At 41.4% G+C, this 72,089-nt stretch overlaps 2 protein-coding genes and 1 long non-coding RNA gene across 12 annotated transcripts in view; 2 read left to right on the top strand and 1 right to left on the bottom strand.

Moving 5' to 3' along the window:
• PRP4K (pre-mRNA processing factor kinase PRP4K) overlaps positions 1-22,994 on the top strand; it is a 27,911-nt gene extending 4,917 nt beyond the window's left edge. Inside the window, exons 2-19 of one of the 10 annotated variants that reach the window (XR_014474915.1) lie at positions 847-2,019; positions 2,116-2,289; positions 2,980-3,138; positions 5,243-5,324; positions 6,317-6,524; positions 6,636-6,709; positions 6,795-6,885; positions 7,664-7,811; positions 8,091-8,228; positions 8,323-8,476; positions 9,927-10,041; positions 10,268-10,419; positions 11,514-11,600; positions 14,376-14,632; positions 15,727-15,775; positions 16,255-16,325; positions 16,808-16,850; positions 22,869-22,994. Coding sequence is in view for 1 of the 10 variants with exons in the window: in XM_083188006.1 (XP_083044132.1) it covers positions 847-2,019; positions 2,116-2,289; positions 2,980-3,138; positions 5,243-5,324; positions 6,317-6,524; positions 6,636-6,709; positions 6,795-6,885; positions 7,664-7,811; positions 8,091-8,228; positions 8,323-8,476; positions 9,927-10,041; positions 10,268-10,419; positions 11,514-11,600; positions 14,376-14,579 (2,959 nt within the window). In the remaining 9 variants the exon portion in view is untranslated. Of the gene's footprint in view, positions 1-846; positions 2,020-2,115; positions 2,290-2,979; positions 3,139-5,242; positions 5,325-6,316; positions 6,525-6,635; positions 6,710-6,794; positions 6,886-7,663; positions 7,812-8,090; positions 8,229-8,322; positions 8,477-9,926; positions 10,042-10,267; positions 10,420-11,513; positions 11,601-14,375 lie in introns of all 10 variants that reach the window. The other 9 variants (XR_014474912.1, XR_014474914.1, XR_014474908.1 and 6 more) reach the window with 9 other exon arrangements.
• Positions 22,995-36,674: 13,680 nt separating this feature from the next.
• On the bottom strand, positions 36,675-69,227 carry LOC146080565 (enoyl-CoA delta isomerase 2-like). Its single transcript, XM_083188005.1, has 9 exons — positions 69,169-69,227; positions 58,926-58,987; positions 56,823-56,978; positions 48,610-48,679; positions 47,298-47,397; positions 45,262-45,382; positions 43,199-43,288; positions 41,305-41,448; positions 36,675-38,100 (listed from the first exon to the last, which is right to left on the bottom strand). Exons 1-9 carry the CDS (start codon positions 69,194-69,196, stop codon positions 37,945-37,947), a joined length of 927 nt encoding a protein of 308 aa, XP_083044131.1. The 5' UTR covers positions 69,197-69,227; the 3' UTR covers positions 36,675-37,944.
• On the top strand, positions 48,958-69,463 carry LOC146080566 (uncharacterized). Its single transcript, XR_014474906.1, has 4 exons — positions 48,958-49,415; positions 49,581-49,700; positions 53,854-53,929; positions 69,178-69,463. It is a non-coding gene; the product is annotated as an uncharacterized LOC146080566 (long non-coding RNA).
• The last annotated feature ends 2,626 nt before the right edge of the window (positions 69,464-72,089 follow it).

Genomic DNA, 72,089 nt, shown 5'->3' with positions numbered 1-72,089 from the left:
TCGAGAGAGAGAGAACAAGCTGTCAGGGCAGAGAGTAAAGGTTCTAGGAGAGATGTTGGAGAACAGAGCAGAGGAGAGGGGTCTTAGGAGAGAGATTTATAAGAAGGCAACAAGGTGGTGTGGCAGAAAGGTGGAATCCAGGCGAGAGAGACAGGATATGGGAACAAACTGGCAGGGCAGAGGGGGTAGTGGTCCCAAGAGAGTCTAGGGAACAAAGTGGCTGGGCAGAGAGGTGGCATCCCAGGAGAGAGATTGCAAGAAGGTGGCAGGGCAAAGTGGGGAGGGGACACGGTGTTGTGGGAAGAGGAGAGAGAGGGGGGGGGAACACTGCACAAGAGAGCAGGGGAGGAGCAAATGTCAGAGGGAAATAGGAAAGCTTTGGAAAACAGAAGAAACACCCCCCCCCGCACCAATAGCTAGCAACCCAACATATTACTACAAAGTATTAATAACATACCCTGTATCTAATTGTGTAGATGCGGGAGCCATCAGAGCATATCCAAATGTATCTGTATGCTTGTTTCAAAAATTTGTGGCATTTAGTTTTGTCCAATTATTTTGGATGCAATGGTGTTGGTGGAGTATACCCACATAGCTATATTTGTCTGATCGCTCTAGTTATAAATCTCACTGAACAGTATCACGTTGACTAAACTGTACTAAGTAGTTCTTCAAAACACACTCTAGGTCTGTTTTATCATTTGAAAATTAAAGACCTTTTCATTTTTTTTTTTCATGACAGCATTTATGTTTACAGCTACAAGTGGGACATACAATTTACAGATTTACAGATTGTTTACTATTAACATTGAACCTATTGTTTTTGTCTTTTAAATCTGTTCACAGCATGGAAGATGCAGATGTTTCTGATAAGAGTGTTATTGATGAAAATGGAGAAGTTTCAGAGGTCGATCAGCCCCAGAGCAAGCACAGTAAACACAAGAAAAAGAAACACAAGCATCGAAGCAAGCACAAAAAACATAAACATTCTTCTGAAGAAGACAAAGACAAGGACAAAAAACATAAACATAAACACAAACATAAGAAGCACAAAAGAAAAGAGACGGGAGTTACTGACAAAGATGATCTTTCTCTGTCAAAGAGGGCCAAACTGGATGACTTTGCTCTGCTTGAAGACTTGGAGAAGCAAAGAGCTATGATTAAAGCTGAACTTGACAGTGAATTGATGGAAGGAAAAGTGCACTCTGGCATGGGCTTAATATTGCAGGGTTACAATTCTGGTTCTGAAGAGGAAGGCGAGATTAATGAAAGAATTCGTAATGGAAAAAGGGCATCAACAAAGTCAAATTTAAAGGCAAAGCTGGAGCTTGAGTCAAAAATGATTTCTAAAAGAAGGAGCAGGAGTAAATCCAAAGAGAAGACTAAACACAAGTCTGAAAAGAAAAAAATTAAAATGAACTCTGAAACTGCTAAAGAAAAAGTACCTAGAAGTAAATCAAAGGAGCGAAGAAAATCTAAAAGTCCTTCTAAACGAAACAGATCCCAAGATCAGCTAAAGAAGTCACCAGGTTTACGAAGGCAATCCCTGGAAATTAACACAATCACAAAGTCTCCTACAGATGACAGGGTAAAATCAAGGGACCGTAAAAAATCTCCAGTAGCCACTGAAAGCAGAATAAGAGATCGTAGTAGAAAGTCTAGGTCTCCTATTCCCAGAAGAAGCAAATCCAAAGAGAGGAGGTCACGGTCAAAGGAACATAAACCCAGAAGATCAGAATCGGAAAGAGAGAAGAAACCTCTTAAGTCTCCATCAAAAGATGCCTCTTCAGGGAAAGAAAACCGTTCACCGGGTCGGAGAACAGCCCGCAGCCCAAAGGCAAGAAGTGTTTCTCCAAAACAGCGTGATAGGACTCTGAGGCATAGCAGATCTCCACTTGTTCATGATAGGAAGCCTAAGCAGTCCCCACCTCGAGTACAGTCTCCAATTCGGAGAGCAAAAAGCAAATCTATAGAAAGGAAGAGATGGGAACCAGAGAGGAGGCGGTTATCATCTCCAAGGTATTTTTTTTTTATAGGTTTTCCTACAATACAAACCAATATTTCATCTTGCTGAAAGTAAATATTTATAATAACTTACTGACTTTTTGTGATCAGATCGCGGGCCAGAGATGATGGTCTTATAAGACATGACAGAACAAAAGAAGCTAGCCCGCCTCGGTGGTCCCCTTCTAGAAGGCGATTAAGCAGGTCTCCTGGAAGAAGGAGGTCTCGGTCTCCTCTGAGGCGTAGTAGATCTCCTAGGCGAAGAAGTAGATCTCTTCATAGGAGGTATGTAAGCTTTGTATTGCTTAAAAAGTAAAACACATGGATTGGCGAATAATTTGCCAATCCACGTGTTTTACGACTGTCGGAAACATTGTCACTGATTGAATACCCCCCTTAATGTGTCAGCGTTTTAGACAGGTGTGGAAAAAATGCTGCAAAGTAAAAAAAAATCATTAATAGTTTTTAGCCTTTCGCTTTTTGGGCAGAGGGGGTGAAAAGACATGGGTTAAAAAATGTGTTAAAAAGCGTCAAAAAACACCTAAATTTTGACCAAAAAGTGGCGAAAATGCGTGGATCAGCTGCTAATTTGCAGATCAAGGTGCTTTTTTGTCACGCATTCCAATTAAATAGGTTGAGACCCTATTTACCATGCTATGATTTTGAGAGGTGGGTAATGCCCAGACAGCTGCAACAGTCATTGCTATTTTTTTTATTTATTTATAATATATTTAAGGCTCTGCTGCCATAAATCAGTATTGTGGATTCTTCCTTCGTAAAGCCTGGGGAATTCAGACTTCAAGATTTTTGTGAACAGTGGTGCTATGTATACTAAGAAGACAAGATAACTTTTTATTAGGAGCACCAAACATCCTTTTTTACTGTGAATTTTTGTAGCATATATCATCTCTTAATAAAGATTGAATTATTACTTTGTAGTATTGGTTTTTTGTAATCTTGGTTTTCCTTGTTCAGAGACCGAAACAGAAGAAGTAGATCACGTCTTAGAAGGAGATCACATTCCCGAGGAGGGCGAAATCGTAGAAGAAGAAGTAGGAGCAGAGATAAAGAAGATAAATTTAAAGGAAGCCTTTCTGAGGGAATGAAAGTGGAACAAGAGTCATCTGATGAAAAGTAATGTCATTTAAAAGTTTGGATACTTTATACCTCTGTCTCTCTCTCTCTCTGGCTCTGCTTCACTTTCTATGTGTATATAATCTATATTTCCACTCCAGAAATATCAGCACACCAAGTCCAGCAAATGGTGTTTATTCCATCAATACTTATCAACAAAGTGCATTGGCATATTATATAGTCACCAATCCATGTGCAGCATATCCAGTTAATAACTGTCTGAGAGGACCTGTTTCGGTATCAACCTTTCTCAAAGACAGCATAAACGCGACGGCGATAAAGCGTGATAATTGTTCAGCCAATCAGCCCCTGTCTGGCATGACAGTTGGCAGCATATTGGCTGGTCACTCTATCATCCTTGCGTTTATCTATTTTTAAGGCTTAATGCATCTGCCCCTATCTATCACATATATATGTGTCTAGTGTCCATTTGTTTATCTCTGAAACACTGCCATATGTTGGCAGCAAGTGGAACTACATCTTTGTCTCACACATGCACAAACACAGAGGCAATCACGAGGGAACAGAATAGCTTTCTAAGCATTAGCTTAGAGCAGGCTCTCTAGTCTATATATCTGTGTGTGTGTGTGTGTGTGTGTGTGTGTGTGTGTGTGTTAAAACGTGTGCAGTGTTTATTGCACACACAATTAAAACTATTACAGTTTCATATAGTGTAACCGTTGCTGATTTAACCGCCTCAATCATCTTCTAATACAAAGAATAATATTCAATTACCCACAGGTTGTAATACACAGTCTCTTCTTTTGGGTAAAGTGTGCCTAGCTATTCAATTAGAGAGCTACGAGCTGCCCTGAGGTAGCAGTTAATGCCAATTCTAATTGCATTTTCTGGAGTTAGCAAACAGAAATAGTCACAAACTGATGCCTGCTTGTTGATCATGGAGAGTTAAACAGATATATGCTCTTTGCCAGAGAAGAGACTGCACAACACATAATTCATGGGTAATTGCGTCTTTACCCAAGTTGGATGTGAGTCTAATAGCAATCACTGCAAACAATGCAGATTTATGTCTTTACTTGTAAAGGCTCCGTTTTGCTTGCTCAAATACATTTATAAGCTGCAAATGGAGGGCCTGTCGGCCAGCCTTTAGAATCGCCAGATCTCCTGAGCTGGTGCAGGCTGGTGGACAGGAGCTCCATCTGACTGAGACACGCAAGCATCTTACACTCCTGCGCGTCCTTATCAGCATGGTGGCAGGGAGCGGACTTCCTGCCCATCCCCGCTTCAGGGAGACGGGCAGGGCAAGTGGGGTATACGGGGGAGCAGCAGCGAGCCAGCAGGCTTCGACAGAATGGGGCGCGCGTGCCCCCGGCTGGTGGAAAATGGCGATAGAATCGCCAGGAGCAGCTCCAATGTGAGCTGCTTAATCTGTATAGTCTACAACAGAGTGGAATTAATCAAATTGTCTTACCTCATGACCAGAAGTAAGGAGGAACTTTTTTATGTAAAGAAGGTACTTGGAATGCACCTACTCCAATAAGCACACATATAGATGGAAACAATAGTTAACACTGCAAGCATTAAAAGTTCTATTTTTCATATTTTGTGGAGAATGTTCCCATAAACTCTATTTACGCTGATTACTTTTTATATTTTGTTCTTGACACAACTGCATGCGTTTTGATTTGTTGCGGAATTTATGATGGTTACTACAACATATACAATTTATTTGCTACAGTTTAAATAATAGTCAGTGTTTAGCAGCTTTTTGTTAGATATTCATAAAATATTATCTTATAACATCTAAAGCAGTGGTTCCCAAACTGTGCCATGGCCCTGGGGTGCCTCAGGTTGGTGGCTTAGGACCAGTTCATATTTGTCCAGCACCAATGCAATACTCCAAACCAGTGGGGGTGCCTGACCATAATAACATAAGTTGGAAAACAGAAGCAAATCTGTTCCCTCTCCACAAAAATAACATATAAACACAATTTTCTTAATTTATAATTTTTTCCTAAATTTCTTAACAAGCAACTTTTGGCATAGGGGTGCTGTGAAAAATATTCTGACACTAGGTTGCCTTAACTCAAAAAAGTTTGGGAACCACTGGTCTAAAGATACAGGGCTTGGTTTTTTCTTCTAGCCTTGAAGACTTTGATGTGGAAGAAGAAGACGAAGAGGCTCTAATTGAGCAAAGACGTCTCCAGAGACTAGCGATTGTAGAGGTGAGTTTGAAAATAAGCACAAGTTTCCCTTATTGTACAGTTCAGCCTCCATTTACACAAGTACTAAGAAAATGCAAGGATAATGTAATTATTAATAATGATTAATAGTTATAGGAAAAACACATTGGGGGAAATTTACTGAGATGTGTATTTGACTTCACATGTGATGTTGCTATGGGCAACCAATCAGAATCTACTTTTTATTTAGCACCCTCTAGAACAGGGGTGGGGAACCTTCGGCTGTCCAGCTGTTGCTGAACTACACATCCCAGAATGCTTTGCTACAGTCAGCATGGCCAAATAGCACTGCTACAGTGTTGCATGCTGTGATGTATAGTTCAGCAACAGCTGGAGGGCCAAAGGTTCCCCATCCCTTCTCTAGAAGATAGTAGACTGGATCTGATTGGTTGCCCATAGCAACATCACATGTGAAGTAGAATACACATCTTAGTAAATTTCCCCATTGGCTTTGTAATTACTTCAGTTCTATCCCCAAGCAACAATGATGCTTGTGAGCAGAGTTAATGCATAAATATGTACAATAAAGTTGACGCTGCCCAATATAACAAGTAGTACAGGCCCATTATATGGTTTCTGTGGGTTTTTTATAATCTGAAATTCCTAATATGGCATTGTTTGCGGCTTTGTTCTTGTTCTGGAGCCTGTTAATGATTTTTGTATGTATTTAACTTAACAGTTAAGTTATCCTAACTGAAAAGGGGTCTCGGCGAGATCAGCTAAGTAAAGTCTAGGTGTATGATTCCGGATCCCCAGTCTTCAAGCAGACTTACCAGATACACACTGTTATGTTTCCTGATGTGTTTACCCTGTTTAGCCACATACGTTTCTACCTGTGTCTGCATGTAATTATGTCTCCGCATGACTACTTGATAGCAATCTAGGAGCACCATTGTCTACTCTCGTACAGATTTAGAAAAAAGTGTTTATCAAGTTGGTGTAACTTTTTTTGTCATTTCTGTGACCACCTGCAGAAATACAAGTACTTAAATGAAGACAGCAGTATGTCAGTGACCTCTGAGCCGGGCAGTCCCCAGAGTAGTTCACGGAGTCGATCAGCTTCACCTGACGATATTCTTGAGCGGGTTGCAGCAGATGTTAAGGAATATGAAAGAGAGAACCTTGATAACTTTGAGGCATCTGTTAAAGCCAAACACAACTTAATGACAGCGCAGAATAATGGTAAGAGTGAATCAGCACTGAGTGGAAACGTTCAGATCAATGCATTTCTTTGCTTTTGTTGCTTTTGTTTACTTTCAAAGCACTAATTGTGCCAAACATTTACTTTCACAGGTGCTGCACAGAAGAAAATAACTGCCCCTGACATGTTCACGGAATCGGACGACATGTTTGCTGCATGCTTTGATGTAAGTATGTTATATAACAAAGTATTGGTGGCTGAAGTGTTGTGGGACATGGTCAGTAGAACTTGTATCATCTTTTTTGTTTCAGAGTGCTCGTTTTAGAGCTGCTGGTATTGGAAAAGACTTCAAGGAAAACCCCAACTTGAGGGATAACTGGACAGATGCTGAAGGCTATTACCGTGAGTGTTATTTGTATAAGCACTGACACCTGATACAGCAACATACCGCTACTAATCTCTTGCAACTGCTGACCAGGGCGTGTAATTTGTTTGATGCTTTAAATTCTGCCTGCGTATCATTTAATTTTGTTTGTGTAACATTGTCCCTGTGGTGAGCAGTCACATGGTATGCATCAGACATAGCTTCCTGTGCAAGGCATGCATTTAGACCATTAAGTAAATATAAAATGTTCTACTTTATGCGCTAAATCAAACAGTGTTTAAATAATAATTTTGCTGTATGAGCAGTATGTAATTAAATATGCAAAGAAAAAACACATGATGCAGATTCACACTCCACATTATTAATCAATTTATAGAGGTTTTTGGTATATGCATTGGCCAAAAAATATTTGCCCACCAACCAGCTTCATGGTGACTTTGTATCTCTGGTGGGTCCCTAATACTAAGCTTGAATCTGTGGCGCGGAACCCCCAAAAAGCCAGAATTATTAAATATGGCCATGTTATTTAGCTTCTCTTGGTTAACTCTGGCAAGCATAAACCAAGTAGTGTAATATTTGTAGGAGTAAAGATGCTTTAAGCCTACTTTAATCCTGAGTGCAAGAGATCTGTGTGAAGTTGCAGGGTTTTTTGTGTAAGCTTTCTTCTGAATGGGCCGCATTTTCCTCTGTCTCTATCATAATAGAAGTACTGTATTTTACATACAGGTCTACCCTAACAAATAGCCTGGTTAACCATTCCTGATGATCTTTCTTTTTTTTTTTATTGCTTCTTAGGTGTCAACATAGGTGAAATATTAGAAAAACGGTATAATGTGTATGGATACACAGGTCAAGGAGTCTTCAGTAATGTAGTACGAGCTCGAGATATGGCAAGAGCGAATCAAGAAGTTGCTGTCAAAATCATCAGAAACAATGAATTAATGTAAGCATTAATCACTGGCATTTTGCAAACGATAACCAAGAAATAAGTATTGTAAAACCATAATATACAAACATTCCTCAGTCCCCTAACTGTCTATTTCCAAAGGCAACCAGTTGATTATTTCCCTCAACATTCTGATATTACTCTGCTGACAATCGTGATATTACACTATGTTCAGATATTTGGACAAAATATATATAGCAAAATACTTACCGGTATATAGTTTTGCATAAATATTTTAATTGTTGCTTCCTTTTATAATTAACTAATCATCTGTAGGCAAAAGACCGGCTTAAAAGAATTGGAGTTTCTGAAGAAATTGAATGATGCTGACCCAGATGACAAGTTTCACTGTTTGCGGTTGTTCCGTCACTTTTACCATAAGCAGCATTTGTGTCTAGTGTTTGAACCTTTAAGGTAATCATCTATTTACAGTTTGATACAGTAACCTATCTCTGTATTGTACAACTACAAAATACATTTTCTAAGCAACCACTTTCATCTCTTCAAGCATGAACTTACGAGAGGTTTTGAAGAAGTACGGAAAAGATGTAGGCCTGCATATCAAAGCTGTGAGGTCGTACAGTCAGCAGCTCTTTCTGGCTTTAAAACTTCTAAAAAGATGTAATATCCTTCATGCTGACATAAAACCTGACAACATATTGGTAAGAACATTACTCCTTGTGAATGCATGTATGGTTGATAAGAAATATCAAGAATATAAGAGTTAGTCATACTGTAAATGTGTCATGGGGCCTTATTTTAGTTCACTCTTTCTGACAAAATCCCTCTTAGATGGACAAAACCATGTGCACTGCTTTAAAATGTGCGGAGAGAACTAGATTTGGGTGAGTTATTTTGTATCTGTGCAGGGTAAATACTGACTGCATTATTTTTACACTGCAATATAGATCTCACTTTGAAGTAAAACCACACCCACACCCAAATCTAATTCTATCTGCACATGTTACATCTGCCCCACCTGCAGTGCACATGGTTTTGTCCATCTAAGAAGGATTTTGTAAGAGAGTGAACTAGAGTTAGGCCCATATTGACAAAGAAAGTACAAATGATTTGTAGGGGTTACCGTAAATATTACTATCGTAGAACATACTGCTTGGACTACATATTTTTTTAACCTATGGCTTGTATAACTGTGTAGCTTAGTATCTTCTGCCATGGCTGAATGGTGATCTGTTTGTATAGACAGCTCTTAGCCATTAATAACTGCTATTCCTGTGGTTACACCACTTCACCTTTTTTACTTTATCGTGGGCCGGTTGATGAGCCAATGACCACCCTTTTCCATGTACTGGTTTAAGTCGATCAGCATGGGTTCTCAGGGGCAGATTTATTAAGCTTGGAGAAGACCTAAACTGGAGATAAAGCGGAGAAAAGGTAAAAGGAGATAAAGCACCAGCCAATCAGCTGTGTTTGAAAAAGACAGTTGGGAGTTGATTGGCTGGTGCATTATCTCCTTTTACCTTATCTCCGCTTTATCTCCAGTTTATCTCTTCTCCAAGCTTAATAAATCTGCACACAGTGGGGTAGGGGAAAGTGTTTCTGTTTAGCATTCGATTTAATGTACTGTGGAATCTTTTGAACATTTTAGCTTTATCGTTTAGTTGAATTTGCTTGCTAATGGGCAAAACACACGGTTCGATTTCATCCCCATTTCTAAGCGATCTTTCTAGATTGCTTTTTAGAATTGAAGCACAAATAGCTTTGTGTGTATGGCCTGTGTGTCGCTATCGCTTGACTAGATTTATACTGCATTCAGTATAAATCTAGTCATTGCCTGTGTTCTCTCAATTGAGAACACTGGCCGTGAGAGAGATCTCAGCACACATGGCCGGTGCAGCGCTGTGTGCTAAGCTACATCACTCAGCACAAAGGCAGACTCTCTCCGTGTGTATGGGGTATAAGATAACCCAGTACTTTGTTTTGGGTGTAATGTTAATCTTCGGTCATCAGGCAGTAACTTGTGCCACTGATGATGCATAAAGGAAATTATGCTGAAGTAGTATGTGTAATATAGTTTTTAATGAGAAGTAAATATGGGAGTAAGTCACAGATGGTTGTGCATCTTACTGGTGTCCTTTATTTGTTCCTTAGGTCAATGAGTCCAAAACCATTTTGAAACTTTGTGATTTTGGGTCTGCATCACATGTGGCCGACAATGACATTACACCATATCTCGTCAGCAGATTTTATCGAGCTCCTGAAATCAGTAAGTAGAACCTATACACTTCTAGGGCTTGCATAAAAACTGCGTCCCTAAACTATTTTGTTGTTAGGCTGAAAGAAAAATAACTTGACTGTGATCATATTCATTAAGCTCAATAAATGTACACTTCCAGAATATTCATTATAGTTGTTTTGCTGTGTTTGGTTGACACTTTCTTTTATTTTTCTTTATTTCTGGAGAAAACTAATTGTGTTACCTTCCTTTGCAGTAATTGGGAAAATGTACGACTATGGTATAGACATGTGGTCCGTGGGATGCACCTTGTATGAGCTCTATACTGGAAAAATCTTGTTCCCTGGCAAAACCAACAACCATATGCTAAAATTAGCTATGGATCTCAAAGGAAAGATGCCAAACAAGGTAATGTATTATTTTTTTGGCTCTTTATATATTGTTGGCTTGGTCAAATTGAAAATCTTTGCTTCTAAACAGACTGTAGCACAGTTGCGAAAAAGGGGTTGAACCAGCAAGTTGATTGTGCATGCGCATTTGTGTGATTAGATAATATATAACATGGTTGGCCAAACCGGCCCTCGAGATTTACCAACATATCATGGTTTCCAGACTACCTGTGGATCTCGAGAATGTGCCGGTTAGGAATGAATGCAGCACGTTAGCTAGTAATGATCTGTGCATCATGTTAGGTGGTCTCGGAAACATGTTGTTAGATCTGTAGGACCAGTTTATACAAGCCTGATATATAATATACTAGTTATAATATATACTAGTTAAAACATACATCTCCTCGGGCTCAGTCCCACCTTGCTTGGCACCACCCACTCTTTATTTAATAAAAGTAATACTAACTTTTGACTGTTGGTGACATTTGTGAAATTGATGGACAGACATTGCGCCAATAGACTACTTGTGAATTTTTTTTTTTTGTCCTGGCAATCCTGTTTATATATCTCTTTTTTTCTTTTTGTTTTTTGTGAAAACACACCCTTGTGCAGTTGCAGCCCCGTTTTTGGGATTTTGTTTTGCCTGTCTGAGGCATGTGAAAGGTCATCCCTGATAAGCTGGGGTGCGCACAGGATTGTCGGGTCTAAATGGATAGCCCCAGTGAAACAATTACCCATGGGAAAATACAGTGGGTCATTTGATACCACCCTTATTTTCTTATTGTGCCAAATTAATTTCCAAATTAGCTGTGGTTAACCCAGTGCTGTAGTGTACTTTATTGTAGGACATGTCTACATTAGTTTAAACTGAACTTGGGGCAAACTATTTTTTTGTTTTGGGTGGTATTATAGGAATGCCACAAAAACCTATATTTTGCTTTCAATTGCCATTCTGTATATTTGATGTACAGAAAATTAAAAATGTCCCATTCACAGGGTTTTTTATTTTTTTGGTCCACAGAGAATATTTTAAGATTGTTTCGAGGTCTAATTTTGTTTTTCATCCATTGCATTAACTTTTTAATCTACATTACCTGTATGTTCTATTCACAGATGATTCGGAAAGGTGTATTTAAGGACCAGCACTTTGAATCAAACCTAAATTTCACATACATTGAAGTTGATAAAGTTACAGAGCGGGTATGTTTTGGTTGTTCGAATCACTGTTGACCTAACATGTTTAGTAATCAAGCTCCATGTTTGGTATTAACGATTGCAAGCTTCTATTGTTACGATATATTTCTGTGTATTGTCATTGGTCCCTGAGTAGAAGTAAATCCATACCGATTCTCCACCCTAATGATAAACTGGTTACTATGCAGCAGTGGAATCGAACTCGCTAAGCATGTCTCAGGATTAAGGTCGTTCCTTGCTGCAATTTACAGTGGGAGATGTGCTAAATCTTGTAGTGTGATAAAGTACAAGCCAATCGGCACCTATCTGCTTTATTACTGGTGATCGGTTAGTAGTTTATCTCTCTCCAAAGGCTTAGTACATCTGTTCCCGTAAGAGAAAGTTGGAACATGCAAATAGAAGTTTGGTTCTGGCCATGTTGTAATTCAAATGCACAAACATAGCAACCCCGTTGTCTAAAAACAAGTAGCGAGGATGGTGAACATTGGTTTTTTTTTTTGGAAATGGGCTCTTTAACTAGATGTATTAAAGTCATCCATTCACCCTTCTAGGGACAAAAATAAAGCTTGCCCTCTGTAGCATGTTACAGTACCTCACCGACCTCAAATGACTGAAGATCTTGCTTGCGATTGAGATTACGCTTTATCTTCTATATAGGCACATTATTGTGCAGCAGATGTAGTGTTTCTCAGGCAAAGTTGATCTCCAGGAAAATTGCCGGTACAGAAGTAGGTTTGTGGAAAAAGGTTTTTTCTGAACCTAGCGCTGATCTAGGCAGCAGGCCTCCTTAAATAGGGTTAACGCCCAACCCAACACAATATACATACAGAAAAAAAGAGATATAAGGAGCCTTGCGCACAGAGGTCCTAATGAAGGGCTTCTTAATGGGAATTTTCTTATATATTCCTCTATATTCAGAACATCCCCTGTATTCAACCGAATGGATCTTAACTTACAATATAATTCTGGCAGGGGTTCACGTAATGGTATCTTTACTTCAGCATACAGATAGTGGCAGCATGAACTCAACTTACTTTTTGTTTCAGTCACGCGTTCACATATCAGTTTCTTTATCCACCAGTCGGGAGTCAGCAGTGTAAATAAAGTAGGTTTAATTCCAGACTGAAGACACAACTTAAAACCATATAAAAGTCCAAAAGAAAGGATTCCAGCCGCCTGTAATCTCTGCGCTGCAGACGCGTGTATACAGGCTGAAGGTAGCCGGGAGGCAGCCGCGCTGAGCTCCGTCTGTTGTGATGTGGACGGGACGCTGTCAGAATATCCTGTCTTCAGTACGTGCTGGTCCCGGCTCCCTTCTTCTGCTATGAGGACCACCACTACCTTCAGCCTGTATACACGCGTCTGCAGCGCAGAGATTACAGGCGGCTGGAATCCTTTCTTTTGGACTTTTATATGGTTTTAAGTTGTGTCTTCAGTCTGGAATTAAACCTACTTTATTTACACTGCTGACTCCCGACTGGTGGATAAAGAAACTGATATGTGAACGCGTGACTGAAACAAAAAGTAAGTTGAGTTCATGCTGCCACTATCTGTATGCTGAAGTAAAGATACCATTACGTGAACCCCTGCCAGAATTATATTGTAAGTTAAGATCCATTCGGTTGAATACAGGGGATGTTCTGAATATAGAGGAATATATAAGAAAATTCCCATTAAGAAGCCCTTCATTAGGACCTCTGTGCGCAAGAAGTAGGTTTGTGTATGTGATATTAATTTATATTAACTCTAGTGTTCTACGGTTTTCCATTGCTATAATAGACACCTTACCCAGACCACTAATACCTGTCTATAAGGCCATGCAAGACATAAGAGCGCAAAGTAATATGATAGTGTTACTGTATATATAAATAAGTGTTACTAAGCAAACAATCAGGTGTGATATTAGCGTGACTGTAACCTGTTTATAAAGAACACTTTGCATTTGAATTAGACTATGTATTGTAACACATATATGCGGCTTCTGGTTTGCTAAAATATTCCGCTCTTTATGATGCACCACAAAAATACAGAGTTTTAAAGTAACGTATCAGTGCATAGGACATGGTCTCGTTTCTTTATGTGGATTATTGTATTAAAAAAAGAAAATGCCAGCCAGAGTTTGGATATTTAATCCTCATTCTTGGATCTGTACCTGGAGACATGTAACATGCATTGCTACAGATATTGATGTTCGGCTTGTTCAACCTATAAAATGTACAGCCGTAATAAGTGTAAATCTGTTTCACTTAAAATTAGTGCCTCTTTAAACTTTGAGGTCAAAGACACAACTTTCAAAATCCAATAGCATAGGAAATCTAGTAGCTCCAATTATACCATACATACAAGAGTATAGGAAACACTGTGTAACTTTGTCTTTTGCAGACTTCTAGTAGATTTAGCTTCACTTGCTGCCAACAGATGGCAGTATAAGCCAGCTTGCAGCAAATGCTTCTAAAGCTAGTAGATGTAGTTTCACTCACTGCCAACAGATAGCAATGATTCAGTGCCGCATGGATACTAGACACACACACACACACACACACACACACACACACACACACACACACACACACAGAGTATATATTGCAGTGCTAAAGTGCTGTTAAATGAAGCCAATATAAATGCATGTGGCAGGGGCAAGTGCACATATTCACAGAAGTACATATCATCTCTGGAGAACATAAGGTTAGTAGAGAAATCTATGGGTAACTCATTAGTATTTAGTGTAGGGTATCACAAAGATGCAAATTATTATTAAATTGACCTCTTTATGCCTTACAGGAGAAAGTTACGGTCATGAGCACTATTAACCCAACAAAGGACCTATTGGCTGATTTGATTGGATGCCAACGACTTCCAGAAGAGCAGCGGAAAAAAGTGCATCAGCTAAAAGACTTGTTGGATCAGATCCTAATGCTAGATCCAGCTAAACGAATAAGCATCAACCAAGCACTTCAGCACCCTTTCATCCAGGAAAAGATCTAATTGTGGCAAATGGTTTGACTAGGACTGAAGACCTCCCACAGCAGCTTGTTAATGTATATAAACATATAAATATTTCCCTTGCACAGTTGAGGAAGCATGTATTTGAATTAAAACCAAGGGTTTATTTTACTTTTTTTTTAAATTGTGATATCTGTACTTTTCCTCAATAGGAACGCTTGTAAATTGGCAGAACTGTATACACAGTCCTAATGCAATTTGCTTGGAAAATTCTATTTGGGAAAACAAAGTTGCAATTTAATGTTTGGATGTTAATATTTTATTTTTAGCAGTCAAGGCTCATTACTTTTTTTTATTGTTTTGAGAGAAAACATGTCCAGCATAAATGCTGTTTATATTCACGTTTTCCTAGGTTGTGTGCACAGGCCTGAGCAGCATGCCCTTGGTCTAGTCAGTGCCGAAGGGGGACCTATTCCTTCTTGAACCTGCCTGCAGGGATGGTCTCCTCTTTTAAAGCAGGTTGTGTACAACTTACAGTACACTGAAGGTAAGCCAAAACCATCAACATCATCGGTATTTTAAGATGTCTGTGTAAATATATAAATATATTGTCATTTGACAAATAAGAGTTTGGTAGTTAATTGTGGCAGTATTCTGCCCCTGCATGTTCCACAAGTGTTCTACAGTTTTGTTTTTTGTAATGTTTTGAGTTGGACAATATTTGTGACAGATCCAATCCACACTAACTCTCCTTTCTGCTAAAGTAGAGCGTGTGCACTTGATGGAAAGGGCGTCTTCAGTGTACTGTTCGTTCATTTTTATTTTGTTCTGCTGTTTTGTTTTCCTCTTTGGTTTTGTTTTTAAGTCCACATGCTTCATATTAAAAGTTTCCTGCAACAACAAAACCATACTATCTGCAAAGTTACATTCAAAGATGGGGCAAAGTTCTTATTTGTTTTCTCCATGTTTAAACACTTGACAAAGAAGCATTTAAAAAAAAAAAAAAAAGTACTGCGTATTGAAAATAAATGTATGTAACTGAACAGTGCCAAAGGGGAATCCATTTTTTTCTGGGGGGGGTACAATACCTCTTGTAAATGGATCTCCCTTTTGCACTGTCTTCAGTACCTGGTTAAATTGTTTAATTTGTTCTTCATTTTGTTCATGATCATGTTGTCTTTCAATACAGGAATAAACTCTCCACTCTTGAACAAAAAAGCAGCTGCTTTTTAAAAGCGGTAATTGCTTCTTTACCTTTTTATTTCACTTGTAAATTAAGCTGTTTGTTAAAAAAAAGTCTTCAAAATGTTCTTTTGCATAAACAGTTGACTCACTTTTTGTAAAGTGAAGATTGTTCTTCTGCATGTACAGTGAGCCATGCAGATATCTGTATGTTTTCAGTATGCATCATTAGATAATAAAGTCTTTTGTGAACAAGGCATCCGTGGCCCTAAGATTTTGTTTTGGTTCATAATTGGTAAATGGGAAGTACCACTAATGGTTGAATATTCATTTTTGATAGTGGAATGTATGCATTATTTGGATAAGTGGGCCACCGTTGACTAGATTTCCCAAGATTCTTGACTTTTTATTTTTACAAACGCAAATAAATTTATAATGCCCATACTCCCAATATGTGTAGTGTGTTTATTTATGTCTGTGGTATTGACTAATGTTTGTGCTGTTTTCTCACTTTTCCTCTTGATGGTGCTGAAAGGAAAATGGAAAGCAAGACAAGGCCTCCCAACGGCTGGTTTGCTGAGACACCACCTTCACCTTCCTCACAAGGTCATTCCTGACAGCATGTGTAGATAAGCATTTAGCAAAAAGTTCAGTCCACGTGGATTTGTTCAGTTGCAGTCTTCTAACACTACCTGGTGAATACAAGTGTTTGTTAAAGAATACTGGGCGCAAAGCTTTGGGTATCCTTCTTTTGGCATAAATATTTATAGTGCCATGGGTTTCCTGTGGATATTTTTCGATCAGCAGAAGTGCTTTCAGCTGATCTGGCATACAAATAATGTTAGTACGGTGGGCTGTCCATGGTATATGACCGGCATGAGGAGATTTTTAACACTCAAAAGGTGTTCCCTTTAGTTGTATCTTGAAGGACAGTTAAACATTAGGGTTTGGAGGAATATGACAAGCACACATCTTATTAGATGTACATGTAGCACATTAGAAGAATACAAAATGCAGATTTATCTGCATTTTTAATATCTGTTTGCAAAAGGATAACGTTGCTGGTTAACCTGTCTCTTTTGTTTTAGATGGGGTTTGAAAGAGGAAGATGGCAAGAAGACCTGAACCAAGGTTTCTGTTTACTGTCAGAGAATGTGTGATTTGCCTAATGAGCACAGTTGATGTTTTCCCTAGAATCAGATTTTGCACAAGACTTGTATAAAGACTGTGCACATTTTGCATACTGTACGTCTAGTGGGCAATGTAACATATGCTAGGTGTAATGCGCTCAAATAAGTCTAAGGATCTAGAACTCTGAACTTGGAAATTTTTCTGGTATTTTTTTTTAGTGGAAAGTAGGACATTGGGAGAACCTGCTAATTGGGGGTGTAGGGATTGGTTTCTGAACACTGTACTGCTTTTAATCACAGCATCTCCACAGTGGTGCTTATTTATTAAATGTAACCTCAGCTGCTGCATGCTATATGCACTAGCTACTGCAATGTGCATTGTCCTTAGCTGCTTTAATATTGACATGTCCATCTTTCTACTTCTGACAGCAATTGCCCCTCCTTTTTGCTGACTGGTAGTGATAGTGAGGACATAATGAATAGATATTGGTAAAATACCAGATGTTCCTGAAGTGGTCAAACCCTCAATATACAATAAACTGGCTACTTATGTTCCTGCTTCATGTGTAAAATGTGTTCTATAAAGAACACCTTATTTTCCCTGTATGTCACATAAGTTTGCAGTGCCATATAACTTTTCTGAGGTATATTTCAATGCCAGCCCATCTCTCTAGACCTGAAAAGGGTTACCCAATAGCAAATTTGTTCAAATAGTCATCACTGTATGTTTGCAAACTGTTAGTATCCAACAAATTGAACTAATAAAAGTTTAATTGTAATGTTCCTTTCGTGATTGTAGCACACATGATCTTGTAGAAGGAATGATACAGTATATATGTTATTGAGTGGATGCAAATTATCCGGTTGCACAGGCCAAGAGAATGAAGGATTTAATTTCGACCACTAGAGCAGTGATTCCCAAACTCTTTTTTTTTATTTTATTTTTTATTAGTGCGGGTCCCTAGAGTATCAGAATTGTTTCCACGTCTCCCCAAGGCCAAAGATTTCTTATTGAGAAATGTAGAAAAAATATATAAAATTAACTACACATAGAGCCATCCTCATCCAGCCCTTTAATAAGTGAGCCAGAGCTGTCAGACTTAATCCTCTGCTAATCCCCTACTGTATTGTTCTATGTATTGTATCTGAGAACAATAAATTATAATAAGCCTTGGTGAGCCATGGCTCACCAGAGAAGGCTAGTTGAAGAAGGCTCTATCTGTGTAATACCCCTTTTACAACACACCACAGTTTATAACCTGGATCGACGAACCCAGCAATTTGACCTGTTATAAGAAGGGTTACACTCTGGTTTAATCTGAAGGCGCCGGACCCAGATCTAATTAGCGATGTGAATGGGGTCTAAATTGTGCCTATATGTCATCCTTAAGGGGCATACACACGGGCCGATTTCAGTCTCATTTCTAAGCGATCTGGCTCGATGTGTCCTCAAATGAAGCACAGATCACAGTTTGTATGGGCGGCTGCGATCCCTCGCATCGCTATCACTTGACAAGATTTTGACAAAATCAGTCAAAATCTAGTCATTGCCCATGTGTTCTCTATTGAGAAAAAAGGCAGTGACAGATATCGCTGGTGCAGCGCTGAGGGATCTCAGCACAAAGCTCCCATCTCACTGTGTGTGTGTGTACGGGGGTTTATATGCAGTTATGTGGTTAGGGACTAGATTGGCAGCTGCCATTTCTTGATTTTGTCTATTAAATTGACCATAAATAATTTGAATAGGTACTGAACCAAGGCATCCCAGGGTGCCACGGCACACAGTTTGAGAACCACTGCACTAGAGTTGTTTTTTTCATTGTTTTTATATACATTTTTATTCAACCACATGAATTCTTGTTTGTTTAAGCTTGTTAAGTGGAAGCTTAATGCTTGTGAGCAACAAACATCATACACCTATGGAAACTGTGCTTTTATGAGACTGGAGGCAAATGTATAGAGAGCATCTAAACAGCTCTCCAACTGATCTCCACATTTCCATTCTTAATGATTGTGAACTAGTATTATCTGGAAAAAAAAATGTTGATTTGTAGATAGCCTGATGCAGTTTTTTATCTATTGCAATTCTGTTTTAGAACTTGAAGAAAAGAGAAGCAATATATTTACAATATTGCATTCCAGCAGAAGATTACTAGTCTACAGATTTTTCATTTTGTATTTCGAATAATGAGATGATCTTGTGCATTAAGCATGTTGCTTAGCAATTCACCTACACAACTTCTGCTATGTAAGACCTGATATGCCAGAACTGAGGGTGCTCTGCCATTAGTTATAACTTGCTTTACTCTGTCTGGGATACGGTCATTATGTCGACCCTATTTAGGTCACCATGCAGTGAGTAAACCACTGAAGGCCGACAGTGGGAAGGTTGACTGTCAAAAGGTTTACATGAGTTTTTCAAGTTTATGGTTTTCTCTTTCATCCAGCAGGGGCCACTGGAGTACTTCACAATGTGTATAGATGTGTGCTTAGTGGGAGCTGGGCACTACATTTGTAAGTTTAAGGCTCTTAAGGATACCTGCAGCACCTCACCAAGGGGGCTGTCATACGCATGCTGAAGAAGGAGGTGGAGTCTTCTAACTGTTGGTAATGCACACTGTGTGTGCTGCATGGGTTCTACCTCAGGCACCCTCGGCTTCTGTCCTTTGCCACGGCGTAACCGCGATGGGGATTTGGGGGTGGCTGGCAGGCTGACTCCTGCAAAGGCCCATGGTACTAGCTAGCCCTTTTACTGCAGGGGCGGGCGGCTCCCGGTGTCTACATGCTCCGGGCGCTCTGCATGTGCTGCGATTGATTTATACAGGTTACTTGGCCACGGTGTCCTTTACTTACGGCTGCAGTAAATGGCTCTACACACTGCGCATTCAATGAGACGCTGTGGCATACAAGAGCAGACGGCCGCTTCCCAGCAAAGTGTATGTAGTTACATATTTCAAAAGACTTTAATTGTGTACGTGCATCGGACCTATCAAGATCTGTGGAGAATGGAATTGTGTCGATGGAAGCTCCTCTAAGTCTCCCTTAGCGAATTTGGTCAGAACCAAGTGAATCCACATAAACAATTAAACTGTCAGTACTGGGTTCTTCTGTTTGACCCTGAGTTCATTTGCTCAGACCATGGGCAGAAGATCGGACCTCTTTTCCATCTTTTTAATCTTTGCAGCCTCATCAGTCCTTTCAATGCCATGGCAGAGAAGGTTTTGTACACACCGGAGGTGGCAGAGGCCGCACACGCCCATGTGCTACAGCATGCTGCTAAGAGTCCAAGCCACTTCAGAACCCTGTGGAATGATGGTCTCCTTTCACACTAGTAGTTCAGGTCCTTCAGTAGTTCAGGGTCCTTCTCAGAAGGCCTACTGCTGACATATGTGCTGGAACTGAGGTTTCTCCAATGCTCTGCGCTAAGGGATCATTTATGGGGAGACCAACTTCCTAGGTCACCAGGACCTTCATCCAGGAGACTGAGCTTTAAAACTGGAGTTTTTTCAATTCCTGTAGAGGTCCTCCGGTAGCTGTCATGGCATCAAGGTACGATAATCAGTTACGAAGGTATGTGTCTCACACCAGAACTCCAGCAGTCGCGGTGAATGCTCTTATGATACCTTAGCGGTCCTGAATGGTGTATTTCTTTCCTCCCCTTCCACTCCTTGGTTGTGTCCTCAAGCGAATAAATCAAGAATCTGTCACGTCAATTATCATGGCTCCACATTGGCCATGGAATAGCTGGTTCTCGGGCATGCACCTTCATTTGACAGATAACCTATGGCTTCTGCCTGACTTCCTGCCACAGGATCCATTCACAACAGCAGCACCATTGTCCTGAAATGTTGCATAGACAACCTGTTTTGGCTGCCCCTTACTATCGAATTTGATTCACTATGGGGCATGGTGGTAGAATCAAGGGTTTTCCTTTCATGGCTTTACTTTTCATGCAAGCATGTTTAGATGCGGGTCTATGACTGGGATCCCTGAGGATCCAGATCTCCGTCTTCTCCAATTTCTTCCAGTAGCGATGGTCTTTTTTGCCAGGTCTTTTCATCCTTCCTACTGTTCTATGGACTTGTCATTTTTAACAATCTTCAACCTTTGAACCAAAGAAAGATATTGACTTCTAATGTCACTCGTAGAAAACACTTCTAGCTTTGTTTGACGGGTTCCGGATCTGGAAGCTCTGTATATTGCTGTATTCAATTTTTCAAAACGTACGCAGCCCTCCTTTCTTCCTAGGGTAGTTTTGTGCGAATCGACTGATTGGGGTTTCTTCAGTACAGGATACTTAAGGTACCTTTTCTGCATGGGATGTTGCCTGTGCATTGAAGGTTTATGTGGTCAGTAGAGCATCATTCTGTAGGACTGCTTGTCTCTCTTCGACCTTTACCACACTGTACGTTGTGGTTGGCCATCTTCGAATCAAATGTTGGCCAGGTAAATTCGGTTTCCCATCTAGTGATCGTTTTGTTAATGCCCAAACACAGCCACCTACTTCTCTGTCAGACCATTCCACAGGATCGAATGATGCGTCATGGGCAGCACTATGCAGGGTGTTTACTTTACAGGCTTTCCTGAAAGCGTCTTGATCTTCAGTTCACATATTGGTGAAGTTCTATAGGTTATAAACTTTTGCTTTTTAAGCTGATCAATTTGGCATTTGGTATTGCTGGGTCCTCTGAGCTGTCCCTCCCGTGGGAATAACTTTGGAACCTCCCCATTGTAAAGTACTCCAGTGGCCCCTGCTGGATGAAAGAAATTTGGATTTTGGTGAGCGTCGCGGTACACTTTCTGGACATAAACAGTGAAAAACTCATGTCAACCTTTTGACTGTTGACCTTCCCATTGTCGACCAAATGCTTTTCTCGACCTTCTAACCCTGTTGACCTTAGCCATGTCGACTTATTTCCGGTGTTGACCTTCAGAGGTCGATATAATGCAAATTGACCTAAAATGGGTTGACCCCATAACCCTTTATCTACTGTTTCAATAATACCACTTTCACATAGCAAACACTGCACCGAGCTGGGTTGCCCGTTATACAGAGGGTGACCCAGGTTTAACCCTTCTATAACCCAAATCAAATTGCTGGGTTGTTTGACCTGGGCTATAAGCTGTGGTGCTTTCAAACCACACCTCAACCTGGATCCATCCCAGCAATGACCTGGGTCCACAGTGCCAACAGAGTTACACAAAACTATACATTGGCATTTAGTGGGGAGGTGTGAACTTCTTCTTTTCATAGACTTAGCAGGTTCCAAGAAAAGGAAATGCTGTGTCTCCGGGGTAAGGTCATGAACATGCATGATCCACAACTATGTATTCCTTTGTTTATTGTGGGGAGGACTGCTGCTCAGTTTAATGTGGGTACCACAATGCATTGTGGTGAACAGAAGCAGGATGACTGAAGGGTGCTTTAAGCTGTGTACACATGGTGCAATATATTGCTCAGTGCCCCCTTTTCATCAGTAACCAGAGATGAAAAGGAGACTCTGCCTGGGGAGCCATGGGGGGAAATAGCATGCTCCTGTGACCAGCGACCATTGGGGGCTGAACACAGGAGCATGCACTCTGCGATTTTTATAGAAAGCACTGACTCATTTTGGTTAATGGATTCTCAACCTGTGTATTGTTAGAAAGCTACAATTCTCAAAATAGCCTGGTCCTAGACTGACCCATTCATTCATATGTGTACTAGAAAATGGCTAAAATTGCATGGAAAATATTGCACTTTTAATAAGATTTGTCACACTTAGCACATTTTTAATTTGTGAGTGATAACACTCAAGGAATAGTGTCTTCTGTGTACTTTATTCAGTGGTGTGAATGACCCTATACACATTTGTCTTAATTTTCAAGTTTTTTTTTTTTAAATTGGTTTATATAAGCACATTAACAGCTGGTTGGAGTAATCAGAAATGACCAATAAAATGACCAATTTGCTGCTCTAGAAAAATTATTTATTTTGAAATCGCTTCTTGTTACTTATGTCCCTCTTTTTTTCATGTAGGGTAAGTTGCAGACCATAAAGAGTTTGGATTCTGGTTGGTTGCTGGTGGCTTACAAAGCAAGTTACAAGTTTCTTCTCCTGTTCCAACCTATGGAGGTGCACACCAATAAATACTTTTGTTTATCATGTTTTTTGTGGTCTTTAAATTGTTAGATTTTTGTGAGATAAGTGGATAACCTAGCGCAGTCGCTAGGAGTAGGGATGGCCATCAGCACATCCCCCATCGATGGTTGCCATCGATGGCTTCTAGAGCAGGAACCATCGATGGCTATAAACCATTCTACCTCACACCATCGATGGTTCCTGCCATCGCTTAGCCGCGCATGCGCAGATCAATGGGACGGGTCGCTGCGGGCATCCTGCCCGGCCTGGATCCGCGCACATGCGCAGAAGAAACTTTAGCCATCAATCCAGTTTGTTTATTTTGCGCATGCGCGCACCTCCCGGCGGGTGGGCCGCCCGCAGCGACGCTGCTGGACGCAATGACGCTGCGCACGCGCCCCAACTTTTTCCATCGGAAGCCATCCATCGATGGCATAAAACTATTCGATCATCCACTATCGATGCCCAAAACATGGAGCACTAGGTCCCAACCATCGATATTTTGGGAACATCGATAGTCGATGGCCATCCCTAGCTGGGAGCCCTTGCCCTGTGCTGGGGGAGTCCCCACATCCTAATGCGGATGATTATAGTTTTGCAAAACTATAACCCAGGCTGAATCAGGCTGCGTGTGTGTGTGGTGTGTATGTATGCAGTAATCAATCGGTAGATACCTAAAGCACAAATAATAAAAAAAATATATAATAGGGAACCTACAGCAAACCGTAATTATCACTGTTCTGTCAACAAGCATATTCTGTTATACAACTTAACACTAATGTGTATTATTGAAGTGAAAACTTGTGGCAACAATGTAGTTGAAAAGGTAGATAATGAAAACAAGCTTAGCGAGAGAGAAAAGATTGATAAAACAAGTTTGTAGAAGCATCCATACACTAGTATAAACAATGTTACTTTTGAATGTTGCCCATGGTGATTGCAGACCATAAATTTAGTAATTTGGCTTTTGTGATCCCTGCATTCAATGCAAGTTCACCAGATGCATAAATATTCAGCGTGGTAAATAGAATAAGTAATAACATTAAGACATAATAGCAGCAATGAGACAGTATTCCGAGACCCAAGAAATACCACCAGAGTAATGTATTACTGCAAATAAGAATATGTTTAACCCACAGCAAATGTCAGCAGACAAGACTTGTTATTAGCAGTGGAGCAGACCTGCTGCATTGCTCAGTGTGTTTACAGGCCTCGTAGGTGGTGCCGTTGTGAGGGTGCTCCATCCATGCAACAGAGCAGTGTTGTAGCAATGGTAGCAGCTTTGGTTTGTCGGCCATTTAGCCAGTGGGTCAGAGCTGCAGAGTGCTGTAGCATCAGCAAAGTCCTGATTGCGTTGTTTGTCTTCAAACATCAGTCTAGAAGATAGAGCTGTAAGATCCCAATCGTAAAACAATAGGAAGTGCGAACACCTAAATGGTTTCTCAGCCCTAAAGGAACTTGCCGGTTCCTTGTAGCCCTTTAGGGGAAAGCCACCCCTTTCTGTTCATCTGCTTCCAAATTTTTATTTACACAATTACTAACCGAAGCTTCCAAATTGAGTTCTCATATTAATATGGGGACTTCTATGTGATCTCTTACTTTCTTATCTCTTTAATATCTGCCCAATGCACCCACTCTTACCCCTCGCTCTTCCAAATAGACAACACATTATCAAAAATAGAAATGATCACTAGGATAATCCAAACTATTATCGGCTTATGTGCATTTCCTTTAGTGTCGTGTACTTTGATGCCCCCTGTACATTTTTTGTGCATTATACAAGTGGCCAGCCTCGTCTATATGCAGTTCAGCATGTCGACATAGTGAAAATGATGACATAAATGCATGCATGAAAGTTGCATTGTCGACATATCAACATGGTCACTGTCGAGCTTATATATCATACCCAGTGTAGTCAATACATATTGGTTTTGTTCTATATTTAATTTATATTAAGACAATTATATAGACAATTTATTCACTTGGGTAGTTCAGAGCAGAGTTGAAAATATGGTACTGTGATCGTAATTGGGGACATTTACTTGTGCAAATGAACTGGATTACATATACCAGGCCTACACTTCCTCTACTTAGAGTACAGCGGACTGCTGTATTTATGCACTATGAGAAATGTACAGTTCTTAGCACCCTGTCTAGTTATGAAAGTGCCTGCCACTAGCAAATGTCTTTAGAGATCTCGCCCCTCTCTGACTGGAGGCATGTAGCTGTGTCATGCTAGACCCCAGAGAGCATATGTCCGTTTGAAGACTAATGCAAACTGATCAGTTTCTGTTTACATCACATGGAGGACATCAACTGCCATAGTGCATAAACCTGCACAAAACAGTATCTAGTCATCAGTTATAACAAACCATCTAAAACATCCTTAGAGTAAATGGCAATTTTCTTTCAGCTCATTTTGGCTGTTTGAGCTGCTTTCAGCTCAAAAGCCACCCAGGGGGTTGCGTAGGTTTGCCACGGTGCCGTTAACCTGCTCACCAGGCTCCTAATATATGCAGCCTAGTGAGCAGGTCTGAATCAGACCCAAAGTACACTTCCAGGTATGCGTCTTCCTCACGGACATGGATAATACAATAGACTTGGGATCACCATTGTCATTTTAAACAACATTAATCATTCTTATTCTTTTATCAACTGAAGTTGGACTAATTAATCAAGAGGTTTTTGATCTACATATTCAAGCTAATGTATCAATATTTACTTACTGGTGCTTCTTATTTTTTTTTTTTATTTATTAACAGTTTCTTATATAGCACATACATATTCCGCAGCGCTTTACAGAGGATATTTGAACATTCACATCAGTCCCTGCCCCAGTGGAGCTTACAATCTATATTCCCTACCACATGTACACGCACACAAAGACATTCTAGGGTTAATTTGTTGGGAGCCAATTAGCCTATCAGTATATTTTTGGATTGTGGGAGGAAACCGGAGTATCCGGAGGAAACCCACGCAAGTACGGGGAGAATATACAAACTCCGCACAGTTAGAGCCATGGTGGGAATCAAACCCATGACCTCAGCGCTGTGAGGCAGTAATGCTAACCATTACACCATCCGTACTGCTTCTTGGAGAGGTACCATAATACAAACAGCTGCTAGATGTAAGTGGACAAATGAACAGAGACAAAATATATGAAGCACAATCTAGAAGTAAGAAAATTGGTCGCAATGATAAAATTACAGAACGTACACCTGACTCACAAAATATTACAAGCTAGGCAGTAGGGTTAGTCACTTGCTTGGAGAATTCAAAAGGCTGCAGGCAAGAAAAAGTTTGCAATCTAACATTGCCAACGGGTCTAAAATCTCTAAGCCTTTAATTACAATTTGTATTTTTAATTCTACCCTAACTTACAACTTGAGGTATGATTCCCTTATTTTCAGCTGGTTACACATCTAGAGATGTATCTGTCCAATCTGGAGCAAAAATATGATCAAGTCAAGTCAACTTTTATTGTCATCAGCAGCGGGAGAAAACTCTCACTGCAGACGAAATTGTGTAGTACATAAATACCAGTACAGTAAAAGCAATATCCGCATAATACATATAAAAAAGGGAAGAAAAATACATAAGGGATACATAAAATCAAACATCACTTCAAGCATTCAACATACGCACTGCTGATGGAAGGAAACTATTGTGCAAGCGGCTAGTACGTGCCCTCATGGTTCTGAACCTTTTTAGCGAAGGTAATTGCTCGAATGAACTAAAAAACGGGTGACTGGAATCGGCTAAAATATTTTTGGTACGCTTTAGAATTCTAGAATTATAGAGCTCCAGTATGGTTGGCAGTTGCACTCCTATAATTTTACCTGCGGCCTTTACAATACGTTCTAATTTTGAACGTTCCCTAACCGTGCAATTGCCAAACCAGACGATAATGCCGAAGGTCAGAATACTTTCTATCGAACATCTATAGAAGTTTGTCATGGTAGGCTTGCTCACACCGGCCGCTTTTAAACGCCTCAGAAAAAAGAGACGCTGTTGGGATTTCTTTGTCTGAGTGAGAACATTGCCAGACCATGACAAATTGGCTGAGACCTGGAGTCCCAGAAACTTGACTGTCTCCATAATTTCAACATCTGCCTCGTTTATACACACTGGTTTCTTCGGCACCACTAACTTTCTCCTGAAATCGATCACTAATTCTTTAGTTTTTCCCTCATTTAACACTAAGTTGTTTCCCTCACTCCAGGCTACCAGTCTCGCTATTTCTTTTCTGTAGTGGGTTTCATCATCCTCACTAATCAACCCCACAACTGCTATATCGTCAGCAAATTTCACAATCTTGACAGAGTCAGAGGACGATATGCAGTCGTGGGTAAACAGCGAGTATAGTAGGGGACTGAGGACACATCCCTGCGGCACTCCAGTCTGAATTATGGTCTCCTCAGATACGGTGTTCCCCATTTTGACCACCTGGGGTCTGTTAGTTAGGAAATTCAAGATCCAGTTGCAAGTAGATCCGCTCAAGCCCAAGTCAAATAATTTAGACACTAGTGACATTGGGATCACTGTGTTAAATGCGGAACTATAGTCAACCAGAAGAATCCTAACATAGGTTGATTTATGCTCCAAGTGCGTTAGGGTGGAGTGCATGACAGAAGCTACAGCATCGTCAGAACAACGTTTTTTCCTATATGCAAATTGGAAGGGATCAAATTCTACCGGCAAGAATGACTGAATCTGTCTTACAAGCAGTTTCTCAATACATTTGGTTACTAATGACGTTAACGCAATAGGGCGGTAGTCATTCAAACATTTGGGGAGGCCTTTCTTTTTGGGAACTGGGATGATGGTCGAGGTTTTTAGGCATTTTGGGACTATACAGTCCAAGAGGGATTGGTTAAATAAAATAGTTAAAATCCCACCCAATTGGTCTGCACAGTTTGCCAGAACACTACCACAGATCCCATCAGGACCAGCTGATTTTTTCGGGTCTGTCTGACGCAAGCAATGAACCACTGTACTAACATCAAACATAATGGGGGGTTCACCCTCCCGAATGTTTCTGGGCACAATGGGTACATTGTTATTATTGTCGAATCTAGAGTAAAAGGAGTTTAAGTCGCTAACTAACAGACTGTTATCACCCCCCATCTCTACTTTCCTCTCTTTGTAACCAGTGATTTCTTGGATCAACTGCCACATGTATCTGGGATTTTCGATTTGGCTACTCTGAGCCTCAATTTTTACAGTGTAGTCAATCTTCGCTTGTCTAATTCCCTGTCGTAATTCAGTTTTTGCAGATTTGTATAATGACAGATCTCCGGATTTAAAAGCCCTGTTCCGGGCTTTTAAAAGAGAGTGAACCTTGCCGTTAACCCAGGGTTTCTCATTGGAGAATATTCTGATATTCTTTTTCACTGTGACACTCTCAATACAACAATTTAAGTAGCCTAAAACCAGTGATGCTAGGTGATTAACGTCAACTTCACCATCTACCTTGCTTTCCTCAATCAACATGTCCCAGTCCGTGAATATGATAATGTACAGTATGTGAGCAAATGGCCATCAATAATTTGCTCCCAAACACTGGAAATCAGAATGGTCGTTCAAACTAATTTGTTCAATCTGTTTGAATAAAAATATTTATTTGAATTTTTTTGTTGTTGTACAGCAGGCATGTCCAACGTTGGCCCTCCAGATGTTGTGAAACTACACATCCCAGCATGCTTTGCCACAGTTTTGCTATTAGAGAATGCTAAAACTATTGCAAAGCATGCTGGGATGTGTAGTTTCAAAACATCTGGAGGGCCAACATTGGACATGCCTGTTGTACAGCATACATTACCAGACTTTTGTTCCCCCTAGACAGATAAATCTTTAGGTGTATACCCAGTAATAGGTGAGTAAGGGGTATTCGTACTTTGGATGTGCTGAGTCATACACATGGACATGGCCAGTGGTGTCACTAATAAATACCTGGAAAATTTATATTTGTCTGGCATCCATAAGGAATACCATGGTAGCTTAGTATAATGGGGTATAGACAGGGGTCCAAAGGAGCCAATGCACATAAATTTGAAAACATACTTTGAAAAGACCGGCTGGATGCTGATTGATGGAATTCTCTCAGCCATTCAGTGTCCAGCCGCTCTTTTCAAAGTATGTTTTCAAATTAAGCAGTGCTTCCCGCCGCGCCACCATGCAAATAGCGCTATAAGCTCCCAGCCGCTGCTGCCTGGACCCCGCTGCTGTAGGTAGGTGCTGCGCGCACACACACCTGCGGATCGGTCTAGTGATGACTCAAAGAAGAGTGTGGAAGCTTTTCCCTTTACATGGGGAATGGCTTTTTGGAGCTTGATCTCTAAGGCTATAGTGGGAAAGTTGATCTTTCCGTTGGCCAGGCGTTCGTATCCGGGACATTCTCTTCAGTCCTTTCGAACCCCTAGGTTCAGGGGAAGGGCATGGGGTGCTACCAATGCAGTCAGGGGCATCAGAGGGAAGCCACGTAAGCTTGCCGCCTCTGCTCCATAAGACCAGGGCAACTGGCTCTGCCTTTTATAAATTTTCAGCCTGACGCCAGCCCTTCATCAGTGGGAGAACTCGATGTGAGGGCCCGCTTAAAATTTTTCGCTCCAGTTTGCCAAGTCTCTTAAGTCAGGATTCCTGGGCGAAGAACCTAGTCTCCCAGGGATACAGACTAGAGTTTGTACAAATTCCCCCAAGACGATTTTTCAAAACAAGTCTCCCGGTTCCTCAGGAGACAAAAATATTATTTCTAAACGCTATTCAGAAGTTGACAAAAGCACAGGTGGTTATACCAGTCCCTCTCCTATGCAGCGGGCATGGGGCTTTACTTAAGCCTGTTCATGGTACCAAAACTAGATGGTTTGGTGAGGCCAATTTTTAACCTCAAATCCCTGAACCCTACTTGTGGGTATTCAAAATGGAATCCTTGAGAGCTGTAATCTCAGGTTTACATGAAGGGGAATTCCTTGTATCTTTAGATATAAAGGACACGTCCCTTCACGTTCCAATTTGGCCTCCTCACCAAGCATACTACCAATTTCAAGCGGTGCCATTCAGATTATCACCAAAGTAATGGCTCAGAGTCTAAGGGGTCAACATAATCCCCTACCTGGATGAAAATAAAAAGCCTCATCCAGGGAACAACTGCTGGACAGCATCCATCATACCATGCAGTTGCTAAGACCACACGGGTGGGTTCTCAACTTGTAAAATTCTCAGTTGGCTCCGTCACAAAGACTTCAGTTTTTGGGAATGGTACTAAACACTCTAACTCAGATGGTCTTCCTTCCAAAGGACAAGATAAGGGCTATTCATGACATGGTCCAGGAAGTTATGTGGTCGCAAAGGGTTTAGGTGCATCTTTGCACACATCTTTTGAGGAAAATGGTATCCTCATTTGAGGCAGTTTAGTACGGCAGGTTTCACGCCACAATTTTCCAACTCAACATACTAAAGAAGTGGTCAGATTCACATTTACAAATGCACCAGATCATTCGTCTTTCCCTGCAGAACATGCTGTTGCTGCTATGCTATGCAGACCCTTCAGCTGTTGGAGGTTCGGAATTCAGAACTGGATCTTCCTCACGAAGGACGCGAGTGTGAAGGGTTCCGGTGCTGTAACTCAGGGACTCCAGTTCCAGGGCAAGTGGCAGACACACAAGTCATTTTTCCCGATCAATATATTGGAGCTTCGGGCAGTATACAATGCCCTGATTCAAGCGGAAAGTCTACTTCAAAATCAGCCCGTCCAGTCGAACAATGCCACGGTGGTGGCGTATGTCAAGCGACAGGGCGAAACGAAGAGCAGGGCCTGTATGAAAGAAGTGTCCAGGGTTCTCAAATGAGCAGAAAGGCATGTGCGATTTCGGCTTTGTTCATCCTGGGTGTGGAGAACTGGCAGGTGGATTATCTGAGCTGCCACGATCTACAGGGTGTGTTTTTTTTTTTAGCAGATTGCTAACTGATGGGGCTATGCGCAGGTAGATCTCATGTTCAGAGGGCTCAACAAGAAACTCCTGCTGTACTGTTCCAGGACACAAAATCCTCAGGTGAGCACTATGGATAACCATGGGTTGTCCGGAAGGTCAGACAGGAGGGGGTAGAGGCGATACTGATTGCACCAGATTGGCCTCGGAGAACGTGGTATACGGATCTCCTAAACATGTTGGTTGTAACACAAAATTTAAATAAAAAATGTATGCAATAAAAAAAAACAAAAAACACTGTTGGTTGAAGACCCATGGTGTTTTCCTCGAAGAAAGGATCTTCTAAACCAAGGACCGTTCGTCTACCCAAATTTAAAGCAGCTTAGTTTAACAGTCTAGTGGTTGAGCGGTTCATCCTAGCCAAAAAGGGTATTCAAGTAAAGTCATACCTACTATGATTCTGGACAGAAAAGAAGTTCTGTCAAAACAATATAGAATAGAATCAACTTTATTGGCCATGTGTGCTTGCGCACACTAGGAATTTTTTTGTGGATTTACAGTGCAGTATCAACAGGGATGAGGGGGTGGGGGTTTTTTTGAAGGCGTTACATACATTACATTGAGACATTACATGTGGGGGGACCACATGCCCCCCGAGCAGCTCAGCGCCTAGGCAGCCATCGGCGGCGCCACTGGTCGCTGCAGCAGCCGGGTAGGTAACGGTATAAGCAGGGACAGTACATTATGGGCAAAGACCGCTCAGTTACAGCAGGGACATTACAGTTATCACAGTGCACAGATCCAAGGCAGCCATTTGCGGCGCCAACTTCCTGTAGGACAGGCATGTCCAAACTTTGGCCCTCCAGCTGTTGTGAAACTACAAATCCCATCATGCCTTGCCACAGTTCTGCTATTAGGGAGTGCAAGATCTATGGCAAGGCATGCTGGGATGTGTAGTTTCACAACAGCTGGAGGGCCATCGTTTGGACATGCCTGCTGTAGGAGAACCGGTGGGGTGAGAGTCACTGAGGGCTGGAGTTGGGCCCTCCCCGGGCTGAGTTCCATGCTGCTGCCCCCTATAGTCTAATTGTACCTCCTCCACAGCATAGAGGGCTCCCGCATCTGCGCTGATGCTGGGGGACAGCGTCTGGGGCCTGCAGGCCTGATCTTCCTTTGTCGTGGCCGGGAGCCGCCTCCGGGTGCTGATGGGGGTCATCATGCCGGGGGGCCGAGCCAGCCTCCATATGTGGAGGAAATATACCTGTTGGTCTGAAGGCCAGAAGTGTTCTCAGGTGGAGTTTAAGTTGGGCCATTTACTACGTTTTCTACAGGCAGGTGTGGATCTGGGCTTATGTCTAGGTTACATAAAAGTACATCTGCTTTTGTCTATTTTCTTTCAAAGAAAATTGGTTATTTTGCCAGAAATTCAGATCTTTTTACAAGGGGTTCTTCATATTCAGCCCCTCTTTGTACCTCCGATGGCACTGTGGTACTTGACGTTGGTGCGGAACATTCTACAGTCTTCATGGTTTGAGACCCTGCAGTCGGTAGAGGAAAAGTTTCTCATGTGGAAGGCAGTTGTGTTTTGGCTTTGGCGTCAACCAGACGTGTGTCAGAATTGGGGGCTTTATCTTGCAAAAGTCCTTATCTGAGCTTTTACAAGGATAGAGCTGAACTCAGGACCTTCCAGAAGTTTCTGTCAAAGGGGGTGTCCGCGTTTCATTTATATCAGCCTATTGTGGTGCCGGCAAGTTCTGAGATATTTTTTAGTGTTGTATGACGTGAAAAAGAAGGGTTTTCTTGCATCAAAGCAGTCTATTGCTCGATGGATTCGGCTAACTATCCAGCAAGCATATGCTTCAGCGGCTTTGCCTGTTCCAGAGTCAATTAAGGCCCATTCTACTAGATCGGTACAGTCATCCTGGGTGGCTGTTAGGGGTGTCTCAGCCTTGCAATTGTGCCGGGCCCGCTATGTGGTCTGGGAAGAATACTTTTGTAAATTTTTACCAATGTGACACCCTAGCCAATGAGGATACTCTGTTTGGATGGGAGGTGCTGTAGTCATCTTCTCATGTTACAGGCTGTTCTGGAAGCTTTGGGATGCCCCCATTGTACTAAACAACCCTAGTATCCTTTACGGATGACAGAGAAAATAGGATTTTATTTACCTACCGGTCAATCCTTTTCTCTTAGTCCATAAGGGATACTGGGTGCCCACCTCATGGTTCCTTGACTGCAGGTGTTATTTCCTTGCTGTTCTCCCTCTTATGAGTTTGTTGTATCAGCTGCTGTTTTACCAGCCGTTGTTGGTCTGTTTTGTTTGGGGATGTTGGTTCACTAGTCTTACCACTCATTTGTTTGTTCCTCCTCTCATGTATGTTTCCCTCCTTTAGGCACAATTTTCCTAAGCTGAGCTGGGGGCATAGGGGGGAGGAGCCAGCACATCCAGTTGAAGAAGTTTTTGTGTGCATTGGCTCCTTTTGATCCCGTCTATACCTCATTGTAGTAAGCTACCCCAGTATCCCTTATACACTAAGAGAAAATGATTTACCGGTAGGTAATTAAAGATCCATTTCTTGATCTGGATCATATACCAATAATATATGTAATAAAAAGGTTGGATGAGCGTTATCTGTTAAAATGACCTTTTAATTAAGCTTCAGTAGAAGATCAAGTTAACATTAAAGAATGATCTCTATCACTAATGTTTCACATACTAAAATTTGTTTTACCTAAATTCTCAACCAAACTTATAATTCTCTTTATTTAGAATCCCTGAAATGTCCTATTTCGATTAGTCCAGAGGTTCCCAAACTCTGTCCTCAAGGTACCCTTAATGGTCCAGGTCTTTTAAATATAACCATACTTGGGTACTTGTCACTTAATTAGTAACTCTGTCATTTAACCATTTGAGCTCAGCCATGGATAGTTTTAAAACCTGGACTGTTGAGGACAGCGTTTAAGAACCACTGGATTAAGCAGACCATAATTTGTAGTATTATTTTAAGGACTTGTATAAGGAAAAATAGAAATAAGGTATTGGGCAAAATATATTCGTGCAGTGGTTCCCACTCTCTTAAATCATGGTGCCCTAGAGCAGTGGTTCCCAACCCTGGTCCTCAAGTACCCCCAACAGTGCACATTTTCCAGGTCACCCAGCAGGTGCGCTTATTATTCTAGTCACATTTTAAAAGATCCACAGGTCGAGCAAATTAGGTCACTTGTGATTCTGTGTGGAGACCTGGAAAATGTGAACTGTTGAGGACCAGGGTTGGGAACCACTGCCCTAGAGTATCTTCACAGTTTCCATGGCAAAGCCAAAGAAAACTTATTGTGCTTACCAGTCATCTGGTTCTGTTATATGGTGGTGGATAGGCTAGTGCAGGCATGTCCAACGTTGGCCCTCCAGATGTTTTGAAACTACACATCCCAGCATGCTTTGCAATAGTTTTAGCATTCTCTAATAGCAAAACTTTGGCAAAGCATGCTGGGATGTGTAGTTTCACAACATCTGGAGGGCCAACGTTGGACATGCCTGGGCTAGTGCTTCTATAGTTTATGCAGAGTTTGCTTATCACATAGACCAGGCATTCCCAACCACTGTCCTCAAGACACACCAACAGTGAAGGTTTTAGTGATATCCAGGCTTCAGCACAGATGGTTTATTCAGAATCCCTCAGATACTAATTAAGTCACCTGTGCTCAAGCCTGGATATCTACAAAACCTGCACTGTTGGTGGGAATGCCTGACATAACCCATCATTTTATTTAGTACTGGACCACCAACCAATGTCATCCCTGTCACAACATCAAGTTTGAAAATAGGCACTTGTCCTGAGATGCTTTTCCTGGGAATCCTGTTATTTTTCTGTGACTTGACAGGAGCTGATTGGCTGGAACATTGTTTTAAAGGGGAAATCATTACAAGGCAAGATATTGCGATATAAGTGATTGCCTCTTTAAAAAAAAAAAGTCTGCGTTTGGCCAGCATTTCACACAGCCACCTAACTTGTGCCGCAATACATCCTGCCCTTTATTATTGTTTGAGGGCTTTTTTGGGGTGGGGGATTACTATTACAATTACTTTTTAATTTCTGAGTTGGCAACACGAGTGGGAAGATGCATGGTGCTTGCGGTCCCAATTACCTCACTTTTAATCTGACCTTGCAGGAACCTGAGATCTGTTACTGATGTTCTGTTCAGATCCAGATTACTCAATTGCTATACTCTGCACTACCTTTCCTCTGCAAAACCCTCTACTGTAAACCTTAATTTGTCTTAAAATCTCCCTCTTGACAGATATTCATTACAGAAACTGTCCCTGTGGTGATTCCTATAATTGCAACACAATTCAGCTTCACATTATGCCCTACCAGTTACCCTATACTTGGAGACTCTGAAAAACAATTTTTTTTAATCTGCTTTATCAAGTCCAAATTCAATTATTTAAGAATGCAACTACCTTCAGGTTACTGAAATATGATTTTCCATTTATTAAGTTTAAAGAGGATAACAGTAAAATGTATGCTCAATGTGCAGTGCTTTTGTTTTTTTAATTGCCCATGGGTGCATAAACCTGTATCTCGGTTTTTTTGCCTTATGAGGTGACCAATTTATTTTTTAACACCTGGCAAAGTGGCCTATCACCATTACTCTTTTTCTATGATTTGTAAATTGGCTGGGTAAGGAATCCATGGCATATATCATAGTTGTAATATGATTTGTATCCATTATTATAGTTCACATCATAAGGCCATACATTTAGTTCCTGGGGATGCAGTTATAATACCAGCAGTTGGGATTCTGGCTGTCTGAATGCCAACAGTTGGGATGCTAGCTGTCTGAATCTTGGTGCCTGAATACCAGCTGCTTCCAGAACACTAGCGCTGGAACTGTCGGGATCATCCGCTTCAGGATGCTGGTTTTGGTCTTTTGACCGCCGGGATTGCACATGTATCTAATAACTGTTCTTGTTCACCACTTTATGCCATGTGTAGGTATTATGGTGAACATTATACAATTTAGTATTTAGGCATCAACTTCTGACCTCATTGCTGATTTGTAAAGTACCAAACAAATGCAAGTGGACAGATAAAAATAGTATAATCTGCAAATAATATATACTCCAACATGGGAGAAAAAGCAATGTTTGTGTAAAACTAAAATCCCATTTAAAAAGGAACATTTTAAAATGGGGGCGTTCTAGAGGAGAATGTTTCTTAATTTTTCCTGGCTGGGAGTATGACTGCGTCATGAAGACCTGACTAGAAAAGGTATAAGGTATAGGGAAGGCAGATGGAAAGAACTTCTTAGCTCCTTTCTCTTTGTTAAGGGACAGTTCCCACCATTTTATATGACATACATATGATATTTTAGGATGAAGCAGGGTTAATGGCAATGTAGCAGTAGATGCCCATTGAGATATGGTGGTTTTCCTTGCAGCAACTGTGCTCTTCACAAACAAGCGATAAGCCCCTCCAGAAAGGTCAGATTAGTGATAACTTGACATAATAGCCCAAGTGGCCCACTCTGGTGTTAGCTGGTAGACACATTTAAATCCACACCTACTGTACCTACCTACAGACAGGCACACATTAAATACACTCACCTAGATGTCCGAAATAAATAAGGCATACAAAGTTTCTTCCATTACATTAGAAACATTTAAAATATAATATGCTGCTAACAACTGATAAAATGTGTTTATTTATTTTATAAAAGCAAATGAGTAATATCAAGGAAGTTGAATCATCAGCAGTGTATAGTATAGGTATGATCCTTATTTTACACTGGAGAAACAAATTCCTCACCCAAATAAGTCCACCCACAATGTGTGACATGGTATACATGGTGACACTTGTACCATTACCCAAGATTACAATGGGCTCCAAACCCTCATAAATCTCAGTAGTCCAGTTCATGTGGTCCCCTTTCCTGTGCTACTGCTGTATAAATGAGGTCACAGGCAGAGAGAGAGAGGGAGCCCAGCACAATAAATGTATTTCCTGTGCCTGCACAGCATGCTTGCTATCACGCCACTGGATCAGAGATGAGCCGAGACACCTACAAAGAGAAGTAGAAGCCTCAGCAGACAGCAGGAGGTTAGCGTGGGCTGGACTAGGCTGGAAAGCAATGGGTCAGGCAGGAATAGGGGGCTGGAGATGAATCAACATGAAGGGAGGGAGACATGAGAAAATACTGAAGAAATACAGGATATTGGGGCTAAGAGACATGGGGGATGATGCTGAAAAAGGGAAGGGGGATAAGGCTAATAGGTTCAGGAATGTAGCTGAGAGACAACAGGGGGGGGGGGAATGGGTCTGTGAATATGCTGGGGGGGGGGGGGGGGGGGTTGAGGCAAGAAAATAAATGGTTCTGAAGAAACATGGCAGGGCTGGTAATGCAGTGAAACATACTAGGATGAGCCAATGGCTGACTGGTATGTACCTTCTGAGAAGGGGTAAGGGCCCCAAAAATATAAGTGTGCCGGCCCCAAGATTTCTGTTGCCGACTCAGCCCACAATAGCTCACAACTGTTCATTGCAGTATAGTTTTGCTGCTCAAACTTTTTTAATTCTTAGCATAATAAACAGCAAAGCAAAAGTGTATGCCCATATGCTAAACAGAGATAATGAAAATGTATACTTGTCAGTAAATGATTAAAACATATAAATAATAAACATTTATATGCATTACCTTCTTCTCACTAAGGTTACAGAAAGAATTGAAGAGTCACTCCTGTAATTTTTCCAGCCAACAGTAGAGGAGCATTAGAACTATGGCACGATTGAGTCATCACCAAATCAATGATGTAACACAAGAGTGTACGAGCCAACTAGTCACCCCTAGAACCCAACAGCCTAACGGTGCAAAACATTAATACACAGTGTGACTACCATAAGAAGTGAATATTAGGGATAATAAAAGGTAATGATTAAATATATGAAAGTACAATTTCCACATTGTGTTTTTCTGTATAATACATTTTAATAGTAATAATGGCAAAGAACCATAGTAATGTAAGATAGTAAATGACAAAAGATAAATCACAGCTTTGCCTTGCGTTGGAAAAAAAGCTCCCTGGCCTTGATGGAGTCCTCAGAATTTGTTCTTTTATGGAGAAGTTCAATTTCCTTCTCACAAATAGCATGAAGTGTCTCCTTCTCCACATCGCGAATCAGCTGCTTGGAGAGGGACAGACACTAATAAAGAAAATTATGGTGTTATTATTTTCTGGAAAGAACCCGTATTGGTTTTTAGGAATTTAAAGAACTATGATTATTCACCGAATTAAAATATTTGCAAAGTATACAATATATCCTCCAATATAATAATTTTTTACCTGTGTAATAGAGCAGTTGTTACAGCAGATATATACTCACTTTCAGCATACAAAAATATACTCTACGGATACCATACATAACACTCGAGGCCTATTGTAATTTGACCAATCTAGGCAAAAAAAGCATGGGTCACAAGGTCGACAGGTGAACACATGAAATAGGCTGCCCTGGTCACTAGGTCGACATGGAAAAGGTTGACATCAGTTTTTCGTGTTTCATCGGTGTCCGTCGACATGGACACCCTCACGTCCTTCGGGAACACTATTATAATACTGTATATTCTCACTCCATGCCAACTTGTATAGTAAAGAATGAAAAACCACCCTTTAAAGAAAACATGAAAAACTCATGCCAACCTTTTTCATGTTGACCTATTCCATGTCGACATATAGTGGTCAATCTAGTGACCACATCCCATCTGAATGTCCATCTTGCTCTGTAGTGGTATCATTTGCTATAATGTTGCAGCTTTAAATCAGCTAGTAACACTACATATGGATGCATGGCCTACAGTTTTCCTTGGCAATCAGGGAATACATTTAAACAGCCCAGCGCCTGAGTAGGTTCATTCATATTAGTGATTCTAATAACTTTCAGATAATGTAGTTTCTAAGTAACAGCTGACTATGGGGGAGATGCATCTAACCTTGGAGAGAGAAATAAAAGTGGGGAGAAATAAAGTACCGGCCAATCGGCTTCTAACTACCAATTTTGAAATACAACCTGTAAAATGTCAGCTAGAAACTGATTGGTTGGTACTTTATCTCTCTCCAATGTTTAATACACCTCCCCTCTCTGTTCTATTGGGCAGAACCTTATAAATAACAAATCAATAGATCACTGGTAATATTACATATGATTTCTGTTTCTGAGGTGCAGGCTACACTTGGATAACTATCCCCTGCATGTAATGGAGAAAACGTCAAATTACAAAGCATGGACTAACAGTTACTACACTTCAAATTTGTAGGTACCTACAGCGCTGGATTAAGCCATGGGGGTGCCTGGGATACTTAAGACAGGGTGCTCAGTGGAAGGTGGTGTTTGGGCATTATATTATTCAAGTTAAAAGCCCACCAAAATGATGGCTTCTGCAATGTACTTTCACTTTGATATGTGACCATTTTTATTTTCCCTTTGAGCTGGGACAGTTTTTAGCCCACAAACTCTACACCCCACCCTATCTGCTCCTACTTTCAATCTCTGTCTTCACAGCTCCATATCCAGCATGTATAACACAGGTCAGTGTCTCTGCAAAGATTGCTTTCAGTTTCTGGTATGATATCTTTTAGTTTTAGCACACAAAAAGAGTAAGTGGTCACTGGTGGTACTTCACCTCATAGAGGTGAGGAGTAGGTTTGCCATTCAGATAGGACACAGCAGGCAATTTTTTCGGTATTTGGGCTTGTATTTATGTCATACATGCCAAAACTCCACTTTAACGCACCATAAGGTTCATACAAACAAACAACAACAAATGTTATTTTGTCCATGCAGTGCCCCCGAGCACTGGCAGTCCTAGTCCTTGGCTCTATAACACCTCTCCCTGCTCACTGGCCCCTATTGAGCATCAGCGCCATGAGCACCAAACTAAACAAAATTTAAATCTCTTCTCCTTCCATTAGCCCAGTTCCCACATGAGGCTGTGCAGGTCTGGAAACCTGGACTGGAGCCGTATGTTTGGGAGCCCACACATCTAACCCCAAAACACACATTAGAGTCCCATTCCTGGCTTTGCAGTGAACCTGATTCAGTTACCTGGCTGCAAAGCACTCTATCTGATGCTGGACTGCTCCTTAACCCTTTACAGAGCAGCTGTGGCCAGAGAAATATATATATATATATTTATATATATATATATTAAAAAGAAAGATGAGAGCGCTCCATAGTGCAATATCACAAGAAACTTTTATTTTAAAAACAAAGTTTTTCCAATAAAAAACAGGTATAAAGTGACGTACCACAGCAGGCGGTACAACCACCTCAAGATAATCGCGTAAACTCGTGTCTCAGACACACGACCCAGGGGCGTGGCCTGGCGTTGCAGTCTGTCCATCAGATGTGTCAAGACATCTTTCTTTTTAGTGTCTGTACACCTGTGGAATTCAGGTGACCGAGAGCTGCCGAGAGATAAAGATCCCTTGGTGCATGAAAAATTGGAACGGGACTTTTTATACAAAAAAAAACCTCTCTTGTGTGTGGATAATCACAGCAACATCCACTGTTAAAGGTTTTTTCAAATTTGCGCACTTATTTCCTTTGTTATATATATATATATATATATATATATATGTATATATATATAGAGAGAGAGAGAGAGAATAGAGGAGCGCTGTGTTATATCACCACTGAGTTGCTATGTACATACAATAAATCAAGTAATAGATAAAACGCGTTTCGTCCTTCAGGACTTCATCAGGGACAATGAATCATCCCAGAGGTAATAAATCCTCTAATGAATAAGTGAATGAAGAAGGTGTATCCTTTAATTTAATACAGTGATCAACTGCTGGTAATTAATGCAGTCGTCTGCTGCAATAATTGATGGTAGTTGTTTGGACCATCTATTTAACAAAAGAAACTTCAAAAGAAGTGTTCAATGACAGGTTAATGACAGTAGCTGGATATAACTTTCTCCTTTCCACAATATGCAAATGTAGCCTCTAAGTGGGACAGGCAGTACCTCACAGGGAGCCAGTGACACTGGCTCCCTGTGAACCTGTGAGGTACTGCTTGTCCCACTTAGAGGCTACATTTGCATATTGTGGATGAACGAATGTGGCCCTACGAATAGACCAGAATAAGGTACTATGCAAAGAATAATAGTTTCAGAATTCCTGCTACCAGTGCCAGGAATTACAAAGGATGCTCTAGCCAGCACCCCAACAGTGATTGTGGCTGCACAGTGCCACTGCAGGTGGGTGAGTGGCGCTACTACCCACAGGGCTCTGTGAAGTGGCACTATTCACACACTGTTATTTGCTACTCTGGTGAGACATCAGAACAATTGTGACCATCCCAATAAAGATCAGACTAAGGGACTCAGCAGCTTACCATACTTACAGTTTTAGGCAATGTAGCATACGCTGTTAACTTGGACCAAACTTCCTTTTGGAACGTGATGTCTGGAAATACTTCAGTGACCAGGCCCAGGTCACAAGCTTCCTGAGCTGTTAAAGTCTTGTTGAAAACAAGTACCTCAGTAGCCTGCCCCCAAAACATTGTAACACAAATATAGGTTTACTGATGGTTAACATAATAGTATATAACATGTAGCATACATCTGAAAGTATTGCCTGGTGAAGGATCTGCTTTCTTTTTTTTCCCTCTCATTATTTCTGTTCTGACAACAGACAATGAGATAAAAGGTTAAGGTGCGTACATACGGACAAAAATCACTGGCAATATGGTCGCTGAGCTTCCCCTGCCTCTTCTCACGGCAGTGTCATTTCCATCAGCAATCATCTCAGGTCGCTGATGAAAACGGGGCACTGAGCAATATGATTGCTGAGCAATATATTGGCAGCAATCATATTGCCCTGTGTGTACACAGCTTACGAGGTGCCCCCCTGCAGTGCACATGGTCTTGTCCAGCTAAGAAGGAATTTGCCTCTAAGAGTGAACTAGAATAAGGCCCATGGTTTTGTCCATCTAAGAAGGATTTTGTCAGAAAGAGTGAGCTAGAATAAGGCCCTTTGGAAGATACAAAAAGTGGGCTAGATTTTTACTCCATCAAATCAGCATTTCGGGGCCCCGTCGTCAGGATATATAGAATGTATCCTGTATGTATCCTGACGACGGGGCCCGAAATGCTGATCTGATGGAGTAAAAATTTGTCAGAAAGAGTGAACCAAAATATCCCCCAGAGTTTCCCACGCTCTACATTAGTCCAGGTTTCAAGGAAATCCATTCTTGAGTCCAGATGGTTAAATAAGATTGATTTAGATATTAATTAAGTCACATGTGCTCAAATATGGATATTCTTAAAACCTGGACTGTAATAACCGAGTTTGGGAAACTCTGCTCTAAGAAACAGAATAGTAGTTCAACAATGCCATGCCTCCTCTTCACTGGAGAAGAGATATATTTGAACTTGCATGGATCACACAGGAGCGTTGTTTATCAAATATCAGAAATAAAAGTAAAGTGCAATGTGCGTGTGTGTGGGGGGGGGGGGCATGTTGCATTGAGCATGGCCCTCATTTCAATCTAGCAGATCGAAGCGGAAATAAGACTTGCCTGCACTTGCCATTCGATCACAATTCTGTGGGGCCGCACATCGGGATCAAATCTGTATCAAATGCGACTGTACAGAAAGTGACCCTGAATCACAGCATGTGTACACAGCATAAGACTGCAGAAATAATCATTTGCAAACTAAAACTGTCACATTGAAACAAGTGTTAAAAATAACAATCTTATTAACAGCTATAGGGGGTTATTCAGAGATGATCGTTATTGTGCTAATTCGCAATCCTATTGATTATCGAAAGACTTTGCATGCATACGGATCGTAGGAGGCATGTGCAAGGCTAAATAGTAACAAAAATAGTGAAAATATCTAATCGCAATTTGACAGACAGGACATTGCCGTTAGGGGGGGGGGGGGGGGGGGGGGGCTGACAGTTTCTGTGAGTATCCCAAAAAAAATGCAAGTGTGCCCAGGTGTTTTACGGGAGGGTCTATGATGTCAGCGCCAGCCTTGATCAGCCTGTATCTGTCGGAGAGTTATAGTGAAGTCAAACTTACTCACATTTGCACAGACTGGGAAAATCATTTGATGGTGAGTAAAGTGCGTATGGATGTGCGACAGGATACTTGATTGTGACATTTTCGCAATTCACTCGCAGATTGACACAGGGTGGGTTTTTTCTAATTCTGGGTGGTGACTAGCCACTCGCAGCTATCTACAAATTTGCAGATTAACTCTGAATCGGGCCCATAGAGTGTGACTTACCTTTGCTAAACCCATTATCTTAGGGAACGTATAAGAAGAACATCCTTCTGGATGTTGGCCCAATTTGCTAAAAGGTGTATTAAATGTGGCCTGCATGAGAAAGATATGATTATTAGTTGTTCAGCATGTACCAATACTATACTTATAGGTGCAAGTGTGCCCTGATAATGATGGATGACCAGGGCCGTCTTTTCGTATGGGCTTAATGGGCACTTGCCCAGGGGCCCCAGGTGTATAAGGACCCTTTTCTGATAGCTGAGGATCCCCTTTTTCCAGGGATACCAGAATTTTGAAAATCGGCCTTGGGGAACTGGAGATATCCAACTTCAAAGCAGCAGTCCACATTAACTTCTGCTAATTACTCATTTACTTCCCAGTCATATTTCTCAGGTTCTCTCTGACTTGGTTTTTCTGAGAGTATAGTCCAAAAGCTGGGACTCTCCCCTTTCTGTCAACACTAGCGGCTTGTCTCTATCTTTTTCAGAACCAGAGATATTAGGCTTACAGCAGCCGGTCCCTGCTCCAGCTCCAAACGTCTGGTGTACAGTTTTATAGTTTTGTCAATGGATTGCTCTGGCTCCTGATCTCTGATACCCAAGTTCCCAGCACCTCCTGAACAAAGGGACTCTAGGTTTTTATACTATTGAAGGCTAAGAAATCTATTTACAGATAATTGCCGATATCTGCAGTCAAACAAGCTGCCCATCCACCGGAAAATGGCGAATATTAAGCCCACTCCATTATCCAACCCTCCCCTGTGTATAAAACTATACCCTATCACTACCTCCCTGGAAGTCATTTACAAGGGACCCGTCATTCAGCTCAGTGCCCCTTCCACATGTTAGTGTTCTCCCTCCCACCACCTGTGCAGTAAAGGAGTAACTAGCAGAAGTTACTGCTCCAGGTCCTACATGTTGAATGGAAGCTAGAGCACCCCCTGCCACCCGTGGGACATCAAAGCTGCTGCTAATAGCACCCCCCACCCCTAGGAGGGGAGAATGGGTAAGGGCCCCAGTGCATTGCTTTACCCAGGGGCCCACACTGCTGTTAAGACGGCCCTGATGGTGCCCCCCTGTCATTTTCTCCTGGATCCGCCCCTGTATGAACATATACATATATATACACACATACATACAGTACAGTGGCACCCACAAGGTTGTGTTGGGAGGGGCCCCGCTGGACTGCTTTGCCCGGGGGCCCATAATGCTGTTAAGATGGCCCTGTGGATGACATCTATGAAATCAAGTTCATACTGTAGATAGGGGTAGTGCAGTCATAGATCTGTGTACAAATGTCAAATATTCCCCTTAAGATACATGCATCCAATGCAAGTGCAATTGCACCCAACTGTGTGCAACTCTGAATGGGCTCCATAGACTTTTGGACATTTTCCGTAATGTTATTACAGGTTGAGTATCTCTTATCCAAAATGCTCTGGACCAGAAGAATTTTGGATAATGGATTATTCCGTATTTCAGAATATTTTTATATTTTCATGATGTATCTTGAGGTATCTTGCATTTATGTTGTATAACATTAAACACATGAAATACACACAAATATATTTTATTTATGCATAAAACACGGTTTCTAAACATGAAACAAAGTTTGTTTACTAACTCAGGCACTGACTTTGAATGCGAAACAATCACTTGCCCATATTTAGTGCCAGTTACATATCATGTCCTCAGTAGTGCTTTTACCCAAAAAAAAATATATATTTTTTCACTTTCTGGAATGTATGGTTTTCTGAATAATTTGGATAAGGGATACTTAACCTGTACCAAAATCTCACTAGCTAATGTAAGCTAATAATAGTAAATATATTATAAATTAATATTGCATATTCTATATAATAAATTCTAGTGTTGCTTCGTTCCGTTCTGCATAGCCACCATTGTGGTATTACTGTTATGTTGGTCCCTCATTTTGACGGGCTTGTAACTAGTGTGTTTATAAACACTGCTAAACTTTTCATCTACATTAGTGATTGTTTTATGCTTTACAACCAGTGCTGATTATAGTGTGCGTTATTCCTATATGTATCGTCCCATACATCTTACCTTGTCAGAGGCATACACAAGGTCAAACAGACCAAGAATAGTTGTAGCAATACCAATTGCAGGTCCATTAACCATGGCTACAAGAGGTTTTGGAAAATCAATGAATTTACAAATAAATTTCCTGAAAAGTTATAAAACACGTTATAAATCAGACAGTTTAATACCAGAGACCACACACAGTCATAGATGTGACATGACAAATATATGAAATATTACAATCTTATCTAGTTTTATTTATTTGACTTTTATTTTACTTTGTTTAAAATACAAAATTGTTTTGATGTTTATTTATTGATTGCACAATGTGATGTTTATAATATGGCATACACATAACTGTATTCCTTTTCTATTTTTATCACCTTTTAGTAATAGAGTGCCTATAAATAATTTTGAACATGGGATTATATTGCAATTATATTGCTCCTTTGTACTGTTTGTTACGTATTTGATATTTGGGACTGAGAATGGAGTTTCCGGCTGCATGTAAATCCATATCATACACCCTGTCATGCTGAGACTTGTGTGCTGTGATGCATATGTATCACAGATGCTATGTAAAAGGACACATTTGTAGTTCTTTTCTTTTAGAAAAATAAAGCATGTTCGGGTAGTAACAGGAAATAAAGGGGCAGATGTATTAAGCAGGGTTGCCTACCCTCCCGGAGTGGCCGGGAGGCTCCAGAAAATCGGGTCCCCCTCCCGGCCCCCCGGAAAGGTGAGCAACCCTCCAAGATACCGGCAGCACCCCCTGAATCTCCGTAACCGCAGCGGTAAATTACTGCGATTTGTGGGGGTTTTTTTGGGGGGGGGGGGGCTAAAGATGCAAATTGCGTCTACATCAGGCCCCGCCCCACGAAGAGCTGCTTTTCCCGGAGAGGAGACTTTAAAAGTAGGCAACCCTGGTTTAAGCCCTGGAGAGTGATGAAGTAAAGAGACTCAGGGTGAAATTTAATAGGATGAGAGATTCAGAAAGTGAGAGATTTGGTAAGAAATTTACAGTTATTTTTAAAGTGGCAATTATTTACTGTACAATGCAAAATCAAACGGGTTTTGCAGTGTAAGTGATTGCCACTTTAAAAAAACTGGAGATTTCTTTCCTAATTGCTCACTTTGTGAATCTAATCCTATTAAATTTCCACCATAAACTATAAATACAGAGGTATATTATCAACCCTTGTAGAAAGATAAAAGATCAACCAATCAATCCCTAGCTGTCAGTTTACAGCCCATGTTTTAAAAATGATAGTTATGAACTGGTTTGCTAGTAATTTATCTCTCTCCACTTTATTGCTCTCCAAGGTTTATTATCTACCCTAGAGTGTAACCTCCAGACACTGATTGGTGTGTACTTTATCTCTCAAAGCTTTTAAATATATGCCACACATCCTGTAACATGACAGTTAGGAGCTTATTGGCTCATCCCTCTCCACTTTATCACTGTACAAGGCTTAGTATATCTTCCCCAAAATATGATAAATCGTTTATAACCAATGGTGGGCACACACGGTGCAATTTAATTGATAAAAATTAAGTGCAAATCTTACCACGTATGCCTGCATCCGATCCCGATGTGTGGCCCCAGGATCGAAAGTAGAAATATACTGTGCAGTACATTCTATTACTACTAAGACAGAACGAAGGGCATACTGCTCAATCGCCCTGGCTCAAACAACCCCCCCCCCCCCTTTCGCCAACCCTCCCTCCCTGCCAGCCGATATCGCCACCCTAGAATCGATATCGCACCCTGTTTACACGCATTGATAATGATAATGGTTCAAAATTGTTATCCTAAGTGGTGAAATTGACCTTCAGTTAATACATTCATTCTAATTATGTTACAGTAGTTTAAGTGATTGTGCTTTTGTGTGTGCTATACTTGAATATGAATATAGTCAGATAAAAGACCAAATACTGTGTTCTACAAAGAGATTATAAATATATTAGGATATTTTTTTCAAATGTGCATAAAACAAAAACTTTACATGTGGCCCATGTTAAGCAATTGGCTATCAGAGCATAACAAAAGTAAAAATTACCTTATTAAATCTAGTGGTGTTTTTATCAACTCATCTTTTGCTGGTGTTATGAGTTTAGCATTATTCAGGTCGTTACCACTACTAAAGTAGTCACCATATCCTGCAAAAAATGAATATAATTAATAAAATTATAAGTTAATTATTTATCCAATTAGAACTTTGATTCTGTAAACTTTCATTCTTATACAGTTTGTTGTAAGCCAAGGCTATTACAGTACAAAGGTTTTTTTTTTTTCCAGGACTTTTATTGGGATGCTGGCAGTATTTTTACCTGACCCCGGTTAGGATTCCCTCCATTGCAATGCCGGCATCGGTATTCAAACCACGGCCACCCACCGCTGACCATTCGTATGTATCTCCTTTTACTAATGCCAAAATATAATGTATATGAGTAATGGGGCCCATATTTCTATGACTGATAACCACAATTCCCAACTGGCTCCGGGGTTTAGAGAAATCCAACATGTTGGATTCCCCAGACTCGCCATTTCTGATGACAATCTGGTTGGATTTGAAGAGGCAGGATATTTTAACATATCGGCTTCCCAATATTTGCCTAATGATCACTGATCAATGATGGTGGTGGTCTTGATAGGCAGCAGTGAATTGCATCGCTGATGTATGTTGCACCTAGGACATTTCTGCATTAATTGCAGTGTATGTACACATTTGTATTTTTTCTGTAGCAGGGACTTTACAGAAATCTTCTGCAAAAGGATAATTAGCTCTGCAAAACACTGTCCTTATTTTTATAAATGGGATCTATGATTTGACCCCAATGTACCAAAGTGAAACTTTATTGAATTTAACCTCTTTGTTTTCCACCCCCGTTAGATAACGTAAACTGGTTTATGCCCAGCTATGATCTGCTTCAGGGACCACTCCAGAGTCCCCTTTCACACCACACCTTGGGCCCAGGTAATTGCTGGGTTGGTGTTGGTTCAACTCGAGTTGAGGTGGGGTATGAAACCACTAAAGCTTATAACCGGGTAGACCAACCTGGCAATTCGACCTGGGTTATAAGTAGGGCTAAACCTAGGTCGCCCTCTGTATAATGGGTCGCCCTCGTATAATATGAAAGCATTGGACCCAGGTCAGTGCCACCACCCACAATCCTGCAGGTGCAAAAGTTGACAAGTCGCTGTATCACTTAGCAGGGGTCCAATGATCACTACTTTCCCTAGTGGTTCCCAAGGACTCCCATCAGCGACCATATTGCCAGCGATAAGTGTACCGTGTGTACACAGCTTTAGGCATATCTGGGGAATTATATTGCTTTGAGTAAGAAAATTTCCAATTGTCCATCCAATACCTGTTAAGACTGTTAAAACAGATTCATCCTTTTCAGCTTCATCCAGTGCACAAATAATTTCATAGTACATCTTCAATGAAGAAGAAACATATGTTATTTTCAAAGTAAATAGTGGCAGTTTCCCCCTCTTCTCTCTTGCCAAGTATACTCTAGATCAGTGGTTATCAACCTCGGTCCTACGGACCTCCCCAACAGTTCACGTTTTCTAGGTCTCCACACAGAATCACAAGTGAAGTAATTAGCCCCACCTGTGGATCTTTTAAAATGTGTCAGTGAGTAATGAGTGCACCTGTGCACCTCCAGAAAAATGGCATGTTGACATTTTTCTGGTGTTCTGGTGAAATGTTTCTCCCCTACTATGCGTGCACATAACTCCATGAAAATAGACAAGTTATTTTCCCAGTTATTTTGCTGTATTGAATAATCGCAGCAATCAATAATGAGTAATCGCCAGCAGTGGCGTAACTTGTGTAAGGCAGCCCCCGCGGCCGCTTGGGGGAGCGGGGGCTGCGTGGGCGCCAGCACGGGACACTGACTGACAATCATCAGATTCATCACTGCTGCCGCAGTGTGCTGCCTGCCGCTACCCGCCGCGTCTCTCTGCCTCAGCTGTGTGTGTGAGCCGGAGGTGAGCTTAAGTTCACAGCCCCGGGCTGTCTCCAGCTACTACTCCTCTCCCGCATTTATACAGCAAGAGAGGGCAGCCGGAGCGCACACCCACAGCAGCAGCTTATTAGGCTGCTGCTCTACAGTACCTTGCTTTCTGTGCTCTGACAGGAAGCAGCCAGCGCTAGCAGCATGACCTCGTGAGTATACCCCCCCTGCTGCAGGACTCAGGAGTCATCATGCTGCTGAAGACAGGCAGCAGCAGCACGCTCACCTCCTCGTCCTCACCTCGTTTCCCTATCTCCCAGCCTCCCCCTTCCATCAGAGGGAGGGCACCAATTCTCCTTCCCCTTTTTTTTTTCAAGTTGCTGCTGAAGGCTGGAGCAGAAAAATGGAAGTCACATGGTGCAGCACTCTGGAGGAGCCTCAGCTCAACAAGCGGAGCAGTGTCCTGTCAGCCACCACAGAGAGCAGCAGTTTATCAGGTAGATACTGCTGTGGGGAGGGAAGGGAAAGATTGTCACAAAGAATATTGGGGGAGGAGAGGAGAGTGTCACAGAGCAGTGTGGGGGGAGGGGAGTGTCACAGGGTGATGTGTGGGGAGGGAGGAGAGTGTCTCAGAGAATAATGGGGGAAGAGGGGAGAGTGATGAGTGTCACAGACACAGAGTGATGTGGGCCCGGGGGGGAGGGGGAGAGTCTGACAGAGTGATGAGGGGGTTTTCAAAGATTGATGTGGGGGGGAGAGTGTGACAGTGATGTGTGGGGAGGGGGGATAGTGTATTATTATTATGTGTGCTAGGAGGGGGGATTGGTGTATTATGTATGCTGGGGGAGGGCTGATGGCATGAATGTGTGCACTGGGAGGGGGGAATGGCGTATTAATATGTGCGCTAGGTGGGGGGAATGGTGTATTATGTACGCTGGGAGGGGGGAATGGCGTATTATGTGCGCTGGGAGAGGGAATGACATTAATATGTGCGCTGGGTGGGGGGAATGGCGTATTATGTACCCTGGGAGAGGGAATGGCGTATTATGTACGCTGGGGGAGGGGGGGAATGGCGTATTATGTATGCTGGGGGAGGGGGGAATGGCGTATTATGTACGCTGGGGAAGGGGGCAATGGCGTATTATGTACGCTGGGGGAGGGGGAAATGGCGTATTATGTACGCTGGGGGAGGGGGGAATGGCGTATTATGTATGCTGGGGGAGGGGGGAATGGCGTATTTAATATGTACGCTGGGAGGGGGGAATGGTGTATTATGTACGCTGTGGGAGGGGGTAATGGCGTATTATGTACGCTGGGTGGGGGGAATGGCGTATTATTATGTGCGCTGGGAGGGGGTGGCATATTATTATGTGCGCGGGGTGGGGGGGAATGTGATATTATGTGCACTGAGTGGGGGGTGGCATATTATTATGTGGGATGGGGGAATGGCGTATTATGTGCTCTGGGAGGGGAATGGCATAGTATTATGTTCCAACAGTAGTTGCCAATGGATGCAGGCACGCATCTGTAGTATGCAGGATAGCAAATATAGGCTCTCATTCTGGTTGACTCAACCAAAATGCCGCCCGCACAAAGAGGCTGCAAATGCGCATAAATATTTATTCACAGACAAAACATCGCTCCCCAGCACAGGGAAGTGAATCAACCAGAATGAGGGCCATAGTGCAGTGTATGTTGAGAGGGGGGTGCAAGGTACCAGCAGTAGTATGTGCAAGGGGGTGGGTGCAGGTTAGCAACGTTAATGTGGGGGGAGGGGCTGTAGAATGTTGGCAAAAGTGTAGTGTGTGTGGAGATGGAGGTGCAGGGTAGCGGTGGTAGTGTGTGTGTGCGTGTGTGGAGTGCAGGATAGCTATAGAGCTTGATTCAGTAGCAATTGCAGTTTTGCTTAAAAGCACAGAGCAGGGCCGCCCAACATGCAAGGTCCCTCCCTGCAGAAATGTGATCACATTGTAAAAATGTGATATGATCGCATCTTTAAGGAAATCCCCTGCCTGCGCAGCTCAGCTGCGAAGGCAGGCGCAAGGCCAATATTTTCCATATTGCTGCAGCTGAGTGTGATGTCAGGCAGATGTCCAAAAATGGTCCTGACACGCCAGCGTTGTCCTGACCGTGCCCTGCCTTGCTGTCCTGTTTCCGCCCAACACTGACAAATAAAATGCGATCACATCCTTTTGGCCTAATAATTGATTTTCGCACTTGTCAAGCTGAATCAGGCCCATAGTGTAGTGCTTGCAGGGAAAGGGGTGCAGGGTAGTGGTGGTAGTGTGTGTGTGTGTGTGTGGAGGGAGGTGCAGGATAGCAGCAATAGTATAGAGGGTTCGGCGCGGGGTAGCAGCAGTAGTGTAGTGGCTTACACTCTCCATTTTCGCCCACTGACACTTACCCTCTTTCCATTACCATATAACCGTGAAACATTTTACAGAGACATGTAGAGAGGATATACAGATGTATCCCTTTTTGACTAAAGGCTATTAACGGCAAACGGGACTCAGTTGTCGTGATAAGCTTTCCTGCTGGTGTGCGTAGGATCATATAGGCCCTTATTCTGTTTCGTGCGGTACGGCCCGCGTGCGGCCGTACCGCCGATGTTTACAGTCTGCACATGCGCAGAGGTCATTCTGCGCATGTGCAGCCCCCTTCGCCGCAGACGTATTTCGTCCGCCGCAAAGGGGGCGTATAGGGGCGTGAGGGGCTTCATCCCCTCATTTCCCTATGTGTACGCCCCGCGTTTCATGGGCGTTCCCATGCAAACGCTGGGCGTATGCATGGAAATGAGGGCATGACGCAGCTCATGGGGGCGGAAAGCTGACGTCGCCGGATGTCAGCTTTCAGCCCCCATACAAGCTACCACACGGACGATTGTCCGTGTGGTCTCAGCTTGCGGGAGCTGCTGGGGCGTGCGGACCTGCCTTCGATGGTCGACGACCATCGAATGCAGGGGGCAGCTCCCACCATGGTGGAGGCGTACGCCTCCACCATTTTTATGCGGATCGCCAGCCGTCCGTGTACGGACGGCCGTGGCGATCCGTCTCGTGGGCGGGGATTGGTTTGTGCGGCCGGAGCCCCGTGTGCGGCTCTGGCCGCACCAACCAGAATAAGGGCCATAGTGTGTTCACTCCCATGAATGGGTTCTAGCGGATGTGATATATATATATATATATATATATATAGCAGTCGAGTGGTCTGGCACTCTGGACAACCACCGGGGTGCCTTCCTGAGGTAGAAATAGAGCTGACTTTGGATCCACAGCAGTGGAATCACGAGGCGGCACTCTCCGGATTTGGTGCAAAGTAAATTGTATTAAATCATGAACAAAAAATAAAGTGCAAAATCAGGTCATAGTTGTGAACAGTCTCAGGGAGCAATCCCCTTCCTCAGGACGACCAACAGGGTAATAACGTGCAGGATGTTTTTGTTTTTTTGTCCTTCACGTTATTACCCTGTTGGTCATCCTGAGGAAGGGGATTGCTCCCGAAACTGTTCACAACTATGACCTGATTTTGCACTTTATTTTTTGTTCATGATTTAATACAAAATTGGGCTCTGACATCTGGATCATCTTGGGAGTGCTACCCTTAATCGTATCATTATATTTAGATATTATGTATATGTATATATAGAGAGAGGTACAGAGGTTCCTGAGAGAGAAACCAGGCGGCACTCCACCAAGGTGTGATCCAATGTTTATTCACTCATCAACGTTTCAAAGCCCCATCGGGCTTTTTCATCAGGATATGCAAACCTTGAAACAAGTCCGTGGAGTGCCGCCTGGTTTCTCTCTCAGGAACCCCTGTACCTCTATTTGCTTCTTTGGGAGGGCACCCCGGCAATTAACCCCTTCCCCTTACTGGCAGGGGGCTGCAGACCTGAGTGCTGGTCAACACGTTGTGTATATATATGACCCAGCAAAAAATCAGACAATAGTCTCTTGTCTCTATATTTCCCATAGCCAGGATGGATGTGCTTACCTTGCTCCCCACTGTCCCAGCTAAGGCTGCTGCTATGTGAGTGGCCAGTGACCATTGCCCCATCTGAAGGAAGAGGACAGCCAGGTGGTCTGACCACACTACCCCCAACGTACCCCACAGATACCACTTATTATGTCTGTACCTTTATTATTAGTACTATTATACAGGGACAGAATAGTGGCCACTATGTACACACTGGGAGGTAAGGAACTCCCCCCACCCCACCCTTACAAATCCTGTGTTTGCCACTAGCCTCCCATTACCCCATCTGAGCTATGAGCTGATGTATGGGGAACTAGGTGATCTAGTCCAGTGATGGCTAACCTTCACACTCCAGCTGTTGTTGAACTACACATCCCAGCATCTCCTGCATCAGTTTTAGCATGGCCAAATAGTAAAACTTATGCAGGGCGTGCTGGGATGTGTAGTTCAACAACTGGAGTGTCAAGGTTAGCCATCACTGATCTAGTCAGATCGCTTAGAAAAGGGTCTGAAATAACCCCATGTGTACGCCCCTTAAGGCTTTAGGAGGGGAGCTCATGAACATGTTCCCCCTGCCTGAGAGGTGCTCTCCCTCCTCCCATTGTTCAGAATAATACATGGGCTGAAAACTTCATATACATATTTTTTAAGTGTAGTAATCAGCCCTGTTTCCTGCAGTGTCCGCGGCTGAATGTTTTGGCGACACCCGTGACTAGGTGGAAACCCGTGCATCTTTCAGCTTCAACTTTAGCAGGTATACTGATGTAGTAACCCCGCCTACTGTTATACTGGCCCTGCCCATTTTGATTTGGTGCCGCCCACATGAGGCCACTTCCAGAAAATTTCCAGGGCCACTTTTTGTCCCCAATCCGCCCCTGTGCGGCAGCCAATAAAAATCCTCAGCGTCACACTAACCAATCACAGTGCAGCCAGCAGCTTCATCCATACGCTGCCTGAGACCTCTGCACTTTGTTCCCTGGCTGCCTGCAGAGCCTGTAATAGCATGGAGCCTGTAATAGCGGCTACATAGTTCTCATACAGGGGTCTTTCCCCTGGCCCTGCAGCCACACCTACACTCGCAGCCCTGGATCATACAAGTGACAGTTCCCTGTGTGTTTCCAAGCCCTAGATGATGTCCATGCTGAAAACAAATGACAGGTATATATACACACACCTATACAACACATACACATCCCAATATTAATACCCCACCCCCACAACCTTATCCCTATACTACAGGTACACAGATCACTATACAGCACATGTTTCCAAATGTTTGAAAATTGAGCATACTGTACATCCCTGTATGCCGTACATACATTCCTACTTACAGATAGATCCCTATAGACATTAGGGAGATATATATAGCAGTCCCCTACATACAGTACATACTTCCCTATGTACAGCATGTAGAGTCCTATATAAAGCAGGTATATACAGTATGTAGTTTCCTAAAAATAGCAAGTATATACAGCACAAACAATATATAATATACACACACATACACCTACATAAGATCTCAAACACATATGACACGTATACAGCAAGTACATTAATCATAAAATATCTTTACCACATACAGCTGGCATACACAGCACATACGATCCCTATCTGTGTACAGGACTATATATATATATATATATATATATATATATATATATATATATATATATATATATATATATATACATACACACACACACACACACACACACACACATATATACCACACAGGATCCCTACAAACATACAGCATTATGGTGTGTGGTATAATATGTAATAGGTATTACGGCATTTGGCATAATGCAAAATGGGCATTACAGTGTGGCATAAAATGTAAGGGGCATTATGGCATGTGTGTATGTATGTATATATATATATACACACACACACACACACACACACATACATATATATATATATATATATATATATATATATATATATATATATATATATATATATACCACACAGGATCCCTACAAACATACAGCATTATGGTATGTGGTATAATATGTAATAGGTATTACGGCATTTGGCATAATGCAAAATGGACATTACAGTGTGGCATAACATGTAATGGGCATTATGGCATGTGGAATAATATGTAATGGGTGTGTGACATGTAGTAGGCAGTACGGTGTAAATTTTTGGTGCACTTCCCCTATTTTTAGATTGTCTGGCTCCTACACTTTCATCCTGGCTCCTAGATTTTACAAAAATTTGTCAAGCCCTGCCTTACAATATATTTTGTAGTGCCATTGTGATATTCATATATGTGTGTGTGTGTGTGTGTGTGTGTTTGACCAAAAATGGAAGGGGGGGGGGTGGGGGGCGCCAGATTTTTTTTTGGCAGGGGGGAGCATTTGGATAGCCGGAGGCATAAAGGTAGACAGGCTGGATTTAGGGGACACATAATGTAATATATACTATATAGGAGGGTACATTAGGGAAGATATGTTTCATGAGAGATAAGTGATGTCAAAGAGCAGTGTATAAGTGGCACTGGTACCCTAGGCATTATGTGTATAAGTAGAGCTGCTACTATGGGCATTACGTGTATAAGCAGAACTGCTAATGTGGGCATTATATGTATAGGTGGCATGGCTACTGTGGGCATTATATGTATAAGGGGCACTGCTACTATGGGCATTATGTGTATAAGTGCCACTATTACTGTGGGTGTTATGTGTATAAGGGGCACTGTTACTATGGGAATTATGTGTATAAGTGGTACTGCTACTGTGGGTATTGAGTGTATAAGTGGTACTGCTACTGTGGGTATTGTGTGTCTAAGTGATACTGCTACTGTAGGTATTGTGAATTAAGTAAACCTGATTGGACATCTAAGACCTACAGTGTTGGGTCGTGTTACTGTGGGCATTATGTGTATAAGCGGCACTGCTACTGTGGGCATTATGTTACTGTGGGCATTATGTGTATAAGCGACACTGCTACTGTGGGCATTATGTTACTGTGGGCATTATGTGTATAAGCGACACTGCTACTGTGGGCATTATGTTACTGTGGGCATTATGTGTATAAGCGACAATGCATTTGAAATGAGTTCCACCACCTCCAAGCACTGGTGATGGGATATCTAAATCCTCCAGTGTTGGGTGGTATGGTAAAAGAACATTATGTTATTGTGACTGAAGTAGTCCTGCTTGGATATCTTTTGTAAGCGCTGAAGTGCTGGCTCAATGAGACAATAACAATGCTGACGACTGATAGCACTAACTAGTAGCTTCTATTTGGATGTTTGTGTATTCTGCTCTCCAGCAGACATTATTTAAGTCATTATTGCGGTTGTTATATTATATGAAGTTTTGGTGTCTCTCTATGCATTGTGGCGTAGGTGAATGACGGCTACACTTCCCTGACAGGATTCTCTGTTGTGCATTTAAGCCGCATCATTATAATGTTTCTATGTTGCACTTGTTGGTCCTTACGTAATCTATACTAGGTTAGCAGACCTCAGAGAGATGCTTCCAACCTGTGCCTGTAATTATACATTTATATGTGTTGTGTGTTCCTGCATCAAACTCTACATGAGCCCAAGTGAGGTCCCCACATCACATAAATCTGATAAAGTACAAATGAAATCACTAATAAAGTAGTAGCTAATAAAAAACTCATGACAATACCACAAAGCTGACAGCATTTTTTTTCTCAGGCCGTTTCATTATTATTTTAGTAATGTTGTCTTGGTAAATAACTTGAAGGGTTTCGTATTTTGAAAGATTGTTTCTTGATGACACCAGGTTTGGTATAGGATGGACATCTTTTCGCTCCTCTGTGGCCTGGAATTGTAAATAAGCAATAGCTGAGATTGTACAGTATGTAAAACTGAACACTTTCTATCTAGACACACAAACACACCATATTTGTATAGTCTTCGTGTAATTACTTGTGCCATTTATGTTTACAATGCAATACTACGTTGTTATGTCTGGATTATTATGCAGCGCAATAACTTTGTACCAGCTTCTCCTTGCTCACCACCAGCCCAGGTATATCCACTGCACAAAAATACCTTAAATATAGTACTTAGGGGATGATTCAGGTTGGTTTGCGAAGCACATTTGGTTTGCTAATGGACAAAACATGAGCACTACAGGTGTGGCAGATGTTACGTACAGAGGCCCTGATTCTGGTTGGTACGCTATGTTGGAAATTCGCAATGGCAAACAATATTTTCTGCCTGGGCATACACATGATCTCTCTGAGCATGTGCAGGTGTTCACTGCGGGCACCCTCGGAGACTTGCTTAGTCTCCGTGTTGCTCACAACAGGGGGGGGGTCACGCTGGAGGCAGGGGTGACTTAGATTAGCGGGCTCTTCTGAAATCGTTCGATGGTCGGCTACCATCGAATGATTTTGCCCACCCATGCAAGGCTGCGAATGGATGTATATGCAAATCATCCATTCACAGTGCTGCGGGGAAAATATGTGAATAGCGGGCGGGGGGGGGGGGGGGGTCAAACAGCAGGCGGTGCTACTACAAGGCTCCCAAAGCAGTGAACTAATGCTGCTTTGCGAGCCAAACAGAATGAGGACCAGAAAGATTTATATTTGGGTGAGTTATTTTGTTTCTGTGCAGGGTAAATACTGGCTGCTTTATTATTACATTGCAATATAGATATCAGTTTGAAGTACACTCCCCACCCAAATCTAACTCTCTCTGCACATGTTACATCTGCCCCACCTGCAGTGCCCATGGTTTTGTCTATCAGCAATCCAAATGTGCTTTGCGAACCAACCTGAATCACCCCCTTAATTCCAATGTCACAGCTCTAGAAATGACAGATTTAATATATACAGCAAGACATCCTGCAACCCGGATGCCCTACAGAGGAAACACTGCTGTCAGTTTGAAGAAAAACTGGTTTAACAAACTGGGGACTCTTCTTGGACTTTTAGGGAGACTGGTTTTAAATCCCTTTGGTGATTGTGTGATGTTTACCTATCAGGCTGGTGCTGGATTTTATTTTTCTTTTAATAAATGTTTGATTATAAGGCACCTTGGGGGAAAAGTACTAACATCCCGGAATACGGCTGATCCCGGGTACAAATGGCTACGACTGGCCGTATTTCAGCAAAAATATGAATACGTGAATAGGGCAAATATACTAATCAGCCATATTCACCTGATTCATATTTTCCGATGTTGTAGCTGTTCCTATCCATTCATATTTGTATCCATTCATATTTATGGCTGCAAAATATGTACAAAGCAGCATCAGCATTGCACAAATCAGTCAGATCTGGGCAATGCTGCAAGAAAAAAAAATCCATCCTAGGGTCCCCCCACCCAGCCCCAGGCTCATAGAGCTGGTCCTGGTTGCAGAAATACAGGGAGGGAGGGGGGTTAGGGTTAGGCAGTGATAGGGGGGTGGGTTAGGGTCAGGCTGTGGGGAGGGAGTAATAAGGTTAGGCACCTAGAACAGTGGGTTAGGGTTGGGCTAAGGGGGCTTGGGTGGCGGGTTATGGGGGTTAGGATTAGGCAGTAGCAGGGAGGGTTAATGTCATGTTGTGGGTGGAGGAGGTTAGGGTTAGGCTGCAAAAAGGGAGGGATAGGGTTAGGGCGGGGTGGCACAGGGAAGGTGAGCATCAGTATTCTGACAGCTAGCCATTTGTACGTTTCCCTAAAAACTTCAGCCACTTTACAAATACTGTGCATACATTATATTTCACCTACTTGAGAACAGTTTACAATTTTAGCAATTCAATAAATATAATTTTCTTACCATTTTTTTGAAACGAAGAGAAATTTGTGCAAGCGGTATACTGCTATTTAATGTAGCCTGCACTGAAAGAGAATTAAACATAATAATAATTAACATGCTGTACTGTGTGCACAGGTGACAAGGTATGACAGACATTGAACATAGGTCAAAGTTTGTAAACACAATGTTTTGCTTAACTCTAAACTGTTCACTCTATAATAACAAACAAGTGCCGATAACACGGCAATAGAAAAAATATTTTCACATGGTGCCTGAAAATTTAAACCTGATTCTAGGTATTTGTGTGCGGCTGATTCAGAAAATACTATACAGGACATAATAAAAGCTCTAGTTTTTGAGATATTGCTGACTGCTGACCTATTGTTCTTATGCTCATTTTATAGATACAGTACGTTTTACTATTTTGCTGATACAATACACAAAGATTGGGGATTTCCAACCACGGGCGCAAGATGAATTGGTAGTCTTATGGATCCTCCTGGATTCTCCCTAGCAGTGTCTCGACCATGTAAGGGAAATTCAGAAGGAAAGATCGTGGTTACTACTACCCATAATATAATTTTACTGCAGTAAGCACATATAATGTTTCTTGTAAACCAAAAGAAGCGTACCCTACTTACAGTAGGCAGGGCAGCGTAAATACACGTAGCGTTTTTTTTTTTTTTTTTTTTTTTTCTTGTCCTCCTTCTTGATTATTCTTCCTTCTTCCTGTTTTCTTTCTTTCTGTGGACCAACTCTCCCAATATATTCCTCAGTTGTAATTAAGAGTGATGAATATTGTAGGAAAAAATATACAATATGTATGGTTAGTGGTTTGTTCACGGTGTAGTGAAACAATAAAAAGGAACACCCAGTGGTCGAATGGAATGGAGAAGTGGTGATTAGATCGTACCTTACTCACCAAAGTAGAGGTAAGGTACACACATAAAGGTTTCTTTATCTCGGGGAAGTTCTAATAAACCCAAGAGATGATGGCGTACCCCAACTCACGTCAGTAAAGGATTTCTTTACACCCGTAGCGTGTTCTTTAAAGAGGCTTGACCTTGGCCAGAAGACAGCAATTTTCCTCTCCAAGTTGTGTGGTGCAAAAACAAAACAATATAGTACAGATGTGTTAGATCTTAGTGGGTCTCTAAATTATATAGCAGAACACCCGGTGATCACATGAAGTGGAATGGTGATGATTGGATCGTACCTTACTCACCAAAGATAAAGGTAAGGTACATATACAAAGGTTTCTTTCAATTTGGAGAGGTTCTATTTCATCTATAGACCCAAAAGATGATGGCGTACCCCAACTCACGTCAAGGGAGATTTCTTTACACACGTAGCGTGTTCTTTATATGGGGGGGGGGGGGGGGGCTTGACCTTGGCCCGAAGATGACAGTTTTCCTCTCCAAGTGATATAGTGCAGAAAAACAATATGATATGAAAAAGGATGTGTTAGATCTGATTAAATGGGTCTCTATGTCATAAAGGCATGGAGGTTGCTCATATTAGAGGGTGTTTAATTTAATATAGCCAAGAGGTACTCATATCGTACCATACTGTAACTCACACGTGACAGTGCAGTTGAACACCTGTAAAGGTATCTTTATCTAGAGGTGACGTTTTTCCACAGTGGAAGTGCTTCTATTAGACGGTGTAAGATAGGGAAATCTCAACAGAAGATTTTCATTGGCGTACCCGAACTCACAGTTATACGGCGTTTTCACCACATATAACGGTTTCTTTAATCCTGGGTCTGGGGGAGCTTAGCAGTTGATATAAGTAGTTCCAAACAGATGGTTCCAAAAAGGAGATAGTCTCTTCAAAAAATGTATTTATTTATAAAAAACAATGGCAAAAGATATCCTTCATCCCAACAATGAAAGGATATTAATAACCATCCAAGAGGACTTCCACAATAAGTCCCAAAATTTACAAAAAACGTATAAAAATACAAAACATGGTAAAAAATCCTAAAAAACTTTTTAAAAAATACATACAAAATCCAGAACAAAGGTATCCAGGGGAAATGATGGCTGCTCACCTTCCACAGAAGTTTGTCAACGCGTTTCGGTGTCTACACACCTTTTTCAAGACATATCTGTGGACAGTGAGCTACCATCTTTTATACCGAGAGCAGCCAATCGGGGTGCACAGGAAATGAGATCATTGACATTACACTAGATTGTTCAAAACTTATGTACACAATGTGAATCATACATTTTATATCATGACACATTAAGGAACCAGATATAGTTCACAAAAATCTGTATAGAGAGTCCATAAACAATGATAAATGTCCATTCGTCTGAATAGTATAAACGGTCACCATAGCAACCATGCGCGTCACTTCCTGTTTCCAGGTTCGTTTTCCAATATGATGTTACTACGGCAATCTGATGCGCCAAATATGTGCTATATACCTGCACACATTATCGCTGGAGCTCCTGAATGTCAGAGATAATAGAGCGAGCTGCGATCTTAGGTTAGAGAAGACGCGCTGCTGTTAATGTTCCGCTTCCGGTTGCTGGAACGCAAACTACGGAAGCCTGGATGGATCAGGTGGCTGGGAGTGAATTGCAGCTTCCGGTTTTTGAACCGCATAACGCGGAAATAGCTGGTTCAGACGGCCTGGCTTTGAAGTGCGTTGCATGTTGCCATGGTGACCCGTATCTGGCAGCAAAACAAGTGCAAAAAGAGAGGATTAGAGGTTATTAATAACGACAGTATGCATCACATTATAATAAATCAATTAGTAACCAGATTTCTGGTATGTATATTTATCAATAATATCCATTTAACCATTAATGAAAAATACGCTGTGTTCTAAGAGGCTCACATACACAGCCTGCTTACACAAAAGGATTCATTTGAAACAAAAGCATTATATATGTATTGATCCACTAATATATTTAACCACTTGTTTTTAGGCGATTAAATTGTGCTCTATATGCACTGGATGGTAACCAATTGAACTTATACATATTTAAGGCAATGAAAAAACATGATTTTTGTGGAGAACAGTGACTTCAAGCCTAAGGCATCCTATTAGAGGAACCATTTTAGCTCGAAGTCACTGTTCAATCCACCTGGTATTAGAGAATTGCAATTGAAGATGAGATTCATCTCCATTTTTGCCAATGGGGTAATATTGTCATTATGTCTGAGGTTGTTCTTTACAACTCTAAGTCCGCAGAATGAAGCAATTTCTGCGGGAGAGCAGTTGTGTACCGCTTTGAAATGAGCTGATAATGCATGGGATTCAAAACCGTTCTTAATGTTTCGAATATGTTCTCCCAGTCTGGTTTTCAAGGCTCTGGTTGTGCGGCCGATATAATGTTTTTTACAGCTACATTCTATAGTATAAATGAAATTTTTTACATTGCAGGTTATGAAGTCTCTAATGTACATTTTGTACTCATTTATCGTATATTCTGTTATCTTATTGGAACCCTTACTTTTTATGTTCTTACATCCCACACAGCTACCGCATCTGAAAAAACCTTTTGTGTTTATTCTCGACATTGGTGGTTTTGAGGTGTATGCACTCTTTACCAATGTGGATTTAATGTTGGGGGCTCTGCGGTATATGTGTTTGGGTCGATCTGGGAGTAGATTCTTTAAAATGGGGTCGCACAATAGGACTTTCCAGTGTTTTTTAAACACTTTTTCAATATTTTTATGTTCCTGTGTATAAGTGGATACGAAAGCAAAGGCAAAATTATCCCTCTTAGTCTTTATTTGGCTGACAGTCACGTGGTTTGTGGTATTTGTTTCCACAAGCTCTATTTCTTTCTCTAGTTTTTCTTTTTCATATCCGCATGCAATGAACTTTCTTTTCATGTCAGTTGCCTGCTCTTGAAAAATTTTGTTATCGGAACAATTTCTACGTAGTCTTTTAAATTGCCCTTTGGGGACTGAATTCAGCCATTGGGTGTGATGGCAGCTTGATCACAAGCAATCTATCCATGTTTGTAGACCATCATCTTCAACCCTTGGTATGCCTGAATAAGTCACATTTAAAGGACACTGGAGATTTTATTAAACTCATAGATTCTATTACATGGAAATCAAACTCCTTGTTAGTCACGGCCGATGTAGGCTCACTTTATACTATAATTGAGCATGATGTGGGCATACAAAGTGCAAAGTATTTCCTCTCTCTGTCAGAAGAACCTCAAGGCCTCCAGGATTTCATCCTAGAAGGTATATCCTTTATTTTACAGAACAATTTCTTTTTATTCAACGAGGACTTTTACGTTCAACGTACCGGTACTGCGATGGGCACCAGATTCGCCCCAAGTTATGCCAACCTGTTTATGGGGGCATGGGAGCTGAATAACATCTGGGCAAACAACCCACTTGGGGCGAGTCTGGTGTCCTACGCTAGGTACATTGACGATATTTTTTTCGTGTGGGAGGGAGATAAACAAACCCTCAACACCTTTTGTGAGCATTTAAACAACAATAATTGTAATATAAAGCTCACATTTGAAATAGATGAGGAAACTATACATTTTTTAGATATAACAGTTTATGTGGAAGAAGGGAAGCTTAAATATAAAAATTATCGCAAACCCACAGACTCCGGCACATATATCTCCTCATCAAGCTGCCATCACACCCAATGGCTGAATTCAGTCCCCAAAGGGCAATTTTAAAGACTACGTAGAAATTGTTCCGATAACAAAATTTTTCAAGAGCAGGCAACTGACATGAAAAGAAAGTTCATTGCATGCGGATATGAAAAAGAAAAACTAGAGAAAGAAATAGAGCTTGTGGAAACAAATACCACAAACCGCGTGACTGTCAGCCAAATAAAGACTAAGAGGGATAATTTTGCCTTTGCTTTCGTATCCACTTATACACAGGAACATAAAAATATTGAAAAAGTGTTTAAAAAACACTGGAAAGTCCTATTGTGCGACCCCATTTTAAAGAATCTACTCCCAGATCGACCCAAACACATATACCGCAGAGCCCCCAACATTAAATCCACATTGGTAAAGAGTGCATACACCTCAAAACCACCAATGTCGAGAATAAACACAAAAGGTTTTTTCAGATGCGGTAGCTGTGTGGGATGTAAGAACATAAAAAGTAAGGGTTCCAATAAGATAACAGAATATACGATAAATGAGTACAAAATGGACATTAGAGACTTCATAACCTGCAATGTAAAAAATGTCATTTATACTATAGAATGTAGCTGTAAAAAACATTATATCGGCCGCACAACCAGAGCCTTGAAAACCAGACTGGGAGAACATATTCGAAACATTAAGAACGGTTTTGAATCCCATGCATTATCAGCTCATTTCAAAGCGGTACACAACTGCTCTCCCGCAGAAATTGCTTCATTCTGCGGACTTAGAGTTGTAAAGAACAACCTCAGACATAATGACAATATTACCCCATTGGCAAAAATGGAGATGAATCTCATCTTCAATTGCAATACTCTAATACCAGGTGGATTGAACAGTGACTTCGAGCTAAAATGGTTCCTCTAATAGGGTGCCTTAGGCTTGAAGTCACTGTTCTCCACAAAAATCATGTTTTTTCATTGCCTTAAATATGTATAAGTTCAATTGGTTACCATCCAGTGCATATAGAGCACAATTTAATCGCCTAAAAACAAGTGGTTAAATATATTAGTGGATCAATACATATATAATGCTTTTGTTTCAAATGAATCCTTTTGTGTAAGCAGGCTGTGTATGTGAGCCTCTTAGAACACAGCGTATTTTTCATTAATGGTTAAATGGATATTATTGATAAATATACATACCAGAAATCTGGTTACTAATTGATTTATTATAATGTGATGCATACTGTCGTTATTAATAACCTCTAATCCTCTCTTTTTGCACTTGTTTTGCTGCCAGATACGGGTCTCCATGGCAACATGCAACGCACTTCAAAGCCAGGCCATCTGAACCAGCTATTTCCGCGTTATGCGGTTCAAAAATCGGAAGCTGCAATTCACTCCCAGCCACCTGATCCATCCAGGCTTCCGTAGTTTGCGTTCCAGCAACCGGAAGCGGAACATTAACAGCAGCGCGTCTTCTCTAACCTAAGATCGCAGCTCGCTCTATTATCTCTGACATTCAGGAGCTCCAGCGATAATGTGTGCAGGTATATAGCACATATTTGGCGCATCAGATTGCCGTAGTAACATCATATTGAAAAACGAACCTGGAAACAGGAAGTGACGCGCATGGTTGCTATGGTGACCGTTTATACTATTCAGACGAATGGACATTTATCATTGTTTATGGACTCTCTATACAGATTTTTGTGAACTATATCTGGTTCCTTAATGTGTCATGATATAAAATGTATGATTCACATTGTGTACATAAGTTTTGAACAATCTAGTGTAATGTCAATGATCTCATTTCCTGTGCACCCCGATTGGCTGCTCTCAGTATAAAAGATGGTAGCTCACTGTCCACAGATATGTCTTGAAAAAGGTGTGTAGACACCGAAACGCGTTGACAAACTTCTGTGGAAGGTGAGCAGCCATCATTTCCCCTGGATACCTTTGTTCTGGATTTTGTATGTATTTTTTTAAAAAAAATTTTAGGATTTTTTACCATGTTTTGTATTTTTATACGTTTTTTGTAAATTTTGGGACTTATTGTGGAAGTCCTCTTGGATGGTTATTAATATCCTTTCATTGTTGGGATGAAGGATATCTTTTGCCATTGTTTTTTATAAATAAATAAATTTTTTGAAGAGACTATCTCCTTTTTGGAACCATCTGTTTGGAACTACTTATATCAACTGCTAAGCTCCCCCAGACCCAGGATTAAAGAAACCGTTATATGTGGTGAAAACGCCGTATAACTGTGAGTTCGGGTACGCCAATATAAATCTTCTGTTGAGATTTCCCTATCTTACACCGTCTAATAGAAGCACTTCCACTGTGGAAAAACTTCACCTCTAGATAAAGATACCTTTACAGGTGTTCAACTGCACTGTCACGTGTGAGTTATGGTACGATATGAGTACCTCTTGGCTATATTAAATTAAACACCCTCTAATATGAGCAACCTCCATGCCTTTATGACATAGAGACCCATTTAATCAGATCTAACACATCCTTTTTCATATCATATTGTTTTTCTGCACTATATCACTTGGAGAGGAAAACTGTCATCTTCGGGCCAAGGTCAAGCCCCCCTCCCCCCCTCCCATATAAAGAACACGCTACGTGTGTAAAGAAATCTCCCTTGACGTGAGTTGGGGTACGCCATCATCTTTTGGGTCTATAGATGAAATAGAACCTCTCCAAATTGAAAGAAACCTTTGTATATGTACCTTACCTTTATCTTTGGTGAGTAAGGTACGATCCAATCATCACCATTCCACTTCATGTGATCACCGGGTGTTCTGCTATATAATTTAGAGACCCACTAAGATCTAACACATCTGTACTATATTGTTTTGTTTTTGCACCACACAACTTGGAGAGGAAAATTGCTGTCTTCTGGCCAAGGTCAAGCCTCTTTAAAGAACACGCTACGGGTGTAAAGAAATCCTTTACTGACGTGAGTTGGGGTATGCCATCATCTCTTGGGTTTATTAGAACTTCCCCGAGATAAAGAAACCTTTATGTGTGTACCTTACCTCTACTTTGGTGAGTAAGGTACGATCTAATCACCACTTCTCCATTCCATTCGACCACTGGGTGTTCCTTTTTATTGTTTCACTACACCGTGAACAAACCACTAACCATACATATTGTATATTTTTTCCTACAATATTCATCACTCTTAATTACAACTGAGGAATATATTGGGAGAGTTGGTCCACAGAAAGAAAGAAAACAAGAAAAAAAGAAGAAAAAAAGAAACCGCTACGTGTATTTACGCTGCCCTGCCTACTGTAAGTAGGGTACGCTTCTTTTGGTTTACAAGAAACATTATATGTGCTTACTGCAGTAAAATTATATTATGGGTAGTAGTAACCACGATCTTTCCTTCTGAATTTCCCTTACATGGTCGAGACACTGCTAGGGAGAATCCAGGAGGATCCATAAGACTACCAATTCATCTTGCGCCCGTGGTTGGAAATCCCCAATCTTTGTGTATTGTATCGTTTTTTCAGTTATTGGGTGATAACTGGGGGTCTGTACAGTCCATAGGCAGCATAGCGCCATCACAGGTCATTTTCTATACTTTTCGAGAATACTATTTTGCTGATGTTTGTGTGTGTACCCTACATGTTCTTGGGAACTATAAGGATGCTTACTGCTTTGAACTTGTGGAGTATATACGCTTTCTGTTCACTTGGTTGTAGCATAAGCAACAAAGTGCATTAACTCTACAGTCATTTGAATCAATTTCCATTGTATTGGCGATGTAAGTGAAGGACATAAGTGAGTGATTTCACTAGGAAATTATATATATATATATCAATATTTATCTAGACGAAGTTCTCCCAAGCGGGAATGTACACTCGCCACAATATCGAAGAGACTTGCTCTGATAAAATTCAAGGTAGTCTTTATTTCATAAGGAGATATCCAACAGTTGTGCCATAATATTAAAGCCCCGACGTTTCGGTCCTACATCTGGACCTTTATCAAGGAGCATAGGCAGAAATAGTCAAAGTGTGCAACAACACAAGGTAGCAGATCAGCATGGTTCAGGAACGCCAACGTCAATATGTATGTATCTCTATGTCTAGTGTCCGTGAGTCTCTGAATCACTGCCATCTGTTGGCAGAGATTAAAACTACATCTCTCTCTCACACATGCACAAACACAGAAGGTAGCAGACTAGCTTTTGAAGCTCTTGCTTCGAGCGAGCTATAAAATAATAATTGCACCCAACAAATGAAATGCACCAATCTGTATAGCACATATCATAGCTGCTGTAATAGAATGTTTACACTTTCCATTTTGCACAAAAATGTATTGTCTTAATTTTAATATGGATTGGTATTTTTACTATGTAATTAAACTTAATATAAATAATTAAATCTTAGTGCAAAATGTATATTGTGCACATAATTTATATAGAATTTTCTGTTATCGCATGTGCAATGTTATTAGTTTTAAAATGTTGATAAACTGTTAATTTTTAAATGTTATTCATATATTATTCTATATTATTCACATCTAGAGGCTGATAAAAATAATAATAATGATAATAATAATAATATTTAATTGAATACTGCATGAGAGGCTAAAAATTCAGTAGATAATTAATTTGAACTCAATGTTATAAGTGTATCGATTTAACTATACATTATGTAGATGTTGTTTGTTTAAATTACAGTATATACATAAGAAATGTAATAGGATGAGAGAATCAAAAAGTAAGAGATTTGGTAAGAAATCTCCAGTTTTTTTAAAGCCGCAATCATTTACACTGCAAAATCAAACCGGTCTTGCAGTGTAAATGATTGCCACTTTGAAAAAACTGGAGATTTCTTACCAAATCTCTTACTTTCTGATTCTCTCACCCATTACATTTCTATTACACAGATGTCAATTTAGTCTATTCACACTGATATTATTCATGTCTGATATGTAAACTACCTACTTTTAATGGCTCAATGGTGAGTGCTTATTTATTTTATAAACAATCTATCTATATATTAAAGATATACAGTTAATCTGCGTAAATATTAGACAACATGCGAACACAATGTCACAACAATTTTCCCTGGAACTTCCAGACAAATGATATACAGTAGTGCAATCTTGTAAAATACATTGTCAGTGCCCACATCCAGAAGTACGCCGTCGTTAAATATACATACAAATCTTCCTGCATGTTCAAAAGATCAGCAGAAATGACAAGCGACCAGCAAAAATGAGCATCGGCATTGTGATAGAGAGTACGCACTGTACGATTTACATGATTTGTCATCAGGAACCCATCATTATGATCCACCTCATTTAAAAAGTTGTCTAATATGTATGCAGCTATATGTATCTTTCTATCTACACATTAAAACAATTACAAAGTTTCAGTTTGCAGACTAGAATTTGTAAAGAATCTTTACAATGCTGCAGTGGTATTGTGTAGTAAAAATCAGCATTATTGACCTTAGCTACAGTAGAACACTATCTGACTACAAAAGCATGTAACACATTCATTGAACTTTAGAAGCATATTCTATACACACAGCTTGAAAGAGTTATCTAGTTTCAGAATCTGATGTACAGTATATATCTAGTTAAAACCTTGTATGAGTACACATAAGCATGCTTTTGTTTGCCTTGATGAAGTATTCCTACCTCTTACAGGTTTCCCAGCGTGCAGCATACTGTTGCCTTCTCTTCCTGGAATCTGAGAACAGCTACAAGTTTTAAAGGGGCAGTGCTGCCTACATTTAAAGTGGCAATGAATACATTTAGATGTACTTGTACTGAAGCAAAATTGTACATTCTATTAAACAACGTCAAGCTTCAAGGACCATTTGTAGGCAGAATGTAAAAGGAATCATATCACCAAGGTTTTTTTTTATATTGCTCATTATGCTAGCAAAAAAAAAGTTTAATCTTACTGTACTTATAAACTTTTCTATATATATTTTTTTACTATGAATTGTAGTTTCTACCCATTTCATACAAAATCCCAAAAAATATTTACTTAAAAACAATGATGTTGCTGCAGGGCTAGAATCAATCCATTGTCGCAATATACGTTTTTTTTTAAACACATCTGATCTGATACTTATTAGTGTTTTTCCTTGAGTAAATCTTAAATTCCGCCAATATTGCCCATTCTGCTGTCAGATGCACATACCCTGCAGAATGTGTATATGCAAATTTTTGTACTTGTTCCAAAAAGTGTTTATTTTTTTAATCACAGAACGGTACTTGTGTAATATCTGGGCGCCTGATTTTTTTAATCGCATGCTTTAACTTAACTTCCCAATGGGAACCGATTTTGGGGTTTTTTAAGATGTTCCTGTACAATTAAAAAAATCGGTCTCATTATTATAATGGCATGCGATGCGACGCGACCGACCCGATTTTGCCATTGGACCCAATGTTAAATTGTACCTCAGACCCGATTTTACATTGGATCCAATGTTAAATGCCCCCAGACCTGATTTTTAATTGTATACCCACCCTGATGGTTAATTATTAGGTCAAATGCCCCCCCATTGTTAACGCCACCCCACGATCAACGCCAACCCGAAGCGTGGCGAGCGGTGGCGGTACGCGTCCTCCGACCTTTTCATAGGTCAAATGCCCCCCCCCCCATTGTTAACGGCACCCCATGATCAACGCCAACCCAAAGCGTGGCGAGTGGCGGTGGTACGTGTCCTCCGACCTTTTCATACCCCCCACTATCCACATTGGCGTGGAGTTGATTTTATTTAGTGTGGCGAGCGCAGCAAGCCACCGAACCCGAAGTGTGGCGAGCGGACGCGGAATACAAGCCCGAAGCGTGGCGAGCACAGCGAGTCCCGCGTGGGGCGCGGATTACTTAACATGTTTTCCGCGTCCCTTCGCGGGCTCGCTGTGCACGGCAGTCTTCGGGCTCGTATTCCGCGTGCGCTCGCCATGCTTCGAGCTCGGGGGCTCGCCACACTATATAAAATCGACTCCACGCCGACGTGGATAGCGGGGGTATGAAAAGGTCGGAGGATGCATACTGCCGCCCCTCGCGGCCTCGCTGCGCTCGCCACACTTCGGGTTGACGTTGATCATGGCGTTAACAATGGGGGGGGGGCATTTCACATAGTAATTACCCATCAGCGTGGGTATACAATTAAAAATGGGGTCCGTGGGGCATTTATCATTGGTTCCAATGTAAAATCGGGTCTCAGGGACCATTTAACATTGGATCCAATGTAAAAATCGGGTCGAATCGGTCGCATGCGATGCGACTGATTTTTCGGACCCGATGTCAAAATCGGGCGTTCAGATATTACACAAGTACCCACAGAACATTCCCACAAACAAGGTATAATTTATGTATTAGCCAATCCCATTTTATATCCCTTCATAATACACATTTTTAAGCATTTTCTGTAAAATATAAAAAGTGTGTGTGTGTGTGTGGGCAGGCTTTTAGTGTGCCATCTGGGTACTTATGTAGTATCTGGGCACCCGATTTTCGGATTGTATGCCTTTCCTTAAGGCATACAATCAGATGCGATTCGACGCGATTTTCGGCAAAATCGCTTCGAATCGCATCCGATATCGCATGCGATGCGATTCGATTTTGCATAGGGTTCAATGTTAACAAGGTCCTGTTCATTTCCCCACTATCCAAGTGGGCATGGAGTTGGATATAAACCTGTGGCGAGCGTAGCGAGCCACCGAGCCCGAAGCGTGGCGAGCGGAAGCCGATTTTTTAAAAAGTATTCTGTGTCCCCTCACGGGGCTCGCTGCGCTCGCCACGCTTCGGTCTCGGTGGCTCGCTACGCTCGCCAAAGGTTTATATCCCACTCCATGCCCACTTGGATAGTGGAGGAAGGAAAAGGACCCCTTTTCCCCATTGAATTCTATGTTAAAATGGACTCAGACCATTCTAGAGTATTGGAACCAGGGGGAAAGAGAGCCATGCAGGGCCCCAGTAATAAATGGGGATGTAGCCTAAAATATGGGCATGGAAATAATAGAATGAAAAAATAAATATCATAAAAATGCAAATACATTGCACTTATGCAATGCATTCACATTTCTGCGATGCGACTGCAATTATTTTGTAATTGCATCACAGGTATGGACTATACTGTATATATGCTGGGCAGCAATTCCCTGTGCTAGGCAGCTCCCCAAATCTACAACTGAAGCTGAATTAGCCTCTATATCAAGCCCATGACAACATTGGGGGGTATGGATGATTGGGTAGACAGCAAGATGGTCGACAAGCATTAGGTCGACAACACTAGGTCGACATGCATTACGGTCGACATGGGTTAGGTCGACACAAGCATTAGGTTGACATGGGGAATGTCGAAAATCAAAAGGTTGACATTAGGTTTTTCACTGTTTTGTTTGTCCTGAATTTCGGCACAGACACTGCAACGTAGCACCACGTACCCTCGCAGGGCTCGATGCACTCACCCTGCTACGGGCACAGTGCCTCGCTAAACTCTGAACACTATTTTATTCTCCCACCACGACCTAGTGCAGTGGTTCCCAAACTGTGTGCCTAGGCTCCCTGGAGTGCCTCGGGAAACTTGCAGGGGTGCCTT

This window comes from Crinia signifera, chromosome 5, assembly GCF_055691185.1.
Source record: "Crinia signifera chromosome 5, ASM5569118v1, whole genome shotgun sequence".
Classification (NCBI taxonomy): Eukaryota; Metazoa; Chordata; class Amphibia; order Anura; family Myobatrachidae; genus Crinia; species Crinia signifera.
Note: the sequence above shows the minus strand (reverse complement) of the source record. Positions and strands in the feature narration are given on the sequence as shown.

What these genes read in the sequence shown, in the direction of transcription:
- LOC146080565 (XM_083188005.1), bottom strand. Translation starts at nt 69,196, where the DNA reads ATGCTGCACGCTGGGAAACCTGTAAGAG. An exon ending in ACACCACTAGATTTAATAAG is followed by an intron (nt 45,383 to 47,297) that starts GTAATTTTTACT and finishes ATAACTTTTCAG; the next exon opens with GAAATTTATTTGTAAATTCA. An exon ending in TTGTGTATGCCTCTGACAAG is followed by an intron (nt 43,289 to 45,261) that starts GTAAGATGTATG and finishes TTTCTCATGCAG; the next exon opens with GCCACATTTAATACACCTTT.